At 42.9% G+C, this 59,431-nt stretch overlaps 1 protein-coding gene across 1 annotated transcript; it reads right to left on the bottom strand.

Moving 5' to 3' along the window:
* Nucleotides 1-8,841: 8,841 nt before the first annotated feature.
* On the bottom strand, nucleotides 8,842-52,859 carry LOC120045042 (AP2-associated protein kinase 1-like). The gene is made up of 17 exons (XM_038989867.1): nucleotides 52,043-52,859; nucleotides 36,270-36,388; nucleotides 35,910-36,018; nucleotides 33,470-33,612; nucleotides 32,822-32,943; nucleotides 31,026-31,107; nucleotides 30,346-30,478; nucleotides 27,990-28,093; nucleotides 27,152-27,246; nucleotides 26,798-26,958; nucleotides 23,644-23,804; nucleotides 22,335-22,730; nucleotides 20,954-21,069; nucleotides 20,444-20,667; nucleotides 20,157-20,258; nucleotides 16,882-16,977; nucleotides 8,842-13,099 (listed from the first exon to the last, which is right to left on the bottom strand). Exons 1-17 carry the CDS (start codon nucleotides 52,200-52,202, stop codon nucleotides 12,342-12,344), a joined length of 3,081 nt encoding a protein of 1,026 aa, XP_038845795.1. The 5' UTR covers nucleotides 52,203-52,859; the 3' UTR covers nucleotides 8,842-12,341.
* Between the last annotated feature and the right edge of the window lie 6,572 nt (nucleotides 52,860-59,431).

Genomic DNA, 59,431 nt, shown 5'->3' with positions numbered 1-59,431 from the left:
ACAAACTAGAATGGTCCAAACACACCAAGACAGCCGTGAAGACAAAGCCTATTCCCCCTCCGGAAACTGAAAAGATTTGGCATGGCTCCTGAGATCCTCAAAAAGTTCTACAGCTGCAGCATCGAGAGCATCCTGACTGGTTGCATCACTGCCTGGTACGGCAATTGCTCGGCCTCTGACCGCAAGGCACAACAGAGGGTAGTGCGTACGGCCCAGTACATCACTGGGGCTAAGCTGCCTGCCATCCAGGACTTCTACACCAGGCGATGTCAGAGGAAGGGCCTAAAAATTGTCAAAGACCCCAGCCACCCCAGTCATAGATTGTTCTCTCTACTACCGCATGGCAAGCGGTACCGGAGTGCCAAGTCTAGGACAAAAAGGCTTCTCAACAGTTTTTACCCCGAAGCCATAAGACTCCTGAACAGGTAATCAAATGGCTACCCGGACTATTTGCATTGTGTGACCCCCCCCAAACCCTCTTTTACGCTACTGCTACTCTCTGTTCATCATACATGCATAGTCACTTTAACCATATACATACACATATACATATACATACTACCTCAAATCAGCCTGACTAACCGGTGTCTGTATGTAGCCTCGCTACTTTTATAGCCTCGCTACTGTATATAGCCTGTCTTTTTACTGTTGTTTTATTTCTTTACCTACCTAATGTTCACCTAATACCTTTTTTGCACTATTGGTTATGGCCTGTAAGTAAGAATTTCACTGTAAGGTCTACACCTGTTGTATTCAGCGCACGTGACAAATAAACTTTGATTTGATATTAGAGTAGCCTTTTATTGTCCCCAACACAAGGTGTAATGATCATCTTCTTGATATCCACACCTGTCAGGTGGATTATCTTGGCAAAGGAGAAATTAGATTCTTGGTCTTGATGACAGCTTTGCACAGTCTTGGCATTCTCTCAGCCAGCTTCATGAGGTAGTTACCTGGAATGCATTTCAATTAAAGGTGTACCTTGTTAAGTTAATTTGTGGAATTTCTTTTCTTCATAATGCGTTTGAGCCAATCAGTTGTGTTGTGACAAGGTAGGTGTGGTATACAGACGATAGCCCTATTTGGTAAAAGACCAAGTCCATATTATGGCAAGAAAAGCTCAAATAAGCAAAGTGAAATGACAGTCCATCATTGATTTAAGACATGGTCATTCAATACGGAACATTTCAAGAAGTTTCTTCAAGTGCAGTCGCAAACATCATCAAGCGCTATGATGAAACTGGCTCTCATGAGGACCGCCACAGGAAAGGAAGACCCAGAGGTAGCTCTGCTGCAGAGGACACGTTCATTAGAGTTACCAGCCTCAGAAAATGCAGCCCAAACAAATGCTTCAGAGAGTTCAAGTAACAGACACATTTCAACATCAACTGTTCAGAGGAGACTGCGTGAATCAGGCCTACATGGTCGAATTGCTGCAAAGAAACCACTACTAAAGGACACAAATAATAAGAAGAGACTTGCTTGGGCCAAGATACACAGGCAATGGACATTAGATCGGTGGTAATCTGTCCTTTGGTCTGATGAGTCTAAATTTGAGATTTTTGGTTCCAACCGCCATGTCTTTGTGAAACGCAGAGTAGGTGAACGGATGATCTCTGCATGTTTTGTTCCCACCGTGAAGCATGGAGGAGGTGTGATGGTGCTTTGCTGGTGACACTGTTGGTGATTTATTTTTAATTCAAGGCACACTTAACCAGCACGGCTACCACAGCATTCTGCAGCGATAAGCAATCCCATCTGGTGAAACGCTTAGTGGAACTATCATTTGTTTTTCAACCGTACAATGACCCAACACACCTCCAGGCTGTGTAAGGTCTATTTGACTAAAAAAGGAGAGTGATTGGAGTGGAGTGCACCCGACCTCAACCCAATTGAGATGGTTTGGGATGATTTGGACCGCAGAGTGAAGGAAAAGCAGCCAATAAGTGCTCCTTCAAGACTGTTGGGAAATAATTCCAGGTGAATCTGGTTGAGAGAATGCCAAGAGTGTGCAAAGTGGTCATCAAGGCAAAGGGTGGCTACTTTGAAGAGTCTAAAATATTACATATATTTTGATTTGTTTAACAATGTTTTGGTTACTACATGATTCCATATGTGTTATTTTATAGTTTTGAGGCTTCACTATTATTCTACAATGTAGAAAATAGTAAATTATTTAACTAGGCAAGTCAGTTAAGATCAAATTCTTATTTATGGCCTACCAGGGAACAGTGGGTTAACTGCCTTGTTCAAAGGCAGAACAACATCTTTTTACCTTGTCAGCTCGAGGATTCGATCCAGCAACCTTTCGGTTACTGGCCCAACACTCTAACCACTAGGCTAGCTGCCGCCCCATACATGAAGTGCTTTCATTTCTAAATGGTAAAACAGATACTGTTGGTATGAAAACACTCTCAAATAAAAGCTGACATTCTGTACTGTTGCCTAATACGAAACATTCTATCTCACATTGAAAATGCTGGAGTATAGAGCCAAAAGTATAACGCTGTTATATAATGACACTTTGAGAAGCAGACACAGCCACAATCCTGTGGAGAGAGAACTGAAGCATGCCATGTGGCCAAACACAGAGCCAACCGTAACTACTAGCTGAGCTTGGTGGCAGAGGGATTGGAGGCAGTAAACGAAAAGGCCCAACCATGATGACATAGCCCTGGCAGAGGAGGTTAAGAACCAGGCACACATACCCAAGGGAAAGCTGAGGCTCTGTGAGCTGCCTCTCGATCAACTCCTTCAGTGTGATAGACAAGTAGATAACTCCACTACAGCTATTTCTGTTGCAATTTCAAAATGATGAGGGGGATGCTGAGAACACGCTTGCTCGCATTGGATTAATCAACCATATAAGACTCTTCAATTCCATTTTGTATTAAGCCTACATTTGTTAAAATACCCTTCTGACTGATTACTCTGGGATCAAAACAATAATCCAATCAACTGATTCATTAGACATAAGAAAGCCACTTGACAGAGAGTACACACACAAATGATGTCTAAATAAGCATATTGTTAAAATGAATGTTCAAATCAGATTGGTAGACATGTCAAGTGACTGAATACATTATCCGTAATAGGCCTACTACAGCATTGCATGAAAAATCATTTTAGTTTACAGCAGTGTGGTTGTTAAGAAAACATTGAACAGCAAGGTTGTTGTAGGGAACAGTAATCCTAGATTAGAGCACCAGACTGCTGTGCTTTCCTCAATGAATGGATTCATAGATCAATACCAGGAATATGGATACATAGAGGGAGGGATAACATGAAAGCATATGAAATCTATACAGCATTCCTACAACATGACACATACTGAGTGAGAAAAAAAACATATATGACAGGATGTCACACCCATAGAGCATTCATCCGAGGTGGATCCTTTGGGAAATGATAGGTCAGAGAGGTTCCTAATCTGTTTTGTCACAAGGCTCAACCTAAACTTGAAAGTATTACTTAAGTAGTTTTTTGGGGTATCTGTACTTTACTATTCATATTTTTGACTACTTTTACTCAACCACATTCCTAAAGAAAAGTATGTACTTTTTACTCCATACAGGAAAATAGTCTAATTCACACACTTACTGTATCAAGAAAACATCCCTGGTCATCCCTACTGCTTCTGATCTGGCGGAATCACGAAACACATGCTTTGTTTGTGAATTATATCTGAGTGTGGGAGCGTGCCCCTGGCTATCCGTAAATAAATAAAAACAAGAAAATGGTGCCGTCTGGTTTGCTTAATATAAGGAATTTCAAATCAAATCAAATTTTATTTGTCACATACACATGGTTAGCAGATGTTAATGCGAGTGTAGCGAAATGTATGTGCTTCTAGTTCCGACAATGCAGTAATAACCAACGAGTAATCGAACCTAACAATTCCACAACTACTACCTTATACACACAAGTGTAAAGGGATAAAGAATATGTACATAAAGATATATGAATGAGTGATGGTACAGAACGGCATCGGCAAGATGCAGTAGATGGTATCGAGTACAGTATATACATATGAGATGAGTAATGTAGGGTATGTCAACATAAAAGTGGCATAGTTTAAAGTGGCTAGTGATACATGTATTACATAAAGATGGCAAGATGCAGTAGATGATATAGAGTACAGTATATACATATACATTATATTAAGTGGCATTGTTTAAAGTGGCTAGTGATACATTTTTGATCAATTTCCATCCATTTCCATTATTAAAGTGAGCTGGAGTTGAGTGAGTATGTTGGCAGCAGCCACTCGATGTTAGTGGTGGCTGTTTAACAGTCTGATGGCCTTGAGATAGAAGCTGTTTTTCAGTCTCTCGGTCCCTGCTTTGATGCACCTGTACTGACCTCGCCTTCTGGATGATAGCGGGGTGAACAGGCAGTGGCTCGGGTGGTTGTTGTCCTTGATGATCTTTATGGCCTTCCTGTGACATCGGGTGGTGTAGGTGTCCTGGACCGGTGATACGTTGTGCAGACCTCACTACCCTCTGGGCCTTACGGTTGTGGGCGGAGCAGTTGCCGTACCGGGCGGTGATACAGCCCGACAGGATGCTCTCGATTGTGCATCTAGAAGTTTGTGAGTGCTTTTGGTGACAAGCCGAATTTCTTCAGCCTCCTGAGGTTGAAGAGGCGCTGCAATTCAGTTTGTCCGTGATGTGTACGCCGAGGAACTTAAAACTTACTACCCTCTCCACTACTGTCCCGTCGATGTGGATAGGGGCGTGCTCCCTCTGCTGTTTCCTGAAGTCCACAATCATCTCATTTGTTTTGTTGATGTTGAGTGTGAGGTTATTTTCCTGACACCACACTCCTCCCTGTAGGGAGTCCTCCCTGTAGGCCGTCTCGTCGTTGTTGGTAATCAAGCCTACCACTGTAGTGTCGTCCGCAAACTTGATGACTGAGTTGGAGGCGTGCATGGCCACGCAGTCGTGGGTGAACAGGGAGTACAGGAGAGGGCTCAGAATGCACCCTTGTGGGGCCCCAGTGTTAAGGATCAGCGGGTAAGCAAATTGGAGTGGGTCTAGGGTGTCAGGTAGGGTGGAGGTGATATGGTCCTTGACTAGTCTCTCAAAGCACTTCATGATGACGGAAGTGAGTGCTACGGGGCGGTAGTCGTTTAGCTCAGTTACCTTAGCTTCCTTGGGAACAGGAACAATGGTGGCCCTCTTGAAGCATGTGGGAAGAGCAGACTGGGATAAGGATTGATTGAATATGTCGTAAACACACCAGCCAGCTGGTCTGCGCATGCTCTGGGGATGCCGTCTGGGCCTGCAGCCTTGCGAGGGTTAACACGTTTAAATGTTTTACTCACGTCGGCTGCAGTGAAGGAGAGTCCGCAGGTTTTGGTAGCGGGCCGTGTTAGTGGCACTGTATTGTCCTCAAAGCGAGCAAAGAAGTTATTTAGTCTGTCTGGGAGCAAGACATCCTGGTCCGCGACGGGGCTGGTTTTCTTTTTGTAATCCGTGATTGACTGTAGACCCTGCCACATACCTCTTGTGTCTGAGCTGTTGAATTGCAACTCTACTTTGTCTCTATACTGACCCTTAGCTTGTTTGATTGCCGCGGAGGGAATAGCTACACTGTTTGTATTCGGTCATGTTATATTGAAATTATTTATCAATTTACTTTTGATAAAGTATATTTTAGCAATTACATGTACTTTTGATATATATATATATATATATATATATAAGTATATTTAAAACCAAATACTTTTACTCAAGTAGAATTCTACTGGGGGACTTTCACTTTTACTTGAGTCATTTTCTATTAAGGTATCTTTACTCTTACTCAAGTATGACCATTGGCACTTTTTCCACCACTGGGCTCAACAAGTAAACTTTCATTTACTTTACTGTGGCATACTGTAGTATTACATATTAATCCCTATTTAGGTAGAAGCCTTTGGGTGGTACATCGAGACCCTTGTCTTTTCCTATGGTCTGTAGGTTGAAAAGGTTTGAGAATCATTGCTGTAGGTAGGTTATTTAGCATTAAAGGTAAATAGGCATACAATATAAAGCTGCAGTCTGTTGGGCTCAATATAATGTTCCTCCTATATGTTAGAGTGCATTTTTATACATAGTCACTAAGGCATAAAATTCAATATAGAGGCTGCTGCTATGGTTATGGACCAAACTTAAGTATCCTTAAAGATAAGCCTTTCAAAGTCCTCTTTCTTTTGACAACATGTATATTTATTAGGACTGTCAAAATATAAAAACAATTAATTGATTTAATCACAGGGTTTGCTGTGATTATTCGTGATTCATTGCACATTAGAAATTTGCTCAAATTAAGATTTTTCATTAAAAAAAAAAACATTTCACGAATATTGACATCTTGATTTTTTTGTCTAAAGTAATGGTTTGCAAAATTTGGTGAATTGAGAAAGCACACTTTCTTTAACCTTAATGTCAACTTGTTTTTACAGTGCATTGTTGTTTTTAGCTGTATAGATGTATTGGGATGTTTTTAGTGTATTTTGAACGCTTTAAGACAATGCGATTAATCACGATTTAAAAAAATGTGAACTCAAATTACAAAAAGTTAACTTGAGTAAACTGATTAACTCTGACAGCCATACTTCTTATAAAACCGTTCAAGATCTACTATGTTGACCTTTGAAGAAGGAAACTGCATAAAACAACAGTTACAATGTAAGGAAGAGTAGATGTAGATTATATACGTTTCACACAGAGGTCAAATGTCACATACTAATCAGGCAAATACTCAACTGATGTAATTTAGTACTTCAATAGTATATCAAGTCTAACCATATAAAAGCAATGTCATTTACACAACATTAGTATATTATTAACATGGTGTTAAAAACAATATGTGACAAAATGATATACAGTATACAAACACAAACCATTCAACGAAAAAACAAATTTCCCTTGACATGGGAGACTTCTCTAATTCAGAAAATGTAGATTACTATTAGTAGTTTTAGAGTGAAACAATCCTGGACAATCTACGGTTTCAAAATAGTTTAATCAGTTTGATGTGTCCTGAAAATCCCAATGTATTGCAAATAAAGTGCCGCAATGCTTCATCTGAAGGTGAATCAGAAAGCTGAGGTAGAACAAGGGTGTAGAAAAACAGGTAGAATATGGGCAAGATAGAGCAAGTCATTGTTAATACTGCAATTGTACAGAAATACAGTCAGTCTACCTATAGTATCACATCCTTAACAGAGGGATTCTAGATTCTAGATTGCACACTGGTACTGGGATATGACCTCTACAGGGGGATATAGAGCAGGGCTGGCCTGGGCCAGGCTTCAGCAGATCAGCCCCCTCCCTGGGAGGCCAGCTTTGGTTTTTGGTAAGGGGTGGGGGTCCATATATCAAGGCTTTCCCTGTGGGCATCTGGGGTAGAAGGGGGCCCTGAGGAATGGGTCCACTATTGCTCTGCCTCCAATGGTCCAGGAGTGCAGGGGCCCCACAGCCACCGAGCCCACAGCAGCATGCTGCCCCACACTGGAGACCACGCGGAGGGCTGCGACAGGCTGCTGGAGCAGGGGGGCCTCCGAGCACCAGGAGTACCTGGGCTGGGCCTGCCATAACATGATGCAGCCACCACCATGCTTGAAAATATGAAGAGTGGTACTCAGTGATGTGTTGTGTTGGATTTGCCCCCAAACGTAACACTTTGTATTCAGGACATAAAGTTAATTTCTTTGCCATATTTTTTTCAGTTTTACTTTAGTGCCTTATTGCAAACATGATGCATGTTTGTGAATATTGTTATTCTGTACGAGCTTCCTTATTTTCACTTTGCCATTTAGGTTAGTATTGTGGAGTAACTACAATGTTGAGCTATCCTCAGTTTTATCCTATGACAGCCATTAAACTCTAAGTCACCATTGCCCTCATGGTGAGATCCCTGAGTGGTTTCCTTCCTCTCCAGCAACTGAGTTAGGAAGGATGCCTGTATCTTTGTAGTGACTGCATGTATTGATACACCATCCAAAGTGTAATGAATAACTTCACCATGCTCAAAGGGATATCCAAGGACTGTTACCAATAGGTGCCCTTCTTTGCAAGGCATTGGAGAACCTCCCTGGTCTTTATGGTTGCATCTGTGTTTGAAATTCACTGCTCGACTGAGGGATCTTACAGATAATTGTATGAGGTATTCAAAAATCATGTTAAACTGTATTATTAGACACTGAGTGGGTACATGGAACTTATTATGTGACTTGTTAAGCACATTATTACTCCTGAACTTATTTAGGGATGCTATAACAAAGGGGTTAAATGGACTTTAAAAAGTATGTGATAGATTGCATACTTTGAGATGAAATGTGCAGCTGAAATTTGGCCATAGAATGAATGACCAAAAAATACACATTTTCACCCTCTGTAAATTACATCATTTCATCTTTCATTCAGAACCTAAAATCAACCTAACTTCAACGTTTGGAAAACACTTTTTTTCCCCAACATCATTTTGCATAATGAGTATGAAATCTACTCAATGTCATCCCCCAAATGTAATTAAACCTCTGCACATATGTAAATAAGATGATAATAAGTAGTGATTAATTCGCAGTACATGATTTAATTGATTGTACTTGAGTATTTGTATTTATTTGTATTTATTAAGGATCCCCATTAGTAGAAGTGAGTGTCTAAAAGATAACAGCTAGCTAAATGTGTCGCCCCTCTCCCTCTGAATCAATCTGTCTGCCAATAAATCACGTTAACCACATGACTACCATGACAGGGTCAAATTCTCAGTAATCAACTCCCTTCAGTCACTCAATCAATACTCAACACAAAAGTACATTCACATGTATATGTTTATTCAACATCCCTTTCTTTGTAATTCTTTAGTTATCTCACAAAAATAGAAGGTGCACACAGAAATGACAGCGCTGACGCAGGATTAGGTGTCATATAGACGGACAGAGATCCAGAACATTCAAGAGAACAATGGTCATCAGAAACAGCTTTTTCCACTTTTAGCAAAAACAACTGGGCAACATGAAGGTTCTCTTTTTCACAACAACACAAGTTGAACTACCTGTAGGGCAATACCTTTACCAAGAACAACAGCACAGTGGTGTCTACAGGAAGAAGCAAAGATTGCATAGGTCAAAAGCCTCATGAGTATCTGCAGATGACTAGACTGTACAGTAATGGAGGGGATAAGATGTGAACTTCAGCCTGAGATAGATGTGACACAACATTGAATTTCAGAATACTGCCAATAAGTGTTGTTGCTTGGCATGCATTGTTTGGAAAACTGTAGTAGAGCAATTATCTGTAATTCCTTGAAATGTATAGTGAGCATTCCTGTCTTCATAGGATCTGACGTGTATGTGGTCATAGTGTTGAGTCCTGTGTAGGGCTTGCCCCTCTCTGTCTAATAACCAATATATTCCTTTCCTCAGTCAGATCACTGAGTCTAGTGGTCCACTCAGAGAGACACTGATGTGCTCTACTCTCAAAAACAGTGGCTTCCTCTATGGGCAACAGAGTGACTCAGCGCTATTTAAGAGGGCCTGTGCTTTTCAAATGTGACGAAGTCAACACAAACAACACTGTTGATGTCACTTATTGCAGCGAGGATAGACAACAACACAACCGCATCACATCCAACGAGTCAGACTGGCTAGGAGTTCCATTACTGTATGTTCACACATTCACACACCGATGATAACACTGTCTACCAACACACCAGAACAGAACATTCAACAACACGGCCAGGCTTCGATATGCATCTTTTTGATCATGTAAAATCTGCGTGGAGAAAGCATGGCTTTGTAGAGCACTATTTCAGCAAAGACTGTAGTTCTCTGCCTTTGTACAGCGTGATTAAGTATGGTACAGTATAAGACATGGTAAAGCTCCCTGGGTTGTGGTCCCAATGTACAACAAACTAGTTTGTTTGCAATAAAACCCTCCTTAGGTCAAGGCAAGTTAATAGACACTACTTGAAGGAGAAATCCTACCCAACCCTCAACAACAGATCAAAGCTAAGACTGTCATAACTGTATGTTTTGATAATGTCACAATAGGAATCTGGGGAGAAATATGGCGGAAAAAACACAGCTGCACAGGAAAAACAAAGTATTCGTCTATAATAGTCATCTTAAGAATTATATTTAAATATATGAATCTTTATTTATAATGATATTAATTTCATACATTCATTCTCTAACACTCTATTCATATTCACATTTATTATTAGCTGTATATGAAATAAACTTTTCTATATATTTTTTTCACAATGTAAGCTATGATGACCGATGAGTAACAGAGGACATACATGTTTTGTAACGTTAACTTTTTACACGAGAGGAACCACACGTATGATCACTGGATCAGAGTCTGTGGGTATTGCAGATATACATACATTATGTAGGGCCGATAAATGACTGGAATATAGGATCTATGTACAAGTAGGAATGGACTTTCTGTGGGAATGCATGTTTGAATAGAATGAAAGGATTGCGTGGGCACAAACAGGCTGAAATGAAAGGGATGATATTGACCGACTGTCTGTATAGTCAGGCTAAAGAGAGGTCAACGAGAGGAAAACAAGCAAATTCTTTAGAAAAGCATCAATGTTGTCAATGTGCAGCTGAGTCCCTAGCCAAGCTGGTGTTTTTAAATCTTAGCTTCTTCCTTTGGGAATGTTAGCTCCATATTTATGTTAATGTAGGCTTTAAAAAGTATGTTGGTGCTAACTTGTAACTTTTTTGAATAACTTCCTACCTCATTTTGACCATAGACAGGTAACCTGCCTGGTGGCTCTTACAGTGCTCTGCTAATGGCAGCTGGGAGGATGCGTCCACAGGGAGGCTCAACCTCTGGACCAGCTGGTGGAGTAATCAGTCATTTTTTATCAAAATCTGTCATTTTAGATATGACATCTATCCCATCACGCCGGCTATGATACCTCACGCTAAGGGTTAAAACACAATCCCTGACAACTCAGCCACTGGAATGTGGAAAACTAAATTGGCAGACAGACAACCAATTTTGCAACGTTCTACAGTACAACTCAAAATGTTTAGAAGAAATCAATGTTTTGATATTGTTACCAAATGTGCGCAAATAATAATCCAAGTGAAATATAACCCTGGAGAAAGGCAGGAGACAAAACATCTACTTGTCCACCATAACAACATCTACTAACAACAAGAGTGGAATTATCTGGTTGCTTACAGGACAAGACTGACCAGAGAGATAGGAGTAAAACATGGTGAAACATTTGACCCTGGTCTACAGAAAGAAGAACTCTTGGATCAAGTTAGAGTGACAAATACAAAAGCTAGAAAAAGTTAGTGTGTCGTGAAAGCAAAAGTTATATTGTTAGGGTGCCATGAATGCAAAAGTTAGAAGCAGTGTGCCATGAACTTGTTTGCCATGATGACCGCAGAAGGCAACAGAACATAGGCCTAAATGCTGTGAGAGCATGATATGAGAGGGCAGAGGGGGGTAGAAGAAAAGTGGTGGACATGACGGGAATCAATGTCAGAGGCATGATGGGACAAACACAGACAGGACAATGATTATGGTTCTAGAACTCTATGGCCCAGTGCGTTCGGAATGACAGCAGGAGTTCCCATGGAACAAGCGTTGGTGATGAATGGTGTAGGGGTATAACGACTAATGGTGGGGTCTATTTTCCTCTCCAGCATCAATACTTCTACCTCGTCTCTCCATCCCCCCACTCCCCCTCGATTTAGTGTCCCGGCTCCCCACCACCCTCTACAGGTCGATGAGCTGGTCCACCATGAGCAGGGAGCGGGTCAAGCTGGGAAGGCTGGACTCAGAGCTGCCACTGTTACTTCGAGAGTGGCCTCCTGAAACTGTCCGGACAGAGAGGAGGGCGGTAGGGAGGTGGGCCAAGGCGAAGCAGGGGGGACAGGGGGGAAAAGCAAGGGAGGTAAGTAAGAAAGAACAGATGCCAGGGAAAAGAGGGAGAGAAGATAAGGTTACAGAAGACAGAGAAAGACAGGAAGAGGAATTTCTCTCCAGATACAATCTAAGAGTGTTAAGGAATAACTACACAGAGCGAGGATGGCTACTCAGATGAATCTACAAGGGGAAGGGGGAGCAGGGTTTAATACACTACTGAGGACATTGACCGGAATCAAATCCCAGAGTTCCTCTGACCCTGGTTTAGGTATGAATGGCAATCTCAGTGGGACAGGACAGAGACTCCCTGCCTGTCCCTGCCTCAGTGTGAAGGCTGGAAGCCCACTGGGCTTACCTTGGGAGGAGACCATGACAGGGATGGGGTCAAACTCATCCTTGTTGCCTTTCTCTGCACTGGGCGGAGGCTCAAAGCCTGGAATCAGGAGATCAGAGGAGTCTGCAGAAGATGGAGCCGAGAAAGGAGGAAGGGGAAGGGGAGGTTAAGGTGTTTGGGACAAGCATTGAGTAAAGCAAGCAGCACAACCAAGAGTATAAAGGAAGAATTAGAAATGTCAGAAAGGTAGAGAGATAAAGGAGGAAGCAGATAAGGCGAGTTAGAGAGCAGTGTGCCACACAACTGCAGAGGGTTAGAGTTAGACTGCAAGTCAGTAGCCTGCTAGTGTAGTTGTCTGTCTTAACAGGGAGAACAGCTAGCTTCCTAACAGGGAGAACAGCTAGCTTCCTAACAGAGAGAACAGCTAGCTTCCTAACAGGGAGAACAGCTAGCTTCCTAACAGAGAGAACATCTAGCTTCCTAACAGGGAGAACAGCTAGCTTCCTAACAGGGAGAACAGCTAGCTTCCTAACAGGGAGAACAGCTAGCTTCCTAACAGGGAGAACAGCTAGCTTCCTAACAGGGAGAACCAAACCATTTGTTCCTACGGTACACATCAAGTATAAGTGGCAGCACTCCTGCCTCTCCAATTGTAGGACTAAGTGGTTCAGTTTGGGCTTGTTGTGGGCGTGTGATTTTGGAAACAGAGCCTTACCTGACAGAAACTGGGTGGAACCCCCAGATGCCAGGTCAAACTCTTCCAGAACAGACCTAAAGGCAGCAGAAGCGGGAGCAGAGGAGAGAGAGGAGGCTCCAGAAGGGGGAGAGATGAGAGAACAACCCATCAGAGAGTCCTCCCCAAGCAAGTGATCTGTTGGAGAGAGGGGAGTGGGAAGGGAGGGGGGGGGGGGGGGGGGGGGGCGAGGGTTAGACTGGAATGTTTAGTTCAGGATATCTCCAGGATATGGCCAAAATATATTACTGTATCATGTATAATAACTAGATAGTAAGCGCCAAGGAGAAAGGATGAAAAATAATCCACGTGTTCCTAATAGCTCTCAATGTCATGCTATAGTATAGAATGTATGGTAATAGAGGCACTAAACATCAAAGTATCCAACCGTAAGTAGGGGTATGGGGAGGTTTCCTTTGAAACCATTAAAAAATGAGCTAACTATCTGCATCAGCTTTTTCAGTACTTCCAACATGAGGTATTCTTATGTATAATATACTTCCCTTTTGGTGTTTCACAAACACTAATATATGAACACCAGCATAAAAAAAATACTTAGTTTCAACTTCCATTTATCAATTCCAAAACTGTTATTATTCGGTAGATCTACTTGAACATTTGATTAGTTACTTTCAGTGATCATGTCTTATTGTTTAACATTGCTTTGTGTTTTTGATTATTAGCCATTTTAAACCACTTTTGCAGGCATTGTTGAGCACAGTGCTCAATCTACTAGCAGGAGCCTAAGTGGAGGTTGAGCTGCACGCAATGGGCCTCAATGGGCTTGGCAACAGTAACAAGGCGTGATGTGTAACAAAAACATTTTTGGGGGGAGAATGTTTCTTTGGCACCATCAAGCAATGTCCTGACAACTGATACACAGGAATGTTCTTGCAACGTTCTCATGAAACGTGTTTAGAACATGAATATTGTATATTCTGAAAACATGGCAACCATGTTCTGTGTATGTTTGATGTGATGTTGATGGAATATTCTCCTAACCCTTAGAAAACTGGACACAAATGTTCTTGCAATGTCCCATAAAATGCATCTAGAACGTTGTAGAATATTCTGAAAACATTGTAACCACATTTTAGACATTAAGGGAATGTTCTCCTAACTTTCACACCAAAATATGTTAAAAAGGTTGTCAGAAGGTTTTTGCTAATATAGATAGAATGTTCCCCTAACGGAAAACTGGACACACATTAGGGGAACATTATGGGTAACATTACAAAAACATTCTATCTCCCTAGAACTGTTAGCTGGGTAGACAGACACTCAAAATATCAATCAGACAGCCTCATTGTACTCAATGGGCTGGCTCCACTCCGTCCTCTGAAAATCTTATGCAATGATCAAAGACCAGTGTCGAGGCAGGTGGTATTATCAGTAATAACAGAAACCAAAACATTTTGGTTTCGTCAGATCTACATAATCTTCTTCCACTGTTGCATTCAATTCTGGAAGCATCTAGATTGTGTGTCGCATTGCCTGTGAGACAGAAACTAACCATGAAGCAGCGTTGAGTCTGTCTCAGACTGGGACATAGGAGCCTCCAGACCAGGGATCAGAGAGTCCAGACTCACAAGAGAGTTCTCTGCTGGACCCACTACTGTACATGTAGAGAGAGGGAGGAAGAGACAAAGACAAGGAGAGAGGGAAGCAGAGAGAGGGAGATGGGGAGGAAGAGAGAGGAAGAGAACGAGAAATGGAAGCAGAGAGAGGGAGAGAGGAAGAAAGGGTGCACTGAGGGCAGACAGAGGATATTGCCATGGAGCATTCCACGGTAAAACATTTACATTGGGAAAAACAAATGTAACAAAGTGTGTACAGCAATGAAATCTCCAGGAGTGAAAGTATTTTACCATTAACAGCCTCCGCCACCATTCTGCCAAAGGGATCAGCCATGGACAGGAGGTCAGGGAGCAGGTGGTGTGTATCTGGGGACTTCAGTCCCTCAATAAGCTTCTCTAAAGGCCCAGAGAGAAATGAAGAGCGAGGAAGCGTAAATGGAAAGGGAGAGAACAGTAAGAAAAAGTGAGTGGCAGCAACACTCTAGCTAGCAAATACTGCATTTGACATGGTCATGCCAGAACAGCAATTAAGGAGTTTGTGAGGATGGAGAAAAGGGGTGAAGAAAGGAAGAGAAAGAAGAGGAGAAGAGAAGGTGAAGGACAAATAATAAATAGGACTGAGGGCAAAGGGAACTAGGCTATAGGGAATGTGAGAGGATGGGTGTTCAATGCGGGAAAATGATGGTACAGCTGAGCCTCCAGCACATAACGTGATGCAAGGACAGAGACCACAATATCGTATACATTTCTGGAACTAATATGCACTCCGTGGATGGACTCAGCTGCACGTCCTCCAAGCCTGTGTCATCTATTACTTTCAGAGAATGTACAGACCGTCCTTATTTATCGCTTACATATAGGCCTATATAGATAAGCTATTGTACTACAACTATAACCACTCAACCCACTCATGTCGTTAAGGCCCGTTTCCTAGTTCATGGGGAGCCAACATGAAACATTGCTGATAATTTATATTTACTGGCCAATAGTGTATCCTAGTTCCAAATAACCTGATACGATTGAGACGTAATGTTTGTTTATCAAGTGCAGCTTTCCAGTCAAGAAGTGATTGACAGCCCCCATGGAGACAACCTGCCATGGTATTTACATTATCACCATTGATATTATTTCCATCAATAGGAGCCTTAAGGAACTAGAACGGTTTTCAATTGTTTAATGAAGCGATTGACTTTTACATTAGCTTTCAAGGGTTTTGTAATCAATGATATTGCTAAAGAAATGCAACTAAAAACATAGATTTTTTTTTTTTTTTTACGTACCAGTAGCTTAAACAAAACAGAGATGGAGGGAATGAGAAAATTGGGAAATGAAAGAGGTTGGGGATAAATTCATGAATTACAGATGAATAAAACAAAAGATAACAGAATGGCTGAAGAATGACATATTAAGACAAAGAATCTGAGACAAACACATTAGAATATAGCTAAATAGAGAAAAGAATATCACCCTACAGATGAATGAAAGCTTCATCTCAAGCAGAGAAACAGTTTGCAGTGGAACCGTTCACTTTGAAGAAAAGTTATAAAAACCAACAAGGTCAACTTTCCATCACATTCCAACAAGCCAGTTAACAAGCGATTAGAATATCTTGCATACATCGAGACGTTTGTTCACACAGCCACCAAACCCTAAATGTTATTTTCACACCAGATGCATAACACAGTCACACAGAGAGAGCTGGCTAGTAGCTACATCCACTATCTGGGGTTCCCCCTAAAGACCACTCTACACACCAGGTCATCTCCCAACACAACACATGCACACATCTGCTCTCTTCCTGCCTCTCCACTCTGTACTTACAGTTAAGTCATGGACCAAGGCACAGCACAAGTCCACTCTAGCCCCTTTAACTTGGGAAAGAGAGCACTGTACATCACTGCTAGCAACATGATTACCAGTACTTTGGCTTTCTTAGAGCAATATCCCACACGTTACAACAAGAAGTACTGCATTATTTTGAGCTCCATTTGTGACTTAAATAAAAGAAGATTAGGCTTGGAATGGTTTTTGACAACCACTTACTAAAACAGCCAAACGTCACCATGACCACTAAGGAACACTAATTGTGTGTGAATTCCAAGGGTGCGTTTGTTTTTCAGCCTGATGTTTACTGGCACCTGTCAAAACAACAGGCATGTAACGTCTTCGTAAATGCATCAGTTATTCTGCACTCTGGCACTCTCAAACCTGAGTGCTCTGAACTCGGAGTAGATTGCCAGAGTGGATTTACGAATGCAGCATCTCAGTATGTTGTGTTGATGCTCTATGTGGGGTAAGTGATTTGTAGTGTGCTTATAGAAATAGAAAGGGACACAACCTTACCTGGAGTGTCTGAGAGTGCTAGGGTGCTGAAAGGGACCGGAACAGTCAACAAAGACTCTCCTGTATCCAGTCCAAGGATGTCTTCAGATTGCTCTACTGGTGCAGCAGAGAAAAGACAACAAAACAGACATACACTAATGAACACTGCAGAGATACACAAAGCATGGCATGTTGTCCATCTGCGTCTGATAAGTAGCAAAGACACAGTGTTTTCTTGGTCAGTTATTCAGTGAAGACATCCCATTAAATGGCTAGCTAGGGATTTTGAGCATGCAGAGTTAATGAAAGCTCTCAGAAAGGAATTTCTGCTGAGCTTAGAGTTCAGATTGCCACTGATGAGGTCACAGAGGACCATTCACTCAGCAGGAATAAATAAGCACTTTTATGAACTTCTGTCCTCCAAGAGTTGCTGAACTTTCTCTTCATTTCAGTAGCTCCTCAGTTCATGCACCTTGGTTGGAGAGTGGAGGAGTAGCAGAGTTCCCTTCCTTTATGTCCATAGTATGACATATAGAATAGTGAATTATAGGATTTCTATGGGTGTGTCACTGGAGATGATTGTAATGGAGAATGGAGCATCTGATTGCTAAAGGCAGAAAGAACAAAGGAAGGGGAGCTATGGGAATATCTGAGAGATACAGCGTATTCGGAAAGTATTCGGACACTTTGACTTTTTGTTACGTGACAGTCTTACTCTGAAATTGATTCAATAATTTTTTTCCCTCATTAAACTACACACAATAGCACAAATAAGATTTTTTTTTTTTTTTGTATATATAAAAAAAAAAAGGAAATTCCTTATTTACATCAATAAGTATTCAGAGCTTTTGCTATGAGAATCTCAAATTAATCTCAGGGGCATCCTGTTTCTATTGATCATCCTTGAGATGTTTCTACAACTTCATTGGAGTTTACCTGGGGACAATTCAATTGATTGGACATGATTTGGAAAGGCACGCACGCGCCAGTAGACGATGAGGAAATAAAAAAGTTTGTGAATCTACAGTCGGGAAGTTTACATACAACATAGCCAAATACAGTTAAACTCAGTTTTTCACAACTCCTAATCCTACTAAAAATTCCCTGTCTTAGGTCAGTTAGGATCACCACTTTATTTTAAGAATGTGAAGTGTCAGAATAATAGTAGCGAGAATGATTAATTTCAGCTTATATTTCTTTCATCTCATTCCTCCTGAATTGACCCATTCCTCCTGACAGAGCTGGTGTAACTGAGTCAGGTTTGTAGGCCTCCTTGCTCACATACGTTTTTTCAGTTCTGCCCACACATTTTCTATAGGATTGAGGTCAGGGCTTTGTGATGGCCACTCCAATACCTTGACTTTGTTGTCCTTAAGCCATTTTGCCACAACTTTGGAAGTATGCTTGGGGTCATTGTCCATTTGGAAGACCCATTTGCGACCAAGCTTTAACTTCCTGACTGATGTCTTGAGATGTTGCTTCAATATATCCACATAATTTTCCATCCTCATGATGCCATTTATTTTGTGAAGTGCACAATCCCTCCTGCAGCAAAGCACCCCCAAAACATGATGCTGTCACCCCCGTGCTTCACGATTGGGATGGTGTTCTTCGGCTTGCAAGCCCCCCCTTTTTCCTCCAAACATAACGATGGTCATTATGGCAAAACAGTTCTATTTTTGTTTCATCATACCAGAGGACATTTCTCCAAAAAGTACAATCTTTGTCCCCATGTGCAGACGCAAACTGTAGTCTGGCTTTTTTATGGAGGTTTTGGAGCAGTGGCTTCTTCCTTGCTGAGTGGGCTTTCAGGTTATGTCGATATAGGACTCGTTTTACTGTGGATATAGAGATACTTTCGTACCTGTTTCCTCCAGCATCTTCACAAGGTCCTTTGCTGTTTTTCTGGGATTGATTTGCACTTTTCGCACCAAAGTACGTTCCTCGGCGTACACATCACGGACAAACGAATTGGTCCACCCACACAGACAGCGTTGTGAAGAAGGCGCAGCAGCACCTCTTCAACCTCAGGAGGCTGAAGAAATTCGGCTTGTCACCAAAAGCACTCACAAACTTCTAGATGCACAATCGAGAGCATCCTGTCGGGCTGTATCACCGCCCGGTACGGCAACTGCTCCGCCCACAACCGTAAGGCTCTCCAGAGGGTAGTGAGGTGTGCACAACGCATCACCGGTCCAGGACACCTACACCACCCGATGTCACAGGAAGGCCATAAAGATCATCAAGGACAACAACCACCCGAGCCACTGCCTGTTCACCCCGCTATCATCCAGAAGGCGAGGTCAGTACAGGTGCATCAAAGCAGGGACCGAGAGACTGAAAAACAGCTTCTATCTCAAGGCCATCAGACTGTTAAACAGCCACCACTAACATTGAGTGGCTGCTGCCAACATACTGACTCAACTCTAGCCACTTCAATAATTGAAAAATTGATGTAAAAAATGTATCACTAGCCACTTTAAACAATGCCACTTAATATAATGTTTACATACCCTACATTACTCATCTCATATGTATATGTATATACTGTACTCTATATCATCTACTGCATCTTGCCATCTTTATGTAATACATGTATCACTAGCCACTTTAAACTATGCCACTTTTATGTTTACATACCCTACATTACTCATCTCATATGTATATACTGTACTCGATACCATCTACTGCATCTTGCCTATGCCGTTGTGTACCATCACTCATTCATATATCTTTATGTACATATTCTCTATCCCTTTACACTTGTGTGTATAAGGTAGTAGTTGTGGAATTGTTAGGTTAGATTACTCGTTGGTTATTACTGCATTGTCGGAACTAGAAGCACAAGCATTTCGTACACTCGCATTAACATCTGCTAACCATGTGTATGTGACAAATAACATTTGATTTGATTTGATCTCTAGGAGACAGAACGCGTCTCCTTCCTGAGTGGTATGACGGCTGTGTGATCTGCAAAAAACTATCAAGCCATCGACTTTAATACATTTTTAGAATGAGGCTGTAACATAACAAAATATGTAAAAAGTCAAGGGGTCTGAATACTTTCCGAATGCACTGTATACTGTAGGGACATTAATATAATATTAATATATGCCATTTTGCAGACGCTTCAATCCAAAGTGACTTCAATCCAAAGTGACATGCATACATTTTACGTATGGGTGGTGCCAGTGGGAATTGAACCCACAATCCTTGGCGTTGCAAGCACCACGCTCTACCGACTGAGCCAGAGAGGACTGAACCACTATGAGTGATGGAGATGAGAAGGGTCTCACCAGCAGGTTGGGGGGTTGTTTCCCCAGGGGAGGAGACCTCCAGCAGGCCAGGTATCAGTTCCTCTGTGGGGGCCGTCTCCACCTCTTCTTCTGCAGCCACGTCTAATAGCGATAAGGTCAAAGTGAATGATACAGCTTTATCTGATTGGAAATACGATTACAGCAGAGGATATGTTAGAAATTAGGTCTAAGGGTGTATTTTTAGCACCTATCTCTTAGAATTGAGAACACACAGTATTCCGTTGTGTGTGCAACACGCACATGCGCACACACACAAACAGCCTCACCATCAGCCTGTTCATCAACCAGGTCTTTGTTAATCAGTTGCTCTGCACCGAGATTGGAGAAGTCATCATCACCAAAAGGGTTCCAGGCGGGCTGCGTGGGGGAACCGGTGGCAGGGCCAAGGGTAGGGGAATGGGCAAAGGCAGCGAAGTTGCCATCTTGTGCTGGTTCACACACACTCTGCTGAAGGGACCGGGTGGAATTGGGTGGAGTTTTACCGACAGATCTGGAAAAACACACAAATGCCGGAACAGGTCAATTTGTTGTTACACACTAAAGAAGTGATGCCAAAACGTTGGTGGTTTACCCAATTAAATACTAGGAGTTTATATATAGAGTGTGTGACTCTATTTATTTTTTATAGTTTACAGTTTATTCGCTGTTAGTCAGCACCTTTACACAAAATAATTTTCAGCGGGTGTGCGCCAGCTCATGCTTTTTATTACACATTGAAATCTAGACATATTTAACTAAGGCTGATATTTCTGGTGATGATGTCATGCATATCTTACATTAACTGGTTGAGGTCATCCTCTGCTGTGGCCTCTTGCAGTAGTAGGCCGGAGTTACTTCCAGGTAGCCCACCGACTGCATGCTGGGTAACGTTACTCGGGGTGCGCTCTGCTGCCTTTGGAGAGTGGTGCGGAGTCATGGACAGAGGGACGGAGAGAGGAAGTATAAGAAACAATAATATAAACAATACAAATCTCACAGTCCAACTGAAGGGAGAAGAATTAAACAGAGGACGACTCATGAAAAATAACAAAACCCAATAACACTCACTAATTATTCACTTTCAATGCCAAATACAAATACATACAACACTAAAGAAAATGAGGGAAACAAAGTAAAATGAAGTGAAAGACGGACAGGAAAAAAAGAAAAAAAGTCTATCACACAGAAATGAGGGTCATTCAAACATTCACAATGTTGCAGAGTTTTTCAAGTCAATGAGAGAACAACACTAACGAACAAAACTGAAAAGACAGCAAAATGATGAAGGATGATGTCTCCAGTGTCTCCTGACCCCTCCTGTCTCAGCCTCCAGTATTTATGCTGCAGTAGTTTATGTGTCGGGGGGCTAATGTCAGTCTGTTATATCTGGAGTACTTCTCCTGTCTTATCCGGTGCCCTGTGTGAATTTAAGTATGCTCTCTCTAATTCTCTCTTTCTCTTTTTTCTCTCTCTCGGAGGACCTGAGCCCTAGGACCATGCCTCAGGACTACCTGGCATGATTACTCCTTGCTGTCCCCAGTCCACCTGGCCGTGCTGCTGCTCCAGTTTCAACTGTTCTGCCTGCGGCTATGGAACCCTGACCTGTTCACCGTACGTGCTACCTGTCCCAGACCTGCTGTTTGCAACTCTCTAGAGACAGCAGGAGCGGTAGAGATACTCTTAATGATCGGCTATGAAAAGCCAACTGACATTTATTCCTGAGGTGCTGACTTGCTGCACCCTCGACAACTACTGTGATTATTATTATTTGACCATGCTGGTCATTTATGAACATTTGAACATCTTGGCCATGTTCTGTTATAATCTCCACCCGGCACAGCCAGAAGAGGACTGGCCACCCCTCATAGCCTGGTTCCTCTCTACGTTTCTTCCTAGGTTTTGTCCTTTCTAGGGAGTTTTTCCTAGCCACTGTGCTTCTACACCTGCATTGCTTGCTGTTTGGGGTTTTAGGCTGGGTTTCTGTACAGCACTTTGAAATATCAGCTGATGTAAGAAGGGTTATATAAATAAATTTGATTTGATGGCATTGGCATTGGCATTGGCATGACGATAGATGGCTGGGTGGAACAATGGATGGCCTGATGTCACTTTCAAGCAGGTTTTGAGTGTGTCTGACAGCTCAGGGAGCAGACGCGGTGCAGGCTGCAGGTATGTTACCGTCTCAGTCTCAGCTGTGTTGTGACTGGTCTTGGCAGGGGTGGACTGGGTCTTGACAGGTGGATGCTGGGCCGCTTCTGTCTGAGCTACTGGTTGCTGGGCAACTGGTTGTTGAGGAACTGGTTGCTGCCGAGCTATAGGCTGCTGTGCAGCTGGAGGATGGGCTGGAGTAGGCTGAGCGGATGGTTGCTGCTGGGCCTGGCTCTGGCTGGCCTGCTTACGACGTGCTGGGGCTTTGGGTGGGGCTGGGCTGGACGGAGCCTGGGCCTTCTGAGGGGAAGGACTGGCCACCGGGAGAGGCAAGGCCTGTTGAGGGGTGCTCGGGGCCTCCGCCTTGGTCTGCACAGGTGGGACTCCTCCCACTGCTGCGATAGGCTGCTGCTGCAACTGTCCTGGCTACCACACAAAGACGTAGGACAGCACACAGCGTCAAAAAACCGAGACAACGAAGACAAAGCTGCTTCACACACAGACAACACAGTGTGCCACTAAGAATGCCTGTGGCTGTTATCATGGGTTCACCTGCATAACACTTCACTTTTTCACAATTATATACCGGTATACCGTAAAACTGTCTTACCTACCTAAAAACTAAGGACCCATTGTTGCAATAGGAGGAGACTGTAAAAAATGTAATCACAGGAAAATATAATGGGGTGCAATTGTATGGTAAAGTTTTTTTTCCATCCAATTTCCTCCCTAATGCACACTTCTTCTCTGTTTGGTCAAGAGTTTCCTGCACTTCAATGACCTACTTATCTAAGCTTGTTCCATGATGACAGTCTATACAAAGGTTGGCTGAACAATAACCCAACCCTGAGGCAGCAGCTTGTCATACAGATGGCACTTTACAGCTGGCATAAGTGGATGTGTCACTAAGCAACAAAATCCTATGAAATAAATTAGCTATATTTCTTTGAAATTAATTTTACCAGACCCGTTAGAGGGTAAAGAGGAAAATTGTCTTCATAATTTTTTTGTTGTTGTTGCAAATAACCATAATTATATTAACCCACTTAAATCTTTTTTTAAAACTTGCAGGGTTTTGTCCTGTAATTGATTAGATTCATTAAACGCTTCCAGATGCTCAGAAGACACGTCATCCACCCCCACCTGGTGATGGCAGTTATTTTTGCAGCAGAAACCTAGATCAGCACTCCTATTCTGAGACGCATGGTACAAACAGCCCCTGGTCTCCCATCCAAGGATCGACCATACCCAACCCTGCTTAGCTTCAGAGAGAAGCCAGCAGTGGGATGCAGGGTAGTATGGCTGTGGGTTTGGGTGTTAGCTGGCTGCCTGAGTTTACCTGCTTCTGCTGAGCACCAGCCTGGGGCTTTCCACCCAGCTGGGGTATGGCCTCACTGGGAGGGCTATGTGATTGGCCAGTCGCTGGCTGAAGTGGAGCTGTGTTCTGTGCCTTCTGTGATTGGAGGGCTGCCGCTTGCTGGGCAAGGTTTAAGTTCACTCCTGCAAGGAGTACAGAATATGGTTACTATACAAGCCATGAAACTAAGAAAATATATTGCATGCTATATACATCACTGGCAAGACCTCATTAGATGAAACTGTTGAGAGACATTCTAAGCATACCAGCCATTTGTTTCTAAAGAGAGCCATATAATGTTTGACTAAATATAACTAAGATCTAATTTGTGAAATAAGTCAACCAAATTTCGCAGAATGTTCTGAACAGTTTGCACCCAGGGGCATTTCTTTGAGTTACCGAAAAAGAGGGGAAAACAACTGTTTTAGGTCAGTGCAGGTCCAGCTCGATGTTAACTAGCTAGCTTATTTGGGTACATGCCCACTTAGGCAGACATTTATTTATCATGGCTAGTACCCACTGTCCGCCATCTTTATTTACTTCCATTTTCTCCAACTTAGCTACTGCCATTAGGGTAGAGAATCTACCTCAGTCACTTCTGTTTATCTCTTGAGTAGCTACAGTGCCTTCAGAAAGTATTCACACCCTTTGATTATTTTCCAAATGTTATTGTGTTACAGCCTGAGTTTAAAATTGATTAATTTACAAATATTCTTCACTGACCTACACAATACGCCATAATGTCAGTGGAAATACATTATTTATTTATTTTTTATTAATAAAAAATGAAAATCTGAAATGTCTTGAGTCAATAAGTATTCAAACTCTTTGTTAAGGCAAGCCTAAATAAGTTCTGGAGTACAAAGTGTTATATTTGGGACAAATCCAATACAACACATTACTGAGTACCACTCTCCATATTTTCAAGCATAGTGGTGCTGCATATGGGTATGCTTGTAATCATTAAGAACTGGGGAATTTTTCAGGATAAAACATAAACGGATTGGCACTATGCACAGGCAAAATCCTGGAGGTAAATCTGGTTCAGTCTGCTTTCCACCAGACACTGGGAGATTAATTCACCGTTCAGCAGGACAATAACCTAAAACACAAGGCCAAATCTACACTGGAGTTGCATACCAAGAACACTGAGTGGCTGAGTTACAGTTAACTTAAATCTATTTTCAAATCTATGGCAAGACCTGAAAATGGTTGTCTAGCAATGATCAACAACCAATTTGACAGAGCTTGAAACATTTTGAAAAGAATAACAGGCAAATGTTGCACAATCCAGGTGTGGAAAGCTATTAGAGAGTTACCCAGAAAGACTCACAGCTGTAATCGCTGCCAAAAGGTGATTCTAACATGTATTGACTCAGGGGGTTGAACACTTATCAAATCAAGATACTGTATATTAGTGTTTAATTTTTTACAAATGTTAGAATTTTTCTTCAACTTTGACATTACACAATATTTTGCGTAGATCGTGTGAGGGAAAAATTATGTATTCACCTGACTTGTTGGAAATGTAACAATTATTTACTTAAACAGTGAGATATTTCTGTCCTGCTAATGCTGTTGTATGGTGTCCACTCTAGCTTCCTGGTGATAAAACCTACAGCTGGCCTTCTAGGGACAGGATGTGGGGTGGTTGTGACAGGGATAGAGAGGAGTAGAATAAATGCCTCAATGGTTCTTAGACATCCTGGCCTGGGAAATTAGGCCAGGGTCGGAGGTTAAGATAACACCAGGGGCAGAAAAAGACAGGAAAGCCCAAAGTGGCTCACAGTGCCCCCCAAGCTAGACTGTAAACTCTCCTTCCAGATTCACATTAAGCATCTCCAATCCAAAGTTAAATCTAGAATCGGCTTCCTATTTCACAACAAAGCCTCCTTCACTCATGCTGCCAAACATACCCTTGTAAAACTGACTATCCTAGCGATCCTTGACTTTGGCAATGTCATTTACAAAATAGCCTCCAACACTCTACTCAACAAATTGGATGCAGTCTATTACAGTGCCGTCCGTTTTGTCACCAAAGCCCCATATACTACCCACCACTGCGACCTGTACGCTCTTGTTGGCTGGTCCTCGCTACATATTCGTCGCCAAACCCACTGGCTCCAGGTCATCTATAAGTCTTTGCTAGGTAAAGCTCCGCCTTATCTCAGCTCACTGGTCACCATAGCAACACCCACCCGTAGCACGCGCTCCAGAAGGTATATTTCACTGGTCATCTCCAAAGCCAACACCTCCTTTGGCCGCCTTTCCTTCCAGTTCTCTGCTGCCAATGACTGGAACGAATTGCAAAAATCACTGAAGTTGGAGACTTATATCTCCCTCACTAACTTTAAGCGTCAGCTGTCAGAGCAGCTTACCAATCGCTGCAGCTGTACACAGCCCATCTGTAAATAGCCCATCCAACCAACTACCTACCTCATCCCCATATTTGTTTTTGTTTTTTTCTGCTCTTTTGCACACCAGTATTTCTACTTGCACATCCTCATCTGCACATACATCACTCTAGTGTTAATTGCTAAATTTTAATTACTTCACCACTATTGGCCTATTTATTGCCTTACCTCCTTACTTCATTTGCACACACTGTTTACAGATTTTTCTATTGTGTTATTGACTGTACGTTTGTTTATTCCATGTGTAACTCCGTGTTGTTGTTTTTGTCGCACTGCTTTGCTTTATCTTGGCCAGGTCGCAGTTGTAAATGAGAACTTGTTCTCAACTGGCCTACCTGGTTAAATAAAGGTGAAATAAATACAAAATAAAAATCTTTATGGGAGGGGTGGAACCAAGCATTCTGGGTATTAGCTATATGAACTGTGCATTGTCTGTATGATTCATACTCTCAGCCTAACAGTCAGTCAAGACTGTTGGGCTGACGGTCTCATTATTGCAATAATTTATCAATATTAAATAAAGATGATTGTTTGAAGAAATGACCAAGTCTCTCTCAGTACTGAAAATCCACGACAATCGTTGACCAAAAAAAAAGAAAATTAAATCCTACTTTGTAACACAACAAAATGTGGAAAAAGTCAAGGGGTTGAATACTTTCTGAATTCACTTTTAACATGCCTCAGTAAATAGGCAGAGTGACAGAGTGAGGGTGGGTTCATACCAAGAGGAAGGGCCCCCCCGGCAGGTAGGTTGGCCCGTTTGCGAGGGGTGAGGGCAGCCGGCTGGATGGGTAGGATCCCAGCGCTGGGCTGGGCATGGCCCGCTTTGGGCCTCTGCCGGGGCGTGATGGAGGTCTCAGTGGTGGGGATGGGGTCTGTCAGTCTGGGGGGAAAAAGGTGAGAGTTGGTGATCAACTTGTCAATGGTATGAAATTACCTTATGAATGATGTTAAAGCAGAACAGAGAACACACAACTGAAAAAACATGGATACTGGCCTCAATACTGCTGCATATAATAACAACAACTACAAGATTACTCAGGCAGCTCCCTGTATGACAAACACCACAGACTTACCTGGCCTTACTCTGTGTCTGGCTCAGGCTCTTCTTCGCTGCAGCAGCCTCGCTGGCTTTGATCGGCTCAGGGAGTTGAGCAGGAATTGGAGAGTTCTATATGATTACAGGTAAAAGTATTGGAAATTCATATTTGGGAGGGAATGGATCCATATGACAAGCACATTCAGTAGATTCAGGCATGGATTGAATAGAACATTGGTAGATCTGGCCCTGAGGCCAATGTCAGAGCAGAGAACATAAACATACAGGAAACACTAGAGAGAGACACCCTAGCACAGAGATAGACTGACCCACATACACTGAGTGTACAAAACATTAAGGACACCTGTTCTTTCCATGACATAGACTGACCAGGTGAATTCAGGTGAAAGCTATACTCCCTTATTGATGTCACTTGTTAAATCCACTTCAAAATCAGTGTAGATGAAGGGGAGGAGACAGGTTAAAGAATGATTTCTAAGCCTTGAGACAACTGAGATGTGCCAGTCAGAAGGTGAATGGGCAAAACAAAAGATTTAAGCGCCTTTGAGCGGGGTATGGTAGTAGGTGCCAGGCGCACCGGTTTGAGTACATAAAGAACTACAACGCTGCTGGGTTTTTCACACTCAACAGTTTCCTGTGTGTCTCAAGAATGGTCCACCAACCAAAGGATACCCAGCCAACTTCACACAACTGTGGGAAGCATTGGAGTCAACAGGGGCCTGCATCCCTGTGGAATGCCCCAATGAACTGAGGCTGTTCTGAGGCCAAACGGCAGTGCAACTCAATAACAGGAAGGTGTTCCTAATGTTTTGTACACTCAGTGTAGACTGTCTCCAGAGCAGAGAAAGACTGACCTTAACATTCTGAACAGGGCAGTCCCGACGAGCGTGTTTAAAAGCAAAGTAGGACACCTGGTAGATGTCAGGTCTTTTGTCAGGGTCGGGCTCCAGCATGTACCCTGACAAACACCAACAGAATGAGAAGGAGAGGTGGAGGAGGTGGGTGAGAGAAAAAGTGAGACACCAATCAAACCACACCAGAAGAGACAAAAGCAACACACTGACTATCCCACAACAGGTAGATTAAGCATGGTTAGATGAAGAGGTAACATGTTGTACAGGACTGATACTATATACACTAAGTGGACAAAAGTATGTGGACACCTGCTCATCGAACATCTCATTCCAAAATCACGGGCATTAATATGGAGATGGGTCCCCCTTTGGTGCTATAACAGCCTCCACTCTTCTGGGAAGGCTTTCCACTAGATGTTGGAACATTGCTGGGGGGACTTGCTTCCATTCAGCCACAAGATCATTAGTGAGGTCGTGCACTAATGTTGGGCAATTAGGCCTGGCTCGCAGTCGGCGTTCCAATTCATCCCAAAGGTGTTCAATGGGATTGAGGTCAGGGCTCTGTGTAGGCCAGTCAAGTTCTTCCACACCAATCTCGAAAAACGTTTCTGTATAGACCTTGCTTTGTGCACGGGGGCATTGTCATGCTGAAACAGGAAAGGGCCTTCCTCAAACTGTTGCCACCAAGTTAGAATCACACAATCGTCTAGAATAATCCAGAAATGTCTAGAAGGTCAAGACAGTCGTGAAGAGGGTAAGACGAAACCTATTCCCCCTCAGGAGACTGAAAAGATTTGGCATGGGTCCTCAGATCCTCAAAAGGCTCTACAGCTGCACCATCGGGAGCATCCTGACTGGTTGCATCACTTCCTGGTATGGCAACTGCTCGGCCTCCGATCTCAAGGCACTACAGAGGGTAGTGCGAACGGCCCAGAACATCACCGGGGCCAAGCTTCCTGCCATCCAGGACCTCTACACCAGGCGGTGTCAGAGGAAGGCCCTAAAAATTGTCAAAGACTCCAGCCACCCTAGTCAGAGACTGTTCTCTCTGCTACTGCACAGCAAGCGGTACCGGAGCGCCAAGTCTAGGTCCAAGAGGCTTCTAAACAGCTTCTACCCCCAAGCCATGAGAATTCTTAACAAGATGGGTAAATAGTTAATTAAATGGCTACCCAGACTATTTGCATTGCCCCCCCCCCCTCTTTTACACCGCTGCTACTCTCTGTTGTTATCATCTATGCATAGTCACTTTAATAACTCTACCTACATGTACATATTACCTCAACTAACCGGTGCCCCCGCACATTGACTCTACCGGTACCCCCCTGTCTCGCCATTGTTATTTTACTGCTGCTCTTTAATGACTTCTTACTTTTATTTCTTATTCTTATCCATATTTTTTTTAAACTGCATTGTTGGTTAGGGCCTCGTAAGTAAGCATTTCACTGTAAGGTATACCTGTTGTATTCGGCGCATGTGACTAAAACAATTTGATTTGATGCTGTAGCATTAAGATTTCCCTTCACTAGAACTAAGGGGCCTAGCCCGAACCATGAAAAACAGCCCCAGACCATTATTCCTCCTCCACCAAACTTTACAGTTGGCACTATGCGTTGGGGCAGGTAGCGTTCTCCTGGTATCGCCAAACCTAGATTAGTCCGTTGGACTGCCAGATGGTGGAGCATAATTCATCACTCCAGAAAATGCGTATCCACTGCTCCAATGGCGGCGAGCTTTACAACACTCCAGCCGACGCTTGGCATTGGGCATGGTGATCTTAGGCTTATGTGCGGCTGCTCGGGCATGGAAACCCATTTCATGAAGCCCCCGACGAACAGCTTTGTGCTGATGTTACATTCAGAGACAGTCTGGAACTCGGTAGTGAGTGTTGCAACGGAGGACAGACGATTTTTAAACACGACTCGCTTCAGCAGTCGGCAGTCCCGTTCTGTGAACTTGTGTTGCCTAGCGCTTCAAGGCTGAGCCATTGTTGCTCTTAGACGTTTCTACTTCACAATAACACCACTTACAGTTGACCGGGGCAGCTCTTGCAGGGCAAACATTTAACAAACTGACTTGTTGGAAAGGTGGCATCCTATGATGGTGCCACGTTGAAAGTCACTGAGCTCTTCAGTAAGGCCATTCTACTGCCAGTGTTTGTCTATGGAGATTGCATGGCTGTGTGCTCGATTGTATACCCCTGTCAGCAATGGGTGTGGCTAAAACTGCCAAATCCACTAATTTGAAGGGGTGTCCACATACTTTTGTATATATAGTGTACTTCTAAAATATGTAATGGCACTGTAGAATCTTCACTAATTTTCATAGCAGATACAGTGAGTGGTGGAACACTGACGGATGAGGCAGTGCAGGTCGTAGGAGTAGCGGGAATTGTCCGGAATGGTGAAACTGCCATCACAGATGGCCACCTGGCTCTCCCCGAAGGGTAGAGTGAAGTAGCACAGCTTATACAGCAAACAGCCCATCGCCTGGAGGGAGGTAGGGAACACACACACCACACACACACACACACACACACACATTAGTCATTTAGCAGACCCTGTTATCCAGAGCAACTTACAGGAGCAATTAAGGTTAAGTGCCATGCTCAAAGGCACATCGACAGATTTTTCACCTAGTCAGCTCTGGGATTCGAACCAGCGACATTTCGGTTACTGGCCCAATGCTCTTAACCTCTAGGCTACCGGCCTCCACACACACACAACACCCACTATTTAAGTTACATAACATTTAGAACAAACATCCAAATGCCTTGAGAAACAAGATGGGAAAAGGCTTCTCCACACAAATATGTCTTTTCAAATGTCCTACTGTACCAACTACCTGAGATTCCTCTTGCCACTGGCCAAAGACTTGCTATAAGTTTTCATTTAGTTTATCTATATTTTATATCATTTTCATGGGTATTCTGTGACAAATTGCTGAAAAGTGTATTGTAAAAAAGCCCCATATAAATCAGAAGCTGGCACTGACACCATGACTAAAGCCTAGATCTAAAATACAACGTCCACTCACCCATATGTCAGCTTTAGTAGTGATAATCTTGCTGTTGTAGAGGTTTACCATCTCAGGAGCACGATATGACAGAGTGGTGTACCTGAGAGAGAACAGAACAAGGTCACAAACAGGAAGATGAACATCATAAGCTTTATCTAATTAACACTAACTAACGAAAAGGCTCAGCTCAGGTGGACTTTGAAATAACTTTTCTATGGCTGTAAAAAAAAAAAATCAAAATAAATGAAATGGCAGGAAATGGTACGCATGTACAGTTGAAGTCGGATGTTTACATACACTTAGGTTGGAGTCATTAAAACTCGTTTTTCAACCACTCCACAAATGTCTTGTTAACAAACTATAGTTTTGGCAAGTCGGTTAGGACATCTACTTTGTGCATGACACAAGTAATTTTTCCCACAGTTGTTTACAGACAGATTATTTCACTTATAGTTCACTGTATCACAGTTGACTATGCCTTTAAACAGCTTGGACAATTCCAGAAAATTATGCCATGGGTTTAGAAGCTTCTGATAGGTTAATTGACATAATTTGAGTCAATTGGAGGTGCACCTGTGGATGTATTTCAAGGCCTACCTTCAAACTCAGTGCCTCGTTGCTTGACATCATGGGAAAATCAAAAGAAATCAGCCAACACCTTGTAGACCTCCACAAGTCTGGTTCATCCTTGGGAGCAATTTCCAAACGCCTGAAGGTACCACGTTCATCTGTACAAACAATAGTACGCAAGTATAAACACCATGGGATCACGCAGCCGTCATACCGCTCAGAAAAGAGACGCGTTCTGTCTCCTACAGATGAACGTACTTTGGTGCGAAAAGTGCAAATCAATCCAAGAACAACAGCAAAGGACCTTGTGAAGATGCTGGAGGAAACAGGTACGAAAGTATCTATATCCACAGTAAAACGAGTCCTATATCGACATAACCTGAATGTTCGCTCAGCATGGAAGAAGCCACTGCTCCAAAACCGCCATAAAAAAAGCCAGACTACAGTTTGCAACTGCACATGGGGACAAAGATCGTACTTTTTGGAGAAATGTCCTCTGGTCTGATGAAACAAAAATAGAACTGTTTGGCCATAATGACCATCGTTATGTTTGGAGGAAAAAGGGAGAGGCTTGCAAGCCGAAGAACACCATCCCAACCGTGAAGCACGGGGTTGGCAGCATCATGTTGTGGGGGTGCTTTGCTGCAGAAGGGACTGGTGCACTTCACAAAATAGATGGCATCATGAGGTAGGAAAATTATGTGGATATATTGAAGCAACATCTCAAGATATCAATCAGGAAGTTAAAGCTTGGTCGCAAATGGGTCTTCCAAATGGACAATGACCCCAAGCATACTTCCAAAGTTGTGGCAAAATGACTTAAGGACGTCAAGGTATTGGAGTGGCCATCACAAAGCCCTGATCTCAATCCTATAGAAAATATGTGGGCAGAACTGAAAAAGCCTACAACCCTGACTCAGTTACACCAGCTCTGTCAGGAGGAATGGGCCAAAATTCACCCAACTTATTGTGGGAAGCTTGTGGAAAGCTACCCGAAACATTTGACCAAAATTAAACAATTTAAAGGCAATGCTACCAAATACTAATTGAGTATATGTAAACTTCTGGCCCACTGGGAATGCGGTGAAAGAAATAAAAGCTGAAATAAATCATACTCTATACTATTATTCTGACATTTCACATTCTTAAAATAAAGTGGTGATCCTAACTGATCTAAGACAGGGAATCTTTACTCAGATTAAATGTCAGGAATTGTGAAAAACTCTGACTGTAGGTTCACAAACTTTTTTATTTCCTCATCGACTACTGGCACTCCTTCGGTCTGTGGGTTCTGGAACTTATTGGTGGCGCTTCCGAAGTCACACAGCACGTAGTGACCCTTATCATGTAACAGGATGTTTTCCACCTGCAGAAACACAAAGGAGAAGAAGAGTCAAACAGAGCCAGAGAACTACAGAATGAGTCACGTAATGGCTGCTATTTAAAAAATATATCATGTGAATTGGATAAAAAAAAGTGTCTGCTGAATGGCATATATAAATACCGGTAACAGCTTGCCTATATAACAGCAAGACTAAGCCAAGAAGAAGTTGAGGAAAGAGGGAGCAAGAGCAAAGAAAGGAGGTGGGAGAAAACACCGGAGAGGGGTCCTACAGATGTAGGATCTTAATTTGAGCCAGTTTGCTACAGCAGGAAAATAATCCTGCAGCAACAGTGAATTTTCATGTGAATTATAATTAATGGAATTTTTTTGGGGGGTTGATACATTTTTCGTAAGGGAAAATCATGTCTGAAATATCAAAGTGGAAATTAAACTTCAGAAGCATTTTTAAAGCTAAAATACACTATAAGTTTTACATTTCCCGCATTGCAGGAAAGTTCTCCTGCAACCGGGTGATCAAATTAAAATCCTACATCTGTCCTCCCCATACCTTAAGGTCCCTGTGGATGATGGGTGTCTTGCCCTGGTGCAGTCGAGACACAGCGTCACACGTATCACAGAAGATCTGCAGTACCTCTGCCTCGGTGAAGCCTGTCTGCAGACGCTGGTTCATCAGGTTCACCACCTGGCCTCCTGCAAAGATACACCACACAATTTCATTACTGAACACATACTGGGAATGGAGCTTACAGCCACACTCAGTCACACCTATCTTGCACTCAGACACTCAGTCTCTTGATAATCTAAAATGACCACTTCACAATAGGTGTCTTTACTCAGAGGTTGCACATGGTGTTATATAGCTGTGATGTGGAAGCTCACTAGGCTTGGGCGATATACCGTATACCAGGGTGTTTCAAAATACTGACAATATGATTTTCAATATCGCAGTGGACTGCTGGGATGCATGCTGCGACACTGCTTATAACCAACTATAAGTTAAGTAGAACTATAAAAAATCTAAGATGTCTCAAATAAATTACATCCAGCTCAGGGGCTCCAGCTATGCATTTGGTTTGCTAACTTGCTAGCTAAGTGGCTAAAAGTGTAACGCTCATTCCTTCAAAGATAAATGTGAATCTGAACCATCACCCCTGATGTGACAAAACCGCAACTCGTCAGAGAAGAGCACTTTTTGCCAGTCCTGTCTGGTCCAGCGACGGTGGGTTTGTGCCCATAGGCAACATTGTTGCCGGTGATGTCTGGTGAGGACCAACCTTACAACAGTCCTACAAGCCGTCAGTCCAGCCTCTCTCAGCCCATTGCGGACAGTCTGAGCACTGATGGAGGGATTATGCGTCCCTGGTGTAACTCGGGCTGTTGTTGTTGCCATCCTGTACCTGTCCCGCAGGTGTGATGTTAGGATGTACCGATCCTGTGCATGTGTTGTTACATGTGGTCCTCCACTGCGAGGAGGATTAGCTGTCTGTCCTGTCTCCCTGTAGCACTGTCTTAGGTGTCTCACAGTACGGACATTGAAATGTATTGCCCTGGCCACATCTGTAGTCCTCATGCCTCCGTGCAGCATGCCTAAGGCACGTTTACGCTGATGAGCAGGGACGCTGGGCATCTTTCTTTTGGTGTTTTTCACAGTCAGTAGAAAGGCCTCTTTAGTGTCCTAAGTTTTCATAACTGTGACCTTAATTACCTACGTCTGTAAGCTGTTAGTGTCTTAATGACCGTTCCACAGGTGCATGTTCATTAATTGTTTATTGTTCATTGAACAAGCATGGGAAACAGTGTTTAAACCCTTTACAATGAAGATCTGTGAAGTTATTTGGATTTTTATGAATTATCTTTGAAAGACAGGGTCCTGAAAAAGGGGCGTTTCTAGTTAAAAGTTAAAATATATATATTTATTTGTTTTTTGTTGAAATAGCGCCCCTTGTGTGCACAATTGGTAAAATCGTACACCCTGATATGGTACAGAAACGGTATGACGGTATGAAAATCGGGATAAAGCTCACTGAAGGAAATGCAGTCTGAGAAGTAGGATCTAATGTACAGTATATCAAACATTGTATTATCAACATGTTGATAGATTTATAAAACTGTCTATACAGTATGTATGGTCTTCAAGGTTGAGCCACAGAGATAAAATTAAATAAAAAATGGTCCAATACACAAAACTTAAAGAGCCAATTCATAACCTCACAACTTTTTAATAATTTCAGAAATGTGTTGTCTTTCAATGAACACTTAAGTGTCCTCTTCATTGTGACAGTTCTCCCAGAGAGCGGAAAAGGTTAGGCTGCTCTATCATTACATTATTAAGAGCAAATTATTCTGCGAACGAAAGAAAGAAATATATGACCCCAGATTGGCCGTGCTTGACTAGCTGTTAGCGTGATAAGTAAAGTTAGCCTTGGAGTGAAATAGTTCTAGAAAGCCCAATGTCACAATGGATAATAACACTCACAAAAGAATGGCAACATTCACAGTTCAAAGGAAACACATATTTTTCTTAAAGAGGGTAGGGTTAAAGTACGTCTACTAGTCCTATTTTATACGTTCTTAGAACCGTAAGTATGAACATGCCTTCACATCCTGGGAAAAAAACCTGGTGCAGCACAGAAGTCAAATGAGGTGCAAAGATACAAAGACAGAAGTAAAAAATGTTTGATCTGAACAGTCCTGAAAAAACCGGGCTTTGATTTAAAACAAGTATTTCCTAGAGATACGCTTAAATAATCACATTATCTACACCACATTTTTTTGTGGAAAAACTGAACGGTTAAACACATCATTTAAAGAAAGTCACCACACCAGCGGTAGGCCTATATGGAGGACAGAATATAGTTAGACAGAAAGCGCCCTCATGTGGACTACAAGTGGGGTGACAGGGGCCCGCCTTTATTTCTACCTTTCATTGTCACTTTTGAGGACTGAACTACACTTGATTGAACACAGATCCTTCAGTAAGCACTCACCTTTACAGTAGTCCATGAGGATGAGCACTTCCCACACATCTCCTCCTCCACAAGTGGTGATACTAGAGTCCAGATAGCCAACGATGTTCTTATGGCCGACCAGGTCCTTCTGCGAGAGCACAAGGACAACCACATTACATTAAAAGACAGAGTGAACATTATCATGCCACTCAAATGCAAACTTTGTCTCCTGAGGAAAATTTGGTTGCAAATCATCATTGCTGATACATAAGGTGCTGCAGAGATTGTAGAGCTGCCTGTATGCGTGTCATGCATGTGTTTTCATGTGAGCAAAGGAGAGAACTAGACATAATAGCTCCCTTTTCAAGCATGCCGTGGGGTAATCCCACAGTAACTCACCATAATCTGGATCTCTCGCTTGCACACCTGTAGGTCGTGCTCATTGTTGACATACATCCTCTTGAGAGCACAGCGGAGCCCCTGGCTGGTTCGTACCAGGAACACAATGGCAAACCCCCCTGTGATATAGAGTGAATGAAACCAAATGTAATGTTCAGTGTTTGGAGGCAAGCAACCATTGGAAGTCTGAAGTAATAGAGAAAACTGAATATAAGAGATATTCCACGTCATGAACAAATCACTTTCAAGTGTATTCAGGTATCAAGATCTGCTTGCATTTTGTATTTATATGGATGTGTGTATTTACTATAATTGATGTAATTCAGGACTCATCTGTAAAAGAGACCTTGGTCTCAGTATGATAAAATATAGGTTCAATAAAAAAAATATAAAAAGATGTTGGGAATGTTAGCATTATCTGTGCTAAAAAAAAATGATATTAGAAAGGCTAATTGTTCCTGTAGAAAAATTATGTTAGAGGACAAAGTTTAGACATGTAAGAGTGTAAGAGTGTGTTGAAAAATTGAGGCTAGTAAAGTATTTTTTATTTTATTTACCTTTACCTTTCTTAACTGACTAGGGAAGTCAGTTTAGAACAAATTCTTATTTACAATGACGGCCTAGGAACAGTGGGTTAACTGCCTTGTTCAGGGGAAGAATGACAGATATTTACCTTGTCAGCTCGGGGATTCGATCTAGCAACCTTTCGGTTACTAGCCCAACGCTCTAACCTCTAGGTTACCTACCGTCCAAATTATAGTAGTGGGATAAAAGGCTTTACTGATGATTCCTCATGAAACTAGAACAAAAAGACACCATAATAATGTTTTTGGGCTTGGAAACCCGATGATCTTTAAAAGGAGGCAAATAATTTGTAGGATTTTTTGGGGGGCAACCTTTTTATGTGAGTAAAGTACATCAGATACAAAATGCCATAATAGGCCTGATGGAAACAGAACATTTTTCAGTAAACTTTCGAAATGTAGACAGAACAAAATATGCTAGACAAGTTGGGATCTTTTTGTGTCAGTAAAATTAATTATGCGATAATTGTCAGTGAAAACACTAATGTGCAAATATTGATATAATAACCATCATATTAAAGTAAACATGGAGTCATGCGATGACAGGAAAGCATGCAGTTTATTAAGCTATAGATTACAAATTATGATGAAGTCCACAGGGTGGTGAAAGTGCAAGGTGATGAGCTTGATGCTCCTTTCCAATAAATATTGAGGTGCCTTATTCTGGTGACATGAAAACCGATGCTTGGCTGGCATATGACAAATAAAACTAATCTCGCTCCTTTGTCTATAAAATACTAATCTCATCATGTAAGCCAGGATGGGAAAAATGTGGCCCCCATTTTATAGGCCTGCGGACCAAAATGACTAAAATAAGACCGTATTCAGACCGTTTGAATTTTTCCACATTTTGTTACGTTACAGCCTTATTATAAAATAGATTAAATCGTTTCCCCCCCTAGTCAATCTACACACAATACCCAAAACTGACAAAGCAAAACAGGTTAAGAAATTTGATCAAATTTATTTAAAAAATATATTTATTTAAAAAAAAAACATTTACATAACTATTAAGACCCTTTACCCAGTACTTTGTTGAAATACCTTTGGCAGCGATTACAGCCTCAGCTATGACGCTACAAGATTGGCACACCTGTGTTTGGGGAGTTTCTCCCATTCTTCTCTGAGGATCCTCTCAAGATCTGTCACATTGGATGGGGAGTGTCGCTGCACAGCCAATTTCAGGTCTCTCTAGAGATGTTCGATTGGGTTCTGGCTAAGCCACTCAAGGACATTCAGAGACTTGTCCCAAAGCCACTCCTGTGTTGTCTTGGCTGTGTGCTTAGGGTCGTTGTCCTGTTGGAAGGTGAACCTTCGCCCCAGTCTGAGGTCCTGAGCGCTCTGGAGCAGGTTTTCATCAAGGATCTCTTTTTACTTTGCTCCATTCATCTTTCCCTCAATCCTGACTAGTCTCCAGTCCCTGCCGCTGAAAAACATCCCCACAGCATGATGCTGGCACCACCACGCTTCACCGTAGGGATGGTGGCAGGTTTCCTCCAGACGTGACGGTTGGCAATCAGGCCAAAGAGTTCAGTCTTGGTTTCATCAGACCAGAGAATCTTATTTCTCATGGTCTGGGAGTCCTTTAGGTGCCTTTTAGAAAACTCCAAGCGGGCTGTCATGTGCATTATACTAAGGAGTGGCTTCCGTCTGGCCACTCTACCATAAAGGCCTGATTGGTGGAGTGCTGCAGAAATGGTTGTCCTTCTGGTAGGTTGTCCCATCTCCACAAAGGAACTCCAGAGCTCTGTCGGAGTGACCATCGGGTTCTTGGTCACCTCCCTGACTAAATACCTTCTCCTCCGATTGCTCAGTTTGGCCGGGAAGCCAGCTCTAGGAAGAGTCTTTGTGGTTCTAAACTTCTTCGATTTAAGAATGATGGATTCCACTGTGTTCTTGGGGACCTTCAATGCTGCATAATTTTTTTGGTACCCTTTCCCAGATCTGTGCCTCGACACAATCCTGTCTCTGGCCCCTATCACCACCCATATTTCCCTTAAAATTGTAATAATTTTGTTGGTAAGGCTGTGTGTTAATATTACTAAGCATTGTAACAGCAGAGCAGAACCTAATCTGAGGGCACATTTGAAGCTGTTACCAGAGAAGCCGCAATATAGCCAATACATTCAGCACCATGGACGGCGGTCAGAAATTAACCAGTATAAGTCGATCAGCACCACGGAAAGCACAAAACGGTCAAAAAACACCTATTTTATCTGCAAATAATAGGCAATAGCCTATATTATAAAACATAAATATATAGCTCAAGCTCTTGACAGAAACACCAAAACACAGCTAATGACCCAGTACATGCTCGCTGAAGTTATGCACGGCAGCAAAACTGACATACCGGTATTTCAAATGATCTGCCTCCCGCAGAGGCCTATATCAAAAACACCAGCAAATCAATCAAGTGGACTATTCAAACAGATTGCTTAAATGGCAGCATGCCTTTTAACAGTATATGATACGTATGTGCTTACTATTATTCTGATAGCCTAGTTAAACGTATAGGCTATGATGACAATGAAATGGCTCAGCGGCCGTGTACCAGAACATGGTTTCCAAAGACAGATCGAGCATAGTCGTAGATTGACAAGCAATGCGAATTAATCTCAATAAAGCTTGATTTATATAGGCTGTCTGGGTAGCCTGCTCTGTAAAAATATACGCTTACTCACTCAATTGATTGGCGTTCGACGGGCCTTGCGCTCTGCGAAGTCGTTGACTACGGCATTCAAATCCATGGTCCTGGCCCTGGTGTTTTCAATGGACAGAATGTACAAGCCACACAGTCTCTCCTGTCCCATGCTGCTCCTCAGGTACGATTTAATTATTTTCAGTTTAGAAAAGGAGCGATCGGCACAGGCTACAATTTACAGGCAGTCATAAAAAGGAGCATTGCTGTAACTACTTCCCCAAATGTAGCAATGACTGAATTGTAATCCACAATGAGCATATTGGCCAGGTCTCTCACTGTAGTGTGCTTTGCTATTTCCTTCTTAAAACAGGCCCTGAAAGAGAGTAATTGGTCAGGGAAGCTTGCTGATTTATCTTTGCTATAATGTTCAGCCAGCCGGCTGGCTGTCTCGTAGAGTGCATCATCATCTGCGTTGGCCAGGGTAGTGGGATGGATGGAGTCAAACAGACTCAATGTTGCCCGCAGACTTTTAAATCTGTTTGACAGCTGGTGGATAACCATGTCAAGGTTTGCATTAAAGACGTTGACTCTAAAACTCCTCTCCCCATCAGACAGTCGCTGGTCCTCACATAGCTCATCAAAATGACGCCTCGCCTTCCTTCTCCGAGTGTCTTCAAATGCGTTCTGAGCTCCCCATTTGTCGGCAATGGTCCTTGCAGTGACTTTGGCATTCTCAAAATCCTGTCAGAGTCCGGACAGGACCTCTATCATGTCCTTGAGTAGGCTGACTGCTCTGTGCAGGTCTGCATCTTTGGCCTGTAGCATTTTGAAGACAACGTTCACATTTTCTAAAACCTTAGTCTTCAGAACGACTAAAAAAAATCTAATTTTCAGTGCTGCTGCATCATCCCTCTCGTCCTTCTTGTCACTTAAAAGCACAATCTTGGTGAGGGCCTTCATTACATCCACATATCTGTATCTCAGGGCGGCAAGGGACTCATATCTAGATGACCAGCAGGTGGGACACAGTCATTTTAGAGTTACATTTTCTTTTTCTGATGCAAAATCAAGTATTCCACTCAACATTGACCACCTCTTTATTCTATGCCCGAAGAAGGTGTATAACAGTTCAACAGTATCATAAAACTGTTTAATCTCTGGCACATTTTTGATAGTCATTGAGAGCCAGGTTAATTAAGATGGTGCGCTGCGCAATGCACATAAACAGCAAGCGCCTCTTTTTCAGATATTCTGGCCTGCAAACCCGAATAGACCCCGCTCATGTTAGCAGCTCCATCATACCCCTGCCCACGACATTTTGAAATATCCAGCCCATTATCCTCTATGCTGCCCAGGATTTGATGTTGAAGCTCAGCTGCTGATGTGTCAGCAGTCTCCAAAAATCCCCAAAACGACTCTGTGATGGTCAGATCTGTGGCGACATTATTTGCATCCCTCATCCCTCTCACATAGCGATAAACTTGTCTTAACTGGTCTACTTTGGATACATGTGGTGTCCATAATAATAGGGGGGGGGGGGGGGGGGGGGAAATGAGGCTTACTGCATCTCTCCCTGAATGTCACACTTCACTCGCTCGGCTAAGACATAAATCACCTCATTTTGAAGACTGAGATAGTTAACGGATCCTGCGGGGCGTTCTAAAAGTTATTTCAGAACTGGGTCGTAAAATGACAGCAGTTCAATTATACTGAGAAAATGACCACTGTTGGCCTGCCCCAGCTTTCAACGGTGCCCTCTGAATGCCAAATTACATGATGCAAGTGTGAGAGTTACATTAACTATGCGCTCCAGCACCTGTCGCCAGAAAATTGCTGCGTTACGCACGCCTCTCTCCGTTTCTGTGTCAATAGTGCCATTGAGCTTCATTACTCATATACCAAACAGGCACCCATGTGAATCTGAATCTCATGACATGCTATTTTGGATGTTAGATGGCGCCAATATCTCACCCCATTCACCCACGCATCAGAAAAGAAAAGGGCACTCCGATCAGGCAGCAAGGCTAACAATACGCGCAATCTAGCTTGACCGAATAACATAGCCATGTACGTGGTAATTTGATTCCAGCCTTGGTTGTAGTGGTGTAATACGACTGGCGCCTTTCGTCAACTCTTGGGAATGGGCCAGTAAGCTTACACGAGCCTAATGCAATAACGTGCCATTTAACTTTTGCATCCACATTTGTTGCATAATGCCCCATTAGTTGGATAGGTAAAAAGGCTGTCTGTCCCACTTCCACCTGTTTCCTCAGCCGCCACGATTCTAGCCTCACCCTGCTCCTCTTCCTCCCCGCCCGGCCCGGGATAGCTTGTCCGGCCTGGCTTGTGCTCAGGGTCGTATCCACCGATTCCTGACAACCTGTATCCTCCTCTGTCAAAGTTGCTTCTTCTGGCACGATGGAACAGCTTGGCCTTGGCTCACTTGACCCGCTAAAAGCTGCTGCTGGCGATGATAAACCTACATCCTCTTCTGGTCCCGCTACATTGCTTGTGCTAGCAATGGCTGCACTTGAACTGCATTGAAAAAGGAATCCAATTTAACTCATTTTGATACCTCCTTTGCTTTCTCATTTTTGGCCTTCCACTTTTGTGTTGATACATTACAGATTTTTAAATCACCCTGGTGTGACCGCATCGGCTGAAGCTACACCACTGGTCTGAATACTTATGTAAATAAGGTATGTCATGATGTGACTATCATTAATGTGATGACTGTTATTCATCGAATAATTACCAACTATGTTTAGTTGTTATTAGATTAAATGAATCACGTAACAATTAACTCATTAGAAATTTGGGGCACCAAAGGGGAAAGTTGTTTAACGAGTTAACGTCTCCCGAATTAACTCAACAATATAGAGATATCATTTTTTTAATTTTTTATTTATTTAACCTTTATTTAACTAGACAAGTCAGTTAAGAACAAATTCTTATTTACAATGACGGCCTACCAAGAGGCAAAAGCTCTCCTGCGGGGACGGGGGCCTGGAATTAAAAATAAATAAAAAATACAATACAAATCAAAAGTCACTAATTAATAATTTTCTCATATCAGTCTCCATTTGAACATCGCAGACTTCGTGAATCTGCAGAAACCCGAGTCTCACTGATCATTCTATACCACACAAATTGATTTGATTATTTATTTACTAAGAAACGAAATGATAACATAGGATACACACACGGTATAGGTTATCGATTAGAAACTTAATGCGATGACAACAGGTCCCTAGGACTAACACAATATGACACTTGTTACACAAGATGGAGAGTTAGAGAGAGAAAGCGAGAAAGAGAAGCAACACTTGGATACATTTGCAAACTACACTTACAGTAGCCCTAATACCTTGCCCCGAACGGCCACTCTTTTGGGTAAGAAGTAATGCATGTATTTACGTGCATTATTTACGTGCATTGAGAAGGGTTTGATTGAGCCTTCTTATTTCGGATTGGGCCTTCTTATTTCTCCTTCTCTGATTGTCCACAAGAGGTCACAATGTCCTTCTTCTTAGTTGTCTGTTTACTTGCACTCGTTCTGGAAGAGTGGTCTACTGAGGACGGCTAATCAGCCGTGTCAATGATCCCAGAGTGGTGATGAAAGCAGTGTAGGCAACGATGATTTGAAGATAATAACCGGATGGTCCTACTTAAATTCACCTTCTTAGATACAGCTACTCAACCGTAGCATTGGATTGTTAGAGGTTCTTTTGTCTTCTTCAACCTTGTGTTGTGTTCCGGAGTCGTGACTATCGTTGACCTCGCTGCAGCTGTGGTCTGTTTTAGTCTGATATGTTAATTTTTAACACAACCCTTTATACCCTTGGGTAAAAAGGGGAGTTTACGTCATGCTGACACATTCTCTGGGCTCCCTGGGGCATGGCTAGTTACGAGGTAAGGTATGATAATTTACTATGATCTCGTTAGAGAACTAAAATCACAATCTTATCGTCACAAACACATTCTCTTTATCCTTGATATTTTCTACACAACGTAAAGGGTGTAAACCAGATGTACACAATGTAAAAACTCTTCAAGTAATGTAATTGTAATGTTTCGTTATAATGTCTTTATGACAATTTTAATGACATCACAAAATAGACAATAATTTTCCATATTCCACCTATTATCATTCCCAACATTTGGATATTGAAATATATTGTCCCAGTGTTCATTGTTTGACGTTGAAGTTTTCTTCTGTAACAAAGAAACATTCCATTCACCCAAAATAGAAACCAAAAGGAATCGCCTGCTGCCTACAATTTACAATTGATGTGAGCTGTCAAACCCCCCCCCCCCCCCCCTCCCCTGCAGGTGAGGGGGCTCTACTGAAAGCTTATCCCCCTGTAACCTGATCATTGGATCCTCACAGGAGAGTAATGACAGGTATATCTGTTCTTTATTATTAATACATTTTCAAAATTTCTATAAATCTGTTTTCAGTTTGTCATTATGGGGTATTGTGTGTAGATTGATGAAAATGATAATTTAATCAATTCAAGAATAAGGCTGTAACGTAACAAAATGTGGGAAAAGGCAAGGGGTCTGAATACTTGTATTTACAGTGGCTTGCGAAAGTATTCACCCCCTTGGCATTTTTCCTATTTTGTTACAACCTGGAATTAAAATGTATATTTTGGGGGGGTTTGTATCATTTGATTTACACAACGTGCTTACCACTTTGAAGATGCATCATATTTTTTGTGAAACAAACAAATAAGACAAAAAAACTGAAAACTTGAGCGTGCATAACTATTCGTGCGTGCATAACGCCCCAAAAGGCAATACTTTTTGCAGCAATTACAGCTGCAAGACTCTTGGGGTATGTCTCTATAAGCTTGGCACATGTAGCCACTGTGATTTTTGCCCATTCCTCAAGGCAAAACTGCTCCAGCTCCTTCAAGTTGGATGGGTTCCGCTGGTGTACAGCAATCTTTAAGTCATACCACAGATTCTCAATTGGATTGAGGTATGGGCTTTGCCTAGGCCATTCCAAGACATTTAAATGTTTCCCCTTAAACCACTCAAGTGTTGCTTTAGCAGTATGCTTAGGGTCATTGTCCTGCTGGAAGGTGAACCTCTGCCCCAGTCTCAAATGTCTGGAAGACTGAAACAGGTTTCCCTCAAGAATTTCCCTGTATTTAGTCTCATCTGACCAGAGTACCTTCTTCCATATGTTTGGGGAGTCTCCCACATGTATTTTGGCGAACACCAAACGTGTTTGCTTATTTTTTTCTTTAAGCAATGGCTTTTTTCTGGCCACTCTTCCGTAAAGCCCAGCTCTGTGGAGTGTTTGGCTTAAAGTGGTCCTATGGACAGATACTCCAATCTCCGCTGTGGAGCTTTGCAGCTCCTTCAGGGTTATCTTTGGTCTCTTTGTTGCCTCTCTGATTAATTCCCTCCTTGCCTAGTCCGTGAGTTTTGGTGGGCGGCCCTCTCTTGGCAGGTTTGTTGTGGTGCCATATTCTTTCCATTTTTTATAATGGATTTAATGGTGCTCCGTGGGATGTTCTAAGTTTTGGATATTTTTTTAGAACCCAAACCTGATCTGTACTTCACAACTTTGTCCCTGACCTGTTTGGAGAGCTCCTTGGTCTTCATGGTGCCGCTTTCTTTGGTGGTGCCCCTTGTTTAGTGGTGTTCCAGAGTCTGGGGATTTTTAGAACAGGTGTATATATACTAAGATCCTGTGGAAGATCATGTGACACTTAGATTGCACACAGGTGGACTTTATTTAACTAATTATGTGACTTCTGAAGGTAATTGTTTGCACCAGATCTTATTTAGGGGCTTCATAGCAAAGCGATTGAATACATATGCCCGCACCACTTTTCCGTTTTTTTGTTGTTGTTGAATTTTTGGAAACATGTAATTTTTAAATTTCACTTCACCAATTTGGACTATTTTGTGTATCTCCATGACATGAAATCCAAATAAAAATCCATTCAAATGGACTCAGTCGGGATCTCAACTTACTGTTGAGAGATAGAATAATCAAATACACAATTTTGAAATTTGGTTGTGCATTAGCAGTCACTCAATTAGCCCACGTAAGCTAAATGTTTTTAGATTGGTGAGTTAGTCTAACGGCCAGCTATCTAAACTAGTAAGCATGGTCGAACTACTATTTGATCATTAGTTATCATATTAAAAACTTCAAACATTTGCCTCCACCCTATGGCAAAATGTGTAGAATTGCAGGAAATTAGCTTTAAAACAGCACATTTCTCTCTCCGGACCATGGCAAAATGAGTAGAATTACATGAAATTAGTTAGAAAATAGCTACATTTTCTCTACGCCCAATGGCAAAATGAGCAGAAAAGGTAAAAATGTTTTGCTCGCAAGCTGAGGTGTATGGATGTGGGTATGTAGACCCAGGAGCCACTGCAGCCCCTCATGACGAGTTCCGTTGAACATCTCCGATTTAGGCTATATGTGCGCTCTAGCCAACAGCACACAAATAGCGGAGTGGGCACCAGAGTGGGTACATAAGTGGGTATATGGGTATATATAGTGGGTATGGGTATATAACAGGTCCGGTATGGGTATATAACACAACATGTATTTGTGAGAAAACTCAGTCGATTTGAAAATGTGATGGAAACCCCTTTAACTTGTATTTTTTATTCGGTACATGGGAATTTAACGGCAAAAGGTATTTTTTTGTGCACTACACAGAATGTACAAAACATTAAGGACATCTGCTCTTTCCAGGTAAATGAAAGTTCAGCTATGATCCCTTATTGATGTCACTTGTTAAATCCACTTCAAATCAGTGTAGATGAAGGGGAGGAGACAGGTTAAAAAATGATTTTTAAGTCTTGAGAAAATTCAGACATCGATTGTGAATGTGTGCCATTCAGAGGGTGAATGAGCAAGACAAAAGATTTAAGTGCCTTTGAATGGAATATTGTAGTATGTGCCCGGTGCACCGGTTTGTGTCGAGAAGTGCAACGCTGCTGGGTTTTTCACGCTCAACAGTTTCCCATGTGTATCAATAATGGTCCACCACCCAAAGGACATCCAGTAAGCTTCACAAAGCTATGGGAAGTATTGGAGTCAACATGGGCCAGCATCCCTGTGGAATGCTTTGACACCTTGTAGAGTCCATGCCCCAAAGAAATGAGGGCAAAAGGGAGGGCAAAAGGGGGGGGCGGGGTGCAACTCAATATTAGGAAGGTGTCCTTAATGTTTTGTACACTTATTGTACGTCACCACGCACATGTCTGGTGGGAAAATGGGCATTGTTTTATGTGGATTTTTGAATATTTGCATGAAAATCTGGAAACTTAGCTATTGTGCTGTCGCCAGATGGACTTTAGATGTCGGAAACATTGCCATCACTCCAAAGTAAATTTGATAGCAAAGTTGTTTCCTACTAATTATTTGCCAACTCCTATATCATCGTATTTACAGACCAATATAGTTTAATTTTGACAAAACAGTTATTAGCCCCCATTCAGAATGACTGAGCAGCAATATGGCGGAGGCATTTTGAGAACTTTCATAACAATGGCATGACGCAACCGAGTGACGGAAGTGCAATCAATGAATAGTAGGCTAGAGTTAGTACTGTAACATCTTATAAAATGTGCATCCACTGTCCCACAGCCCAGACAGTCAATTTATAAACTTAATCTCCCCTGGAAAAAAGCATCTAGACAATATTTCCTCATGCTACTAGGCTAGCATTTGGTTTGCAGCAGTTTGGGTTTGTCTAAACCGTTGCTGTTTGCTTCAATAATCCATAGAATTTGTTTTTAAGCACTCAAAATGTTTTAGTTTGAACATTCAGATTTTTTCTTTGTGGCCATGATTTCAGTTTAGAATGTTGTAGCTTGCATTCCGACATCGAAATTAATGGGGATAGAAGAGTGGAAGATTGAATAAATACTCTTATAAATTGTAATTTTTTTACTGTAGCTCGTTAATTATTAATTACTTTTATTTCTTATTTTTTTATTAACATGTATTTCTCTTGATACTGCATTGTTGGTTAAGGGCTTGTAAGCATTTCACTGTAAAAGTCTACACCTATTGTATTCGGCGCATGTAACAAATACAATTTGATTTGATTCCCGTCTCATTATGAACCTACAGTTGAAGTCAGAAGTTTACATACACTTAGGTTGGAGTCATTAAAACTCGTTTTTCAACCACTCCACAAATTTCTTGTTAACAAACTATAGTTTTGGCAAGTCGGTTAGGACATCTACTTTGTGCATGACACAAGTCATTTTTCCAACAATTGTTTACAGACAGATTATTTCACTTATTATTCACTGTATCATAATTCCAGTGGGTCAGAAGTTTACATACAATAAGTTGACTGTGCCTTTAAACAGCTTGGAAAATTCCAGAAAATTATGTCATGGCTTTAGAAGCTTCTGATAGGCTAATTGACATCATTTGAGTCAATTGGAGGTGTACCTGTGGATGGTGTACCAATTGGAGGTATACCTGCGTTCTGTCTCCTAAAGATGAACGTACTTTGGCGGGAGAAATTAAAATCTGGAGGAAACATGTACAAATAAATCTATATTCACAGAAAACGAGTCCTATATCAACATAACCTGAAAGGCCGCTCAGCAAGGAAGAAGCCACTGCTCCAAAACTGCCATAAAAAAGCCAGACCACGGTTTGCAACTGCACATTGGGAAAAAAATCATACTTTTTGGAGAAATATCCTATGGTCTGATGAAACAAAAATATGACTGTTTGGCCATAATGACCATCGTTATGTTTGGAGGAAAAAGGGGGAGGCTTGCAAGCCGAAGAACAAAATCCCAACCGTGAAGCACGGGGGTGGCAGCATCATGCTGTGGGGATGCTTTACTGCAGGAGGGACTAGTGCACTTCACAAAATAGATGGCATCATTAGGGGGGAAAATGATGTGAAGATATTGAAGCAACATCTCAAGACATCAGTCAGGAAGTTAAAACCTCTCTGAACCACCCATCCAGGATCCGGGATAATTGTCATCAGCAACGCTGAATAGCATAGCGCCACAGTCAAATAATATTACTAGAAAATATTCATATTCATGAAATCACAAGTGCAATATTGCAAAACACAGCTTAGCCTTTTGTTAATCCACCTGTCGTCTCAGATTTTGAAATTATGCTTTACAGCGAAAGCAATACAAGCGTTTGTGTAAGTTTATCGATCGCTCGACAAAACATTAAGTACACTTAGCATCAGGTAACTTGGTCACGAAAATCAGAAAAGCAATCAAATTAATCGTTTACCTTTGATGATCTTCGGATGTTTTCACTCACGAGACTCCCAGTTAGACAACAAATGTTCCTTTTGTTCCATAAAGATATTTTTATATCCAAATACCTCCGTTCGTTTCGCGCATTATGCTGAGAAATCCACAGGAAAAAGCGTTCACGACAACGCAGACAAAAATTCCAGATAATATCCATAAGGTCCACAGAAACATGTCAAAAACGTTTTTTATAATCAATCCTCAGGTCGTTTTTCAAATATCTATTCGATAATATATCAACCGGGAGTGTTGGTTTTTCACTAGGACCGGGAGTAACAATAGCTGCCTTTCTCTGTTGCGAACAACTCACTCTGAGAGCCCCCACCTATCCACTTACACAATGTGATCGTTCTCGCTCATTTTTCAAAATAAAAGCCTGAAACCATGTCTAAAGGCTGTTGACACCTTAGGGAAGCCATAGAAAAAGGAATCTGGTTGATATCCCTTTAAATGGGTAATAGGGATGCATAAGAACAGAGAGGTTTCAAAAACAGAGGCACTTCCTGATTGGATTTTCCTCAGGTTTTAGCCTGCAATATCAGTTCTGTTAAACTCACAGACAAAATTTTGACAGTTTTGGAAACTTTAGAGTGTTTTCTATACTAATCTGACAATTATATGCATATTCTAGTTTCGAGGGCTGAGAAATAGGCAGTTTCAAATGGGTACGTTTTTTAGCCAAAAACGAAAATACTGCCCCCTACACTTAAGAAGTTAAAGCTTGGTCGCAAATGCGTCTTCCAAATGGACAATGACCCCAAGCATACTTCCAAAGTTGTGGCAAAATGGCTTAAGGACAACAAAGTCAAGGTATTGGAGTGGCCATCACAAAGCCCTGACCTCAATCCCATTGAAAATTTGTGGGCAGAACTGAAAAAGCGTGTGCGAGCAAGGAGGCCTACAAACCTGACTCAGTTACACCAGCTCTGTCAGGAGGAATGGGCCAACATTCACCCAACTTATTGTGGAAAGCTTGTGGAAGGCTATCCGAAACATTTGACCCAAGTTAAATCATTTAAAGGCAATGCTACCAAATACTAATTGAGTGTATGTAAACTTCTGACCCACTAGGAATGTGATGAAAGAAATAAAAGCTGAAATAAATTATTCTCTCTACTATTATTCTGACATTTCACATTCTTAAAATAAAGTGGTGATCCTAACTGACCTAAGAAAGGGAATCTTTTCTCGGATTAAATGTCAGGAATTGTGAAATACTGAGTTTAAATGTATTTGGCTAAGGTGTATGTAAACTTCCGACTTCAACTGTATATGACTAGAAGACAAGACAGGATATTGAAGTAAATAAATCAAATAGGCCTAACCATTCCATACACCCCAATCCATAAGAGCATTATTTGTCATCTTCTGCCAACTGTCTTTGTGGCATCATGTTTAATTAGTAATTTTCAGTGTAACTGTAAGCTTACAGTATATCTAGCCTAACCATCTTAGCATGGAATTTACAGTAAGTCAATGTTGATAGCCTACATGTTATACCATAATGGTGTTGAATTTCAATGTGTTGAAACTGCAGTGTACTGTGTAGATCTATACAATATTGCAGTGGGAGTTGCTGAGCTAAAACTGGGGCAGGGATAGGCTAGACTGTTTCCATTCAGCATGTTTCGGACTCAGTGTACACTGCAAAGCGGCACTCTAAAAGGATGGACAGAATAGGCAGAAATCATGAGATGCAATTCGCCTTACTCGTCAACAAAAGTGTTGGATGTGAGAAAGTGATAGAAACATTGTCATCATGAACTGAGGTTGTTAAAGCAAGGTTGCAGTCTTTCAGAAGGTTGTGCAAAGTAAATTCATTTTACAAGATGTCAGGGCTACATCATTACCCTATCAGTGAACACAATCCACACAAATTACTCCACTGTGCAGGATAATGCAGACACTGCAATTTCCAAGCATGCAGCATTCTTCTCTCTCACACACTCACATGAACATACACACATACTCACCTGGGGATATAGAGTGGCAGGTGTATTACCTTTCACTCAGGTGTATGATACAAAATGGTAGTGTTATGTGATAACTGGGGTCGGGCATTTATTTGTATGTATATGATTGTGCTTATTTAGGCTAGGTTATGCATTTGCCATTTTCAAAGACTAAGCCCATTTATTTTTCTATTCTTTAATTAATTAATTTAAAGGATTGACTAAGTTTACATGGAATTGAATCCAAGCCAGATGCTTAATGAAAAAAATATACTGTTTTGAGAGGTGATTTTACACCACTGCACAATTTGCAAAGGGAGTCAGGGATTAATGTCACATCACTTCCTCACATCAAGGCATTATGGTCCTGTGTGGCTCAGTTGGTATAGCATGGTGCTTGCGGAGGACAAGTAAGAAAATGTAGGCACTCACTACTGTAAGTCACTCTGGATAAGAGTGTCTGCTAAATTACTAAAATGTAAATGTACAATTATCTTCAGATTCTTTGGACTTCACTACCAAGTACCTGAGTGATATCAAACGATCAGCAACTTGATCTGTATGGTATTGGGTTGTCAAAATTACAAAAATACCAGGTTTAATGTGCCCAATGGACTTTTGTTTAAGAGTAAAATTTCTTTGACACCCCAAACATCTCTCTCAGTGCTCTTCAGTACCTGAAAATTAGCTATCATTCCTAGTGAGCCTCTTCTCATGTCCATGGTCACTAATTTTAATAATTCATAGAACACCGAAAACAGACAGTTCCTGAGTCCATTTAAGTGCCTAATACGTAAGGGGATTTCCTGCCAACGAATTTACCAAATGAAGCTGCTGCTCCAACAATGACAGAGCTGTCAGTCATTTGACTGATATGACATAAGTCACATCTTGCAGCAGCCACACACTTGATCCTCAAAACTGATGCCATGAAAGCCACACTACAAACAACATGGCACGATGGCTTATCCATCTACAGTGAAATGGTCATTGGGCTGGGTGTGTCAAATGTAGGAGTGTCAGGAATAGGAGTACATCATGTGGAAAGTTGACACAACAGTATGTCTTTACCAATGGCATACTGTAGCCATATCACACTGAAACCTAGGCCTGCCTCTGGCTTGAGCATAAATGAATTACATCATTCCATATTTCATGCAGAAGCTACCTGATTGGTAATGACTGATTGATGTTGACCATTGTTGCAGTTTGCTGTCTGACTGAAATGTCACATGACATGTTCTCAGTCAACATGAACATCAAAACATTGTTTCCAAAAGACAAGCATCAATTCCTACATCTCACCTTCGGCCACTGTTTCTTCAATAGTGACTTGGTGCCGCCCAATAGTACATGAACGACCAATTAAATTGCCACCTGCATGGCTGGATCCACTGCTACCCCCTCCAGAACCAGGTCCAGAACTGACCAACTCCCGACGAGATGAATCAAAAAACTTCCTCATTATAGTTATGTCAGATCTCGATGATCAGGAAAAATTATCCTCACTTCGATACAGACTGCTCAAATGTCCTTGTTTACAGTTGTGCCAGTTTCACAAATGTATGTATTGTGCCAGTTTCACAAATCTTGTATTTCTGGACAAGGCCGAAGGTTTGTCTGACACAGCCAGTCTTGTTGTTTGCAGATGCCAAAACAGCTGTGATTTCTTCACCAGCACTGGCAGCAGTTAGCTATCTCATCATTGACTAAGTAGCTAGCAATCTCGGAATGACCCCTCTACTATTTGCTTGACAGACTAGATATAGAGACAAGATAGCAGACTAAAATAATTCCGCTAAATCTTGTGCAGTATTATATTTGCTATCGTCTTGGAGGACATTTCTCCATCAATATAGCTGTTCAGGGGGTTGTGGGTCCCTCCAACTCCGCGGCTAGTTTATGACATTTCATGTAGCTAAGGTTATCCAGGTTATCCTCTAAAAATTACGTCCGTTGCAATATATCCCCGGTGCAACGTGCAAATGTTACACGATCCTTCCATTTTCAATGTCTTTCGGCAAATATGATTATTTCCAAGCCTACTACAACACATCATCTAGCTAGCTAGCTACAATTAGCTAACGGCTAGTAGGCTGCACACGGACCGCTAGCTAGCTATTTGGCAACAGGAAATGAATATCAAACTGACAGGAAATGGTCATTCCGATACTGAGTGTACCGATTGTAGCTAGATACTTTCGATCTCAGTTTGGTTTGATAGCTCCGTTAGAAAAGATAGATAAATAATAGCCAGCTAGTTAGTGGTTCATGTTATGTACCCAAGCTAGGCTAATACAAGCTTCGGCTACACGACAACATCAACATAGCTGCAGCTGCCTGCTAAGGCTTTACAGCAGTGGAGTCATGATATCTATTTCTACGATTGGGGGGGGGGGCACTGGTGGGGAGCATCTATAGCATCCAATTTGCGACAGATTTTAATGCGAATATTCTCAAATGCAAAAAAAAATATGCGCATTTTCCAACCAGAGATATGTTTCTATCAAACTGACTTTTTACAGATGAAAGGCAGTGCGGGATGACTTTTACCGTTACATTCCCATGTAGGCTACCGAATGAAAAATACAGGTTAAATGGGTTTCCATCGCATGTTCAACTCTACTGATAGTTTTGTCATAAAACTGTTATATTGAAAATGTGCCCAATCTTTCTTGGCACATGCGCTCTAGCCAACAGCTCGCGGATAACGTGCGTAGGCTACCCCATTATGAATTTATAATGGTTAAGAGCGATATTATTTATATTTTTCAAACAGCAGCCAAGCTTCGATCATCATGTCACCAGAGTAAGACACTCGATATTTCTTGGAAAAAATTTGCATCAAGCTCATCACCTTGCACATTCACCACCCTGTTTTTGATTGGATTCATTAGGATCCCCATTAGACGACGCCAATGGCGACAGCTAAGCTTACTGGGGTCCGACATATAACGAAAAAGACATTACAGACAAAATACTTTACAATTTACATTTTAAAACATTAACATGTAGTGTGTGTGCATCTATCAGTTACACATACAGTGTCTTCGGAAAGTATTCAGACCCCTGGACTTTTTCCACATGTTGTTACGTTACAGCCTTATTCTAAAATTGATTAAATAAATAAAAATCCTTAGCAATCTAAACACTACCCCATGATGACAAAAGGAAAACAGGTTTTTAGAAATGTTTGCAAATTTATTAAAAATGAAAACCAGAAATACCTTATTTACATAAGTATTCAGAGCCTTTATGAAACACGAAATTGAGCTCAGGTGCATCCTGTTTCCATTGATCATCCCTGAGATGTTTCTACAACTTTATTAGAGTTCACCTGTTGTCACGTTCCTGACCTGTTTTCCTTTGTCATGTATTTGTTTTAGTTGGTCAGGGCGTGAGTTGGGTGGGTTGGTCTAGGTTTGATTTTCTATGTTGGGATTTTGTGTTCGGCCTGGTATGATTCTCAATCAGAGACAGCTGTCAATCGTTGTCCCTGATTGAGAATCATACTAAGGCAGCCAGGGTTTCACTTGTGTTTTGTGGGTTTATTCCTGTGTCAGTGTTTGGGCCACACAGGACTGTTTCGGGTTAGTCACGTTTGTTGGTTTTTGTATTTTGTAGTGTTTGTTGTTTTTCCATTAAAATATGAATACTTACCAATCCGCATCTTGGTCCGATCCATGCTCCTCCTCGTCTGAGGAGGAGAACGACTACGACAGCCGTTACAGAAACACCCACCAAAACAGGACCAAGCGGAGTGGAGAAGGACGGCAAGAACAACAGCAATGGGGAAAAGAGGAATGGACTTGGGAGGAAATCCTAGACGGGAAAGGACCCTGGGCAGAGCCAGAGGAGTGTCGCCGCCCCAAAGCGGAGCTGGAGGCAGCGAAAGCGGAGAGGAGGTTTTATGAGGCGAAAGCAAGGCAGAGCGGCTGGAAGCCCGAGAGGCTCACCCAAAAATTTCTTGGGGGGGGGGCTAAAGGGGAGTGTGGCGAAGCCGGGTTGGATACCCGAGCCAACTCCCCGGGCTTACCGTGGAGTGAGAGGGCGTCGTAATGGTCAGACACCGTGTTATGCGGTGGAGCGCACGGTGTCCCCAGTACGCGTGCTTAGCCCAGTGCGGGCTATTCCACCTTGCCGCACTGGGAGGGCTAGGTTGGGCATCGAGCCGGGTGCCATGAAGCCGGCCCAACATATCTGGCCTCCAGTACGTCTCCTCGGGCCGGAGTACATGGCACCAGCCTTACAGGTGGTGTCCCCGGTTCGCCTGCATAGCCCAGTGCGGGCTATTCCACCTCGCCGCACTGGCAGGGCTACGGGGACCATTCAACCTGGTAGGGTTGGGGAGGCTCGGTGCTCAAGAGCGCGTGTCCTCCTTCACGGTCCGGTATATCCGGCGCCACCTTCCCACCCCAGCCCAGTACCATCAGTGCCAACACCACGCACCAGGCTTCCAGTGCGTTTCCAGAGCCCTGTTCCTCCTCCACGCACTCTCCCTGTGGTGCGTGTCTCCAGCCCAGTGCCTCCAGTTCCGGCACCACGCACCAGGCCTACTGTGCGCCTCAGCAGGTCAGAGTCGGCCGTCTGCCCAACGCCGCCTGCGCTGCTTGCCTGCTCAGCGCTGCCTGAACTGTCTGCCTGCCCAGCGTGGTCTGAACTGTCTGCCTGCCCAGCGCTGCCCGTCTGTCCCGAGCCTTCAGAGCCGTCCAGCCAGGACCAGCCAGAGCCGTCCAGCCAGGACCAGCCAGAGCCGTCCAGCCAGGACCAGCCAGAGCCGTCCAGCCAGGACCAGCCAGAGCCGTCCAGCCAGGACCAGCCAGAGCCGTCCAGCCAGGACCAGCCAGAGCCTTCCGCCAGCCAGGATCCGCCAGAGCCTTCCGCCAGCCAGGACCAGCCAGAGCCGTCCAGCCAGGACCAGCCAGGACCAGCCAGAGCCGTCCAGCCAGGACCAGCCAGAGCCGTCCAGCCAGGACCAGCCAGAGCCTTCCGCCAGCCAGGATCCGCCAGAGCCTTCCGCCAGCCAGGATCAGCCAGAGCCGTCCAGCCAGGACCAGCCAGAGCCGTCCAGCCAGGACCAGCCAGAGCCGTCCAGCCAGGACCAGCCAGAGCCGTCCAGCCAGGACCAGCCAGAGCCGTCCAGCCAGGACCAGCCAGAGCCTTCCGCCAGCCAGGATCCGCCAGAGCCTTCCGCCAGCCAGGATCAGCCAGAGCCGTCCAGCCAGGACCAGCCAGGACCAGCCAGAGCCGTCCAGCCAGGACCAGCCAGAGCCGTCCAGCCAGGACCAGCCAGAGCCTTCCGCCAGCCAGGACCAGCCAGAGCCTTCCGCCAGCCAGGATCCGCCAGAGCCTTCCGCCAGCCAGGATCAGCCAGAGCCGTCCAGCCAGGACCAGCCAGAGCCGTCCAGCCAGGACCAGCCAGAGCCGTCCAGCCAGGACCAGCCAGAGCCGTCCAGCCAGGACCAGCCAGAGCCTTCCGCCAGCCAGGATCCGCCAGAGCCTTCCGCCAGCCAGGATCAGCCAGAGCCGTCCAGCCAGGACCAGCCAGAGCCTTCCGCCAGCCAGGATCCGCCAGAGCCAGCCAGCCAGGATCCGCCCCTCAGTCAGGTGCTGCCCCTCAGTCAGGTGCTACCCCTCAGTCAGGTGCTACCCCTCAGTCAGGTGCTACCCCTCAGTCAGGTGCTACCCCTCAGTCTGTTACTGCCCTTTGGAATAGTGGGATTGACATGGAGGGTGAATATTGGGAGGAGGCCACGGAAGCGGGGGTTGACTATGGTGGGGTGGGGACCACGACCAGCGCCAGAGCCGCCACCGTGGACAGACGCCCACCCAGACCCTCCCCTAGACTTTGTGCTGGTGCGCCCGGAGTTCGCACCTTAAGGGGGGGTTCTGTCACGTTCCTGACCTGTTTTCCTTTGTCATGTATTTGTTTTAGTTGGTCAGGGCATGAGTTGGGTGGGTTGGTCTAGGTTTGATTTTCTATGTTGGGATTTTGTGTTCGGCCTGGTATGATTCTCAATCAGAGACAGCTGTCAATCATTGTCCCTGATTGAGAATCATACTAAGGCAGCCAGGGTTTCACTTGTGTTTTGTGGGTGTTTGTTCCTGTGTCAGTGTTTGGGCCACACAGGACTGTTTCGGGTTAGTCACGTTTGTTGGTTTTTGTATTTTGTAGTGTTTGTTGTTTTTCCATTAAAATATGAATACTTACCAATCCGCATCTTGGTCCGATCCATGCTCCTCCTCGTCTGAGGAGGAGAACGACTACGACAGCCGTTACACCTGTGGTAAATTCAATTGATTGGACATGATTTGGAAAGGCACACACCTGTCTATATACAGTAAGGTCCCACAATTGACAGTGTATCTCAGAGGAATCTGGATTTGGTTCAGAAGATGTTGGTTCATCATCAGGATTCATTTTCATAGAGAAGGCAGGCTGAATCACATGTGGTGAGCGAACGACACGGGATGGTGGTTGGAAGAGCGCGCTTGTTTGAAATTGAAAAGCGTCGCGGTAGCTTTTGATGAAGAAATTACATCAAGACGAAGCAGCTGCATTATAAGTGGGATGTACTGTTGAACGCTACATCCCGAAGGGTTCGTGCTGATTGTACGGAGATTGACAGCCGGTTAAATGGCGTCCCTTGAGAAAGTAATAACAAGTTGTGTCAAGAGAAGTTCAGTATTATCATACACTCTAAAAAGAAAAGGTTCCTCGAGTATCCTTTAGGGGTTCTACAAATTGAAACTGTGGGGGGAACCCCTATAAGTTCTTCTAAGAACCCATTTTAATGGTTCCTCGAATAACCTGTTGAATTACTTTTGGGGGTTCGTTTTTTAACCCCCCCCCCCCCCCCCCCCTAATAATAATAATAATAACATATTTTAGTCGTCAGTGTTTATTATGATTTTGGAGGGGGGAAAGAGAGGCAGAATAGGTCTGAGAGAGGGAGGAAGACGGTGAACTTGACTCAGTTAAAAATGGCTGGAAAAAGGGAGATGGTTTGTTAAAGAAGAATGGTAAAAAGTGTAAGCAGTGAGCTGAAGACAGGAGGATAAATTGTGTGAATGAGGGCGAAGTATCGGAGGTGGTAGGTGTGGTGAAGTTCTCTGTGGCCATAGGCTTGCACTGAGGGTCAGGATGAAGACCGATGGAGTGAAGTTTTTGGAAAAAGTGGACCCTTGCCTTTTGGCTGATCCATTTGTGGTTTCAGGGTGTGTGGAAACAGAATTGGGTACGGTGAGTGTAACCAGAAGTGGTCTTGTCATAATTGTTTGTGTTTCTGCTGGTCAGAGGGAGAAGGCACTCGGCGTTAAATGAATGGGGGCAAGAAATGTGAATTATTCCCCTCTCAAAAGGGCGCCATTGAAAGAAGTGATTACTGGGGTAGCAGTAAATGTAAAAGTTGACCAACTGAAGGGGAAGATTCCCGATGTTTGTGATGCTCGTCGTTTGGTGCGACGCAGATAAGGTGGTGAAACAGAGTCATTGTCTGTTCTTTTGAGTTTTAATGTTGTGTCTTTGCCCGACAAAGTGATGTTAAGATGTATGAGCTTTTGTGTCGAATACATCACGTTGTTACAGGTGTCAAGCTTATGGTCATGTGGAGGCAGTGTGTAGTCGGGAGGTTCCTAGGTGTGAGAAGTGTGCAGAAGGGCATGAGACAAATAAATATGTATCATTGGGGAAAGTAGTGGTATGTGTTAATTGTAGGGGTGCCCATGGGGCTGGGGATCAGAAATGTCCCGTGCAAGAGAGGCATGTTGAGGTTTCCAGAGTTAGAGTAGTGCAAAAGTTGTATGCTGAGGCAATGAATAAAGTAGAGGAAGATGGGTCAAGGGGGAGGGAGTAGTGTGAGTAAAAGATCTGTACCAGTACAGAGGGATAGGCCAGTAAGTGATATGTTTCAGTAAGATTGGATTTTTAGCATTTATAGCAATGGTTATCAACTGTACTGCAGGTCAGTAGCAGAAAAATTGAGGTTGTGGTGGCAGCTGCAGAGAGGTATTTGGATGTGCGAGACTTGACATCAGAAGAGTTACCGGGTGTGTTAAGTGGTGTTGTCCCATCCTTTCAGGTTGTTGGCATTGAGGTTGGGCTAAATATATTTAAATAGTGGAGTGGGGTGATGTTATTTTTATTTCTTTTTTTAAATTTTTTTGTGAGTGTAGTGTTAGATGGTAGGGTATTTATGTATTTATTTTTTCAAGCAAAGTATAAGAGAGTTGTACTTCAGTCAACTAGGTGGCAGTAATGCAACATATTGGATATCAACCACAATTAAACCTCATTGAAGAAGAAATAGTGCATGTCAGAGCGAAAACCAAGCCATGAGGTCAAAGGAATTGTCTTGTAGAGCTCAGAGACAGGATTGTGTTGAGGTACAGATCTGGGGAATTGTACCAAAATATTTCTGCAGCATTAAAGGTCCCCAAGAACACAGTGACCTCCATCATTCTTAATTGGAAGAAGTTTGGAACCACCAAGACTCTTCCTAGAGCTGGCCACCCGGCCAAACTGAGCAATTGGGGGAGAAGGGTCAGGGAGGTGACCAATAATCTGATGGTCACTCTGAGAGAGCTCTAGAGTTCCTCTGTGGAGATGGGAGAACCTTTCAGAAGGACAACCATCTCTGCAGCACTCCACCAATCAGGCCTTTATGGTAGAGTGGGCCAGACGGAAGCCACTCC

The sequence above is a fragment of the Salvelinus namaycush genome, chromosome 3 (assembly GCF_016432855.1).
Source record: "Salvelinus namaycush isolate Seneca chromosome 3, SaNama_1.0, whole genome shotgun sequence".
Lineage (NCBI taxonomy): Eukaryota > Metazoa > Chordata > Actinopteri > Salmoniformes > Salmonidae > Salvelinus > Salvelinus namaycush.
Note: the sequence above shows the minus strand (reverse complement) of the source record. Positions and strands in the feature narration are given on the sequence as shown.

Bases quoted from the DNA above. Each gene is read 5' to 3' on its own strand.
- LOC120045042 (XM_038989867.1), bottom strand. From the start codon at position 52,202: ATGAGGAAGTTTTTTGATTCATCTCGTCGGGAGTTGGTCAGTTCTGGA. The intron at 36,019-36,269 runs GTGAGTTACTGT...GTGCTCTCGCAG, and splicing joins AGCGAGAGATCCAGATTATG to AAGGACCTGGTCGGCCATAA. The intron at 32,944-33,469 runs GTATGGGGAGGA...GTGTTTCTGCAG, and splicing joins TCATCCACAGGGACCTTAAG to GTGGAAAACATCCTGTTACA.